Below are 62,840 nucleotides of genomic sequence, written 5' to 3'. Positions count from 1 at the left end.
CAAAAGAGGGCAAAGCAAGGCAGCAAACAAAAAAACAAAAACATTGCCGGAGACTCACTGGACAGATTTTCTCTCTCAATTCTAATGACACTCAAGCTGACTCCCAGATGATAAACTCTAGTGACCTTTAAACCCTTGAGAGCAGTTAATTTCTAATGTTAAAGTTAAAGGAGATGGTGGTGTCTTTGTAACTTTCTACTTTCATTTGAAAGGAATTACATAGAAGACCTTTTTCTGCTTAAGCTTTGGTAAGAGAGATGTGGAGATAAGCTAACGGCAAGTACCAGATTCAAAGAAAAAAAGAAGGATTTTTGGCAAATATAGAATCAAGGTAAAAAATTATATTGTAGAGAAATAAGACAGATTACACTAATTGAGCCTTCAAATTTGTCTTCATCCCCTCTTTAATCACAAATCTCCTGCAAGGAACTTAGAACACTGCCTTGGGCAGAAAGAAGGAGTTCATAATCGTTGAAAATGGGAAAGAACTTAATACTTCTCCAGCACAGACATTCTATATTCTTGAGGTCTTTTAATCCATAAAAACATGACTATATAAATATTATTATTAATTTTATTTGGAGTGATTTGTTCCATTAAAATGTCATGCAGAGTTCAAGCCCTGCTCAGCTACAAGCATGCATTCTTTCTTGCCTTCATGACTTTTTTTTAACCAGCTACTTTGCACCAGTTACAAAAAAGTAAGCCAAATGAAATTTATACGTGACCACCATGTCCCCTGATTTGACCAAATTGAAACAGAACTTTATAGTGATAAAATAGGTAATGTATTATTGTAGGAGTTTTTCCCTACAGAAATGTCCTCAACTTGCCAGTTATAAATTCTTTGAACAAAAAATTATTTTTGAGAAACATGTTTCAATGGTGGATACATATATATCTCCCACTTCATGAGAGTTGATCTGAGGTGAAAGCTACTACTAGACATACAATTATACACGATTACATTTAAGGGAACTTGAACGCTTGTGACTGCACACCCTGTGTTCTCCTTTTCTTTTCATTTTTGCTTACTGAGACTAATGCAGAGAAATCATTTTCACTCACTATGTTGTTGTCCCATGCAGCCAGAAGAAACACTTGCAGCATTGGTGGAAAAACAAACAGTAAGGAAGAAAATCATTTAGATACTCAGAAAAGATAAAATGAAGAAAATGAAAGGGGTAAGGAGGGAGAAGACACAAACAATACGCCTTTTACACAGGCTTTTTGATTAGCATTTCAATAAAAATGTCACAATACAAAACCCAGATATTAAAATCATCCATTCATTAAAAGCATTAGTATAAAAACGGTAATTAAAGTACAGGAGTTCCTAAATGGCCTAGAAGTTACGGGGTGGGGTAAACAAACACATTACTGATATTTTAGAAAAGATCTCTTCTCTTCTTAAATATTATGAAAATATTTATCAGTGATGCAACAGCCACTTACAAGAGCAAGGAATAACTATAGTTAAGCAAACAGAAATCAATACTAATAGGTAAACATTTGCAAACACAAGAGAGAAAGATGTTTTTAAATCAGGGAAGAAAACTATTCTATAGTACTGAATTTAATTCATCTTAAATTCTGTTTAAATTTCCATTCCAACACAACCAGCTTCCTCCTTCAACCCCTAATTTGTAGTGAAAGACGAAGACCTTAGTTACTTTCTGTGTTGGTGGAAGCAGAGAAGGGAAGAGGTAGAACGAGAAAGAAAACTGAAAGATTATATTTGGTCTAAGATAGTTTTATGAATTCTACTAAAACATCCCGTGATCTATGTACTTGTCACCCCTCTCCCACCTGAGGTCCTGATCAGGCCACCACAAGCCCTTCCTCCTGGACCGCTACAACAGCCTTTGCAATGTTCTCCTGCTTCCACTCTGACTGCTCTCGGCCCATTCACCAGACACTTACAGACAGAGAAATTCTCTCTTAAAACATAACATGGATAGTCATTCCCTTCTTTAGGATCCTCAACTGCTTCCCCAGTGCCCTTGGAATAAAATCCTAACTCCTCACCATGGCCTGCAAATCCTCAAGTTCTGGCCCCACTCCACCTTCGACAGCCTCTCTTCACCTCAGTCTCCTCACTCAACTGAGCTCCAGTCACACAAGCCTTAGAATAGTTCCTAGAACATACCAAAGTCTTTGCCACTCTCAGGAAATCTGGGAGACTCTTCTATCCCTACTCCCACTACAGCAGGGTTTTCCTCATCCCTCAGGGCTCAGTCTATATGAAACCTCCTCAAAGATGCCTCCCGGACAAACATATTTAAAGTAAATTTCCCTCCTCGTATACTCTTTGTGTAGACGCGACATCATGTTCACCAGCAAAAAGTCTAAGTTCCACCCGTCACCATACATATGTGCCCCTTAACCTCTTTCACCCTCCCCCCATCACCTTCTCTGGTAACCACCAATGCATTCTCTGTATCTATCTTTGTTTTTTTATCTTCCACACATGAGAGAAATCATAAGGTATTTGTCTTTTTCTGTCTGACTTATTTCACTTAGCATAATACCTCATAGTCTATACATGTTGTTCTAAGTTCTTAACTGGAGGCTCAATTCATTAATTTTCAACAATTTTTCTTCTCTTCTACCAGACACCCTAGTGGTATCACTGGACTAGGATTCGCTTTAATGTGAAATCCTCAGCTTTGGGGAGAGATAGCTCTCTAATCCACAGAGAGAATTATAAATTCAGACTCTAAATGCACCTGAGGGGGAGGCCTGAGATTTTGATTTCTCTGGACAGATGCTCTCCCCCAGCTCAGAAACTAGGCAGAAGCACATAAGCTTTGTCTGTCTCCCTATGCTGGTGGATGTATTCTTTTTCTGGTCCACCTTTCCAATGAGGAAAACTGGAAAAGGATCCAAAGTTCAAACTTCTTTCTGTGTCTACTCAAACATTAACTATTTGGAAAGAACTTCTGTGAATAATCTCTCTAAATAGTACCCCCTATGACTCTAACAGTGTATTTCATTTCCCCAAATAATATTGACCTCAACTGGGATACTACATCTTTTGTTTATTTGTGGTTGTTCGCATTCTTCCCCTCTCTCCCTGCTAGAATGTTGGCTCCAAGAGAGGAGAGAGCTGTATGGATTTGACTGGATGTTTGCCTGGTCATTAGAGCAGACTTCCATTTTATTAGTCAGACATATTTTAAGGCAAAAGCAAAGCCTTAGCACAAATTGAGCTATAACATAGATAATGCTTTCCTTTACTATGATAGGTACTTAGCCATCACAAATTATTCTCGGAGGATATCTTTGTGGGTATTAAATATATCAACAAAAGTGTACTCCAAACACACATGTGCAGTTTAAAGAATAATTTATACAGAGAACACCCATGTAAGCACAAGTGAGGTCTAGGAACAGAACACGGCCAGAGCCACAGAAGCCTCCGCCATGTGTCCCACTCTTATTAGCAACTCCTCATCTGCCCCAGAGGGAACCATTATTCTCACTTATAAAAATCCCTTTGTTCTTATTTATGGCTCTACCAAACAATGTATAACCTCCCAAACAATGTAGTTGACTTTTCTTATTTCAAAATATATATATTCATAACATGAAAATACTATACTATCAGAACATTATTATAAAATATATTCAATTTTAAAGTCTGTCACTGCTTAGAAATCAATGGATCTTGATAAATAAAAATTTCAATAAATTACCATCTACACTCTCAGAAATCTAATAAAAAGGATAGTTGCAAGGAAAATGCTAAATAATACATAATAAAAGAGATCTTGAACTTTTGTACAAATGTGCTTTTAGTTATGTTTTTATCTTCCAAATCATGGCATAACCCAAATCATTAGGGGCTGGGGCAACAAGACACGAACCAAAGATTAAATGTCCCCATAGGCCAGCCCGGTGGCGCAAGTGGTTGAGTGCGCGCATCGTCCGCTGTATGCCTGGGGTTCGCTGGTTCGATCCCGGCGCACCAACGCACCGCTTGTCAGGCCATGCTGTGGCGGCGTCCCATATAAAGTGGAGGAAGATGGGCATTGATGTTAGCCCAGAGCTAGTCTTCCTCAGCAAAAAGAGGAGGATTGGCGGATGTTAGCTCAGGGCCAATCTTCCTCACCAAAAAAAAAAAAAAAAAGGAAATAAAATGTCCCCATAGATCTTACATAAAATACTCCTTCAATCTTAGAGAATCAAGAATTAACTTGATGAGGAAAACATTATCATCAGAGATACATAAAATATGTTTCAGCCTTAAGAAACTATTTTTATGGGGCCGCCCGGTGGTGTAGTGGTTAAGTTTGTGCACTCTGCTTCAGTGGCCCAGAGTTTGTGGGGTTTGGATCCTGGGCATAGACCTACACACCTCTCATCCATCCAAGCCATGATATGATGGCGCCTGACATACAAAATAGAGGAAGATTGGCAGAGATGTTAGCTCGGGGCCAATCTTCCTCACCAAAAAAGAAAAAAGAAACTATTTTATGTCACTAGCCACCTAGCAAACCTGAGAAAATGCTTTGAATTAGCAGATATGAGAAGAGTACAGCTAGAATTATAACTTTTCCAGAATATTACCTATGCTGTAGAATATCCATGAAACTATTTAAGGGAACATATATATTGAGAATACCCTTGTAATCAACAATGTCAACCTGAAAGGCATATAAGATGACACAGAATTTAACATTTCTATCAACTTAAAAAAGAAACTCAAACCTTTCCAGTTCTTTCTTTCTGTCCTCCAAACGCAATCACAGTTCTGATTGCTGCCAAGACCTCTTCAGCGACTGCTCCAGCTTTTGCATACGCCAAGAGTTCTCGATTAGTAAATGACGAGAGTATCTGTTTAAAAATGCAATTTCAGACCATTTAAAATTCTTTAACAAGTTAGTTTTATCTTTTGTAAATTAAAAATAAATATATACACAAATGCTGCTTGTATGTTCATAGGCACATAGAACCAAATGTTTTACTCATCTTTGGTCATGATGTTCTATTTTTTAGTATACATATTCACTTTGTAAGCCACTTTAAATACCTTTTGGACTGAGATGATCCAAAAATTAAATTAATTAAAAAATTAAAATTTTTATTTTCTCACTAAATACCTCATGGATCCTCATCTAATAAATAAAACTGGGACTTTTGGGAGATCTTAAATTTCATAAAAGGGGGTATAGACTATAGTCATTAACAAAAATAGAAAAAAAGGCATTATATTAAGGAAATACGGTGTGTGCTCAACACACAATCGCTAATGGTACTCTGGTTCAGAAGTGTGAAGGTGGGAGGCCAGAAGAACGCAGGGGACCAAGCACTGTGCTCTGACAGGACTTCCAGAAGGTTTCACATGCCAAGGGAAGCAGAGAGTTCCCTTTGCTGGTGCTCCTAAGCAAAGCAATACATTCAGCCACAGGGAGGTCTTTGTTTTATGGATGCTCTTTGATCCTTCTGTTTGCTTCCTGAGCATTAATTCCATGGAAGGAAGAGTACTGGGTACTTTTTATACACAGGATCTCACTAATTTAATTCTTCTCAATTGGCCATTAAAGTAGGTTTTTTTTCCCCCATTTTATATATGAGGAACCGGAGGGATGAAGAGGTTAAGTAATTGGCTAATAAGTGAAATATCCAGGATTCAAGGCTGAGTACGTAACAGCTTCAAAGCCTGAATTAACAGCCACTGGAGTGACTGTCTCTGTCTCGAACCCAGCCACTGACATGTGAACTGGGGTCCCAGAGGGCCCTATTAGGAAAATTGGATCAACTGGCAGGGCAAGGACTAAGGTTACTATTTGTACCTGGGATGCCTAAGTAGTCAACCATCCAACTAAAGATTATACACAAAAACAATTCATAATAAAATTCTGATTAAATAGTGTTACACTTTTTCAATAAATAATTTACAGGCATTTGTGGACTCGTTTGTATAAGTAATATCAGTCTATTCCATACTATCAGAAAATCTCAAACTTGTTTTGATTTTACCAGTGCATTTCTTCCTTTGCTGAGTGTGACAGTAAAAGGAGCTATGATAGACGTGGGAATGGGTGGGTGAAGGCAAATGAACATTTAGTAACCACTAATGTAGTTACATTAACCACTAGGACACCCTCACCATTTTCTATTTTAGCCATTCTGTGATGTGTAGTGATATCTCATTGTAGTTTAATATGCTTTTCACTGATGGCTAATGATGCTGAACAAGTTTTCATGTGCTTACTTGCCATCTGTATATCCTCTTTGATAAAAAGTCTGTTCATATCTTTTGCCCATTCTCTAATGGGTTTGTTTTTTACTATTGTGTTTTGAGGGTTCTTTACGTATCACAGATACTAGTCCTTTGTCAGGTATGTGCTTTGTGTATCATTTTTTCCCAGTCTGTAGCTTATCTTTTCACCCTCCTCACATGACTTTCACAGAGCAAAACTTTTTAATTTTGATGAAATCTAATTTATACATTTTTCTTTTTAAGGATGGAGCTTTTAGTGTCAAGTCTAAGAACTCTTTGCCTAGGCCAAGATCCCAAATAATTTCTCCTATGTTTTTTTCTAAAAGTTCCACAGCTTACATTTTACATATAAATCCATGAACTGTTTTTAGGTAATTTTTATTTACAATGTAAGGTTTAGGTGGAGGTTCTTTTTTTTTTTTGTCTGTGGATATCCAATTGCTCCAGCGCTATTTGTGGAAAAGGCTATTCTTCATCTATTGAATTGCTTTTGTACCTTTGTCAAAAATCAGCTGGGCATATTTATGTAAGTCTATTTCTGGGTTCTCTATTGTTTCATTGATTTATGTGTCTATCCCTCCACCAATATACTATAGCTATATAGTAAGCTTCATATCAGGTAGACTTGTTCCTGTCACTTTATTCTTCTTTGTCAAGATTGTTTTAACTATTCTAGGGCCTGTGTCTTTTCATATAAATTTTAGAATAAGCTTGCTTGTCTATGTCTACAAAAAACCTTACTAAAAGTTTTTCACAGGAAATGCCTTAAACCTGCAGATGAGTTTGGAAAGCACTGACATCTTTACTATGTTGAGTCTTCCAATCCATAAACACACTATGTCTATCCATTTCATTAGCCTTGATTTCTTTCCTCAGCATTTAATAATTTTCACCATACAGATCCTTCTATGTTTTGCTAAGTGTATAGCTAAGTATTTCATTTTATTTGGAGTGATTATAAATGGTATTAATTTTAATTTAATATTTAAATTTTGGTTTATGCATGTTCATTGTTAGTATGTAGAAATGTAATTGATCTGGTATCCTGTGACGTTTCCAAACTCAGTTATTAGTTCTAGGAGATTGTTTATAGATTCCTTGGGATTTTCTACGTATAAAATTATGCAATCTATAAATACATATAGTTTTATTTCTTCCTTCCCATTTTGTATACCTTTTATTTCTTTTTCTTGCCTGACTGCAATCGCTAGATGTTCTAGTACTTTGCTGAAAAAGAGTGGTGAGAGCAGACTTCCTTGCCTTCCTTATTCCCAATTTTAGGGGAAAAGTATTCAACCTTTCACTTAAATATGATTATTAGCTGTAGGGTTTTGCAGATGATCTTTACCAAGTTGAGGTAATATCCCTCTGTTCTTGACTTGCTGAGAGTTTTTTTACCATCAATGGGTGTTGGATATTGTCAAATGTTTTTTCTGTGTCCATTGATATGATCATATGGTTTTTTCTCATTAGCTTATTGATATAGTAGATTACATTGATTGATTTTCAAATAATGAACTAGTCTTGTATAGCTGAAACAAACCCCATTTGGTCATGGTATATTATTCTTTTGAAATATGGCTGGATTTGGTTTGCTAATAAGTTATTGAGAAATTTTTGTTCTTAGCCCATGAAAGGTATTGGTCTGCAGTTTTCTTTTTTTGTATTTCCTTTGTCAGGTTTTAGTATCAGGGTAATACAGTCATCTATTGCTTAACAACAGGGACATGTTCTGAGAAACGCATTATCAGGCCATTTCGTCATTGTGTGAACATCACAGAGTGTACTTACACAAACCTGCTACACAGCTAGACTATACGGTACGAATCTTAAGGGACCACTGTCGTATATGTGATCTGTAGTTGACTGAAACTTCATTATGTGGGGCATGACTGTACTGACTTTATTAAATGAGTTGGAAAATGTTCTTTCTTCTGGGGGAAAGAAGAGAAAGTGTTCTCTCTTCTGGGAGAGATTGTATGAAATTGATATTAATTCTTCTTTAAATGTCTGGTAGAATTTTCTGGTAAAATCATCTAAGCCTGAAGAATTCTTTCTCAAGAGCTGTGAAATTACAAAATAATTTCTTTAATGATTACAGGGCTATTTAGATCATCTATTTCATTGTAGTTGGGTGTTGGTAGTTTGTAGTTATCAAGGATTTGATCTCTAAGTTTTCAAATTTATGAGGGCAAAGTTTTTTGTAGTATTCCCTTATTATCTTTTTAATGTCTGTGGGATTTTTAGTGACATCCTTTATTTCATTCTTGATACTGTGATTTGTGTCTTCTTATTGATTTTTTCGAAGAACCAGCTTTCTGTTTTATTGATTTTCTCTATTATTCTCTACTTTCACTTTCACTGATTTCTGCTCTTGCTTTTATTTTCTTCTTCTGCTCCTTGACTTAGTTTTATTTTGCTCTTCTTTTTCTAGTTTCTTGAGGTTTTAACTTATATTACTGATGTGGGACCTTTCCTCATTTCTAATGTAGGCATTTAATGCTATAAACTTCCTCAGCTCTTTCTTTAGCTGCATCCCAAATATTTTGATGTTTTGGTTTTGTTTTCATTTAGTTATATGTACTTTTTCCTTTGAAACGTCCCTTCTAATCCATGGATTATTTAAAAATGTATTACTTAATTCCCACATGTTTACAGATTTTTCTCATGGTCGCTCAGTTATTTGTTCTAGTGTGATGCCACTGTAGTCAGAGAAAACACACTTTATGGTTTCAACTCTTTTCAATTTATTGAGGTTTGTTTTATAATCCAGGATATGATCGATATTGTGGAATTTTTAATTGTGTATCCTGCTGTCGCTGGGTACAGTGTTTTATAAATGCCAATTAGATCCTAATGGTTGATTGTGTTGGTCAGATCAAGGCAGACAAGCTGCCTTTAGTCTAGTACTTCTATTAGTGCAGAGAGGGGGTGTTGAAGTCTCCAACTATAATTTCTATTTATCCTTTCAACTCTCTCAGTTTTTACTTCATGATTTTTGTGGTTTGTTTTTTTTTATGGGCTTTTTTGGTGAGGAAGGTTAGCCCTGAGCTAAAATCTGTGGCCAGTCCTCCTCTTCTTGCTGAGGAAGATTAGACCTGAGCTAACATCTGTGCCCATCCTCCTCTACTCTGTATATGGGATGCTGCCACAACATGGCTTGATGAGTGGTGTGTGTAGGTCCGCGCCCAGGATCTGAACCCATGAACCCCGGCCTCTGCAGCAAAGCATGCGAATCTTAACCACTATGCCACGGGCCTAACACTACTTCATGTATTTTGAGGCTATGTTATTTGGTGCATACACATTTAGGATTATTACGCCTTTCCAGTGGATTGATTCTTTTATCATTATGTTCCTCTTTTTAATAGTAATTTTCTTCATACTGAAGTGCACATTATCAGGTATTAATATAGCCACTCTTTTCTTAACTTAATGTTTGTATGGCATATCTTTACTATCCTGTTACTTTCACGTTACCTATGTTGTTGAATTTGAACTAAGTTTCTTGTAAGCAGCATATAGTTGGGTCATGTTTTTTTAATCCACTCTGCCAATTTCTCTTTTAATTGGTATATTTAAACTGTTTCAATTTAAAGTAATTGGTGGTATATTAGCAGTTATGTGTACCATTTTATTATTTGTTTTCTATTTGTTTCCTCTGGTTCTCATTCCTCTGCTTCTCTTTTCTTGCCTTCTTGCAGGTTACTTGATCAAGTTTTAGGATTCAATCTTGATTTATTTATAGTGTTTTCAAATATATCTTTTTGCTTGTGTTTCATAATGGTTGCTCTATAATATTCATATGTGACTTATAAAAATCTACTGGCATCAATATTTTACCACTTGGTTTTCTTGGTTCAATCATCAAATATAATTTAGAAATCTCTCAGGGAAAAGGAGAGTCTATTGTATATTCCCAAATTTCTGTTCTTTCTGTTGTTCCTTTTCCCTTCCTGATCTTCCAATATTCCTTTTATCATTTCCCTTCTGTTTGAAAAACTTCATTTAGCCAGTGTTTAACACTAGGTGTGCTAGTGGAAAAGTCTTATAGTTTTCCTTGATCTGAGAATGTTTTATTTCCCCTTCACTCCTGAAGAACAGTTTTATCAGATACAGTGTACACAGTTCTTTTCTTTGAGCACTTGAAAAATATCATGCCACTTCCTCCTGGCCTGCATGGTTTCAGATGAGAAATATGTTGTCATTCAAATTGGTGTTCCCCTATAGGTGCTGTGTTTCTCTCTAGCTGACTTCAAGATTTTCTTCTCTGTCTTTAGTTTTCAATAGTTTAATTATGATGTGCTTTGGGATGGAGTTCTTGGGGTTTACTCTGTTTGGGGTTAGCTCAGCTTCTTGGATCTGAAGCTTTGTTTTTCACCAAATACTGGAAGCTTTCAGCCATTATTTCTTCCAATACTCCTTCAGCCCCACTCTCTTTCTCCTCTTCTTTTGGGGCCTCAATGGTAACAAATGTTGGATCTTTTGCTATTTTTCCATAGGTCCCTGAGTCTCTTTTCATTTTCTCTCTGTTTCAGAGTGGGTGAATTCTGTTGTGCTGTCTCCAGGTACACTGATTCTATCCTGTCATCTCCACTCAACCAGATTGAGCCCATCCATCATGACTTTTATTTCTGCTGTTTTATCTTTCACTTCTAGTTTCATTTTTGTCCTTTTTAAAACTTCTATTTCGTGGCGGATATTTTCTATTTTTTTCTTTTGTTTCAAGAGAAGCTGTAAATGATTAGTGAAGCATTTTTATGACGGCTGTTTCAAAACATGTCAAATAATTCTTACATCTGATTTATCTGAGTGTTGGTTCAGTTAATTGTTTTCTTCTGATTCAAGTTGTGATTTTCTTGGTTCTTGGTAACAAGTGACTTTTTTTGTGTGTGTGTGAGGAAGATCAGCTCTGAGCTAACATCCATGCTAATCCTCCTTTTTTTGCTGAGGAAGACCGGCTCTGAGCTGACATCTATTGTCAATCCTCCTCCCTTTTTTTTTCCCCAAAGCCCCAGTAGATAGTTGTATGTCATAGTTGCACATCCTTCTAGTTGCTGTATGTGGGACGTGGCCTCAGCATGGTGGGAGAAGCGGCGTGTCGGTGCGCGCCCGGGATCCGAACCCGGGCCGCCGGTAGCGGAGCGCATGCACTTAACCGCTAAGCCACGGGGCCGGCCCTTCCTCCACTTTTTATATGGGACACCACCACAGCATGGCTTGACAAGTGGTGCGTTGGTGCCTGCCCAGGATCCGAACCAGCGAACCCCAGGCCGCCACAGTGGAACGCGCACACTTAACTGCTTGCGCCACAGGGCCGCCCCCATGTCAAATAATTCTAACATCTGATTTATGAGTGTTGGTATCAGTTAATTGTTTTCTTCTCATTCAAGTTGTGATATTCTTGGTTCTTGGTATAATGAGTGACTTTATATTGTATCCTGGACATTTTTTCTATTATGTTAGGAGATTCTGGGTCCTGTTTAAATCTTTTATTTTAGGATGCAGTTACCTTGTTTCGGTTTAGTGTGCAATTCTTGGCCTACTTTCGTGAGCTGTGGTTCCAGTGGCAGGTTGGGGTGTGTGTGTGTGTGTGTGTGTGTGTGTATGAGTATGTGTGACGGAGAATGTCTCTGAGCTAACATCCATTGCCAGTCTTCTTCTTTTTGCTGAGGAAGATCTGCCCTGAGCTAATATCTGTGTCCCTCTTCCTCTACTTTGTATGTGGGATGCCACCACACCATGGCTTGATAAGTGGTAATGTAGGTCCACGCCTGGGGTCTGAACCGTGAACCCTCGGCCACTGAAGTAGAGTGCGTGAACTTAACCACTATGCTACTGGGCTGGCCCCCCAGTGGCAGTTTTATATTCAGAGACTTTGTGGTATTATTTTTGTCAGCGTGGTTTATCTGGAGCTGCTGGGGCTCCTAATGGCCCCTGCTTCTGCTACCTGAGGGGGGGGAAGTGGTTTCTCAAGGGCAGGCCACCAGGTATCATTTGGTGCGGAAGGGTGTGATGGTTTCCCTATGTGTGCTCTCTAGTTGCCCCAGTGTCTCTGGGGGAGGGAAGAGAGTCGCGAGCAAACAAGTTTAAAGAGGCTTCCTGGACCAGGAGGCTTCTTGCGACTCGATGCATTCCTGTTTTGCCTTCTTGCCTCAGTGTCTCTGGGTTTGAGAAGAGACCTTCGGCTCACAGCAACAAAGCAGCTTCTCAGGCTAGGCCACATTTCTTTTTTAATATGGCTAACAACCAGAGAATTTAAGAAATTTGTTTGAAATCATACCAAAAGTTTATGGCAGAGTGAGGATTAAAACTTAGGTCTCCAGCAATAAGCCTAGGGCTCCATTTATTAAATAAACTGTATGTGAAACAATGCATAATTAATTATTGAAAGATTAACTTCCTGTCTGTTTTCTTAACTAGAATGAACATCAATACATTTTAAACAGTTTTTCAACAAATACTGAATGAAGATTTGCCACCTAACTTGCTTAATCTTCTAGCAAAAAGCAAAATCAATTAACACAAAATTAACAACAAAGCTTTTGCCAAATATTTCAACTGACGGATATAGAGATGCAATTTAACTGCCAAGAACATCATTTAAACTCTGTGGTACTCTGAGCAGCAAATCAAGAGAACCCTCAGAACTTCAGGTTCTTCCTCTGTAAAATGAGATAATACCTATACTTCAGAAAGATAACATATGTATTTCCCTGACATACTAGATGCTCAATAAATGGTAGTTACTGTTTGCAACAGTAAAACAATATCCATCCTACAGAGTCAAAAATCTAAAACTTACAGCTTGATTTATTTTGTGTTAGTCTTGGCTTTGGTTGGCCCTCCATTATTTTATATCCATTGGTCACACGAATTTGTAGTGCTTTCTCTAAGTTGTTTTGAACCCAACAGAAATTACATACTGAGACAATCTCTCCACCACAACCCACTCTTACATTAAATCAGTTTAAAATGAACACCATGCCCAGTCTTAAAAAGGAAAATAAGTTTTATAAGATCATTGTGAGGGGGTGGGGAGGGCCATCTGTACTGCTCTGCCTTTGTGATTTGGAGAGAGAACTGCACGCTTAGGATTTACATGCATATGGAACTAGAAAGTATTTTTTTAAATTATTTTCTACCAATGCATTCAAATCTGTATAAACATAAAACCATTTACAATGCTGACAAAACTGTAAAATCAGTTTACAAATTAAACAAAATCTTCAAAACCAAAAACATTCAAACCAATAATGTTTGTTAATTGAATGGGACACATGCTGTTCACTGAACTTGACTCCATATTTGCTGTGAAAATATGGAGTCTGTCTACTACAGAACACAGCTCTTTAAGAGGTGAGCATGCCTTTTACATGAAGGGGAACATGAGATACGAGAGCTGCTTCTTTCTTTCTTTCTCATCTCTCCCCCAGATAACCACATGGCCCAGGACAGCATGGAGTCCTGGCAGGAGCAGGACACAGAGGCTGCATCTGCTTATTCCCACTGATTTTGAACAGAAGATTTAAAACTAAGGATCAAGTATAGAGTCGGGGTCATCATTTGGTAGAAACAGCCTTCCACTGTGGGGGGTGGGGTGGAGACAGTTCCAAATCTGGATTCACCTACCTTTGCCCACATGGCAGCTGACAGTCCAAGAAAAGGACTGACGGCCAAAATCACAAGGGTTAGCTTCCAACCACGTGTAAATCCTACTATAAAACCGGTGAGAAACGTTGCTATTGACTGAAAGAACATTCCAATTTTGTCACCAATTCCTTCATTAATTTTGGAGACATCACTAAAAGAACAGATAGTGTTAGAAATAAACATCAGAATTGTGAACACAGAACTTTTCTCCTGAATCTAGTTGTTTTTGGTTTGTTTTAGCCTGGGGTAAATTAATTAACATCCAAGGCTCTTGCTGGGAAATATCCCCAGAAGGCATCATGTTGTTGCTCTACTGCACACTCTCCAAGGATTTCTTGAGTCTGGCAAGTGCAATCCCTCATTCGGGGCTAGTCACGCAGGTCCACTCATGCTCTGCTAGAGTACTGGGAACAAAAAGACGCCTAAGACATGGTCGCTGTCAGAAGGACTTTAGTCTCATAACTACTTCTGAGTGATGCACTAACCTCCTAACAGATCTGATGACATCGCTTTCATTTTAATAAGAATAAGAACCACGTCTGAGTTAAACATACAACTGGGTACTTACTCTGTGAGCCGGGTGTTAAGCTCCCCAACATCATGCACGTCAAACCAGCCTATCTCCTGTTGCATTATAGCATGAAAAAACTGTTTTCTAATCTTGTGTATTTGTCTTCCAGCTGCCAGGCACCAGAATGAAACCTGAATGTAGGCAGCAACAAGCACACTAGCACCGATTCCAGCGTAATAATAGGCATACCTGAAAAACAACAAGAATACTGCACATACTCTGTTTTCTAATCCATGCCTCTTTCCCAAAAAGACCACTGATTCTTACTTTTTTAGTTATCTAGCTATCTTGCCATCCTTAACAGATAATAAGGGGTTGTAACAAGCAGAGTTGATGGTCGGCATCCAGCTATGTCTGCACCAGTATAGTGTGGAATGGTTAAGAGTGTGGTTTCTGCTTTGGCTCAAATCCCAGCTCTTAACTGCTGTGTGTAATCTTGGGCAAGCTGCTTAACCTTTCTAAGCCTCAGTTTTCTAATTGGTGAGATGGAGATAAGAATAGTAACGCAATAATGCATGTAATACACTTTTGGGCCAATGCCCGACACATAGTAAGCACTCAGAGAATGCCAGTTATTGTGAAAGACTTGTGTGGCGCCTGGGAGCATCACAGCACCAGGTAAGATCTACCATTGTAGTCCTGCCTACCTGGATTACCTCAATATCAGCTGATGAGCACTTTGGGGTGGTTTCTGCACACTGGGGAATGGAAAGAAGTGACAGAACTTCCCAGAAAGTGGAACCAAGAGATGGAAATAGTCCCCTGGCCTTCTGGGCTATTAATCTGGCAGAATGTGGATGCCAAGAGCAACTGAAAATAAAAAGTATTTTTATATCATCTGCCTAACTGGCCATCATGAATCATCCTAAAATACTTAATGAATCAGAGTAGTCCTTCCAGTTTAAACTCTAACAATAAAAATATGAGCATCTTCTAAAACTAGACCCTTGATCATCTAGAAATGTTGAATTTGTTTCCTCACTTTGAGTCTTCATATTTAAGAAAGCAAATATCTCTTGGGTTTTACTAAGCAATTAATTTTTAAGTTCAAGACAAACATTCTAAAATGAAATATAAGATATCAATAGTCCCATTTTTAAAAGTTTACTACTTGCCATTTTCAAATAAAAATGTTTGTACGAACCACAGAGAAGCTATAAAAATGGCTACATAATAACCAGAAAGTTGCTGAAGTTACTGTTCACAACTCAGTGTTCAACCCAGCAGGCATCTTGGTAAACATATCTTCCCTGAGCTACACCTTGTAATTTTCTTTTTTTTTTTTTTTGTGAGCAAGATCAGCCCTGAGCTAACATCTGTCAATCCTTCTCTTTTGCTGAGGAAGACTGGCCCTAGGCTAACATCCGGCCGATCTCCCTCCACTGTATGTGGGACACCGCCACAGCACGGCCTGACACTCGGTGTGTCAGTGCGCACCTGGGATCCGAACTTGGGCTGCCAGCAGCGGAGCCCGCACACCTAAGCGCTACGCCATGGTGCGGCCCCCTACACCTTGTAATTTACAATGTATTTGTCAGATAAGATGCAATTAGAATACTAAATTTTAGTTAATATATAACTCTGTAATTATTCATTATCCACGTGTTAATGATATAACAACAGATAGCTAAAAACAAATAGCATTTAACAAGAACTCACACTTTGAGAATCAGTTAATGTATTTTAAACCATTAGTCAATGTTTACTCAAACAAAATATATTTATATTTAAGCATTTATAAGACAATTACAAGACATTCTGTTTTATTTTCCTAATATAAAAGAAAAAGCTTTGCACAGGAATCTGTGTAGGTACTTGCTTCTCATCTTTCAAAGTATGATCAAGTGTCTCCATTTCCTTCAGATCTACCAGATCATTTATAGGATAAGGTGGAATCATTATCTTCTGATTCACCAACTCATATATGTGGACATCTTTTATAAGCTGTTCTGGGGAGCAAACTTCAACATAGGTAAATTATTAATGAAAACTTCCCCAAGGTGAGTTAAGGTTAGAGTGACTATATTTATTCTGGGGTGTTTTGTTTCATTGTTTAGAACTATATGCTATGTTAAGAAAACAAGACCCTATTGACTGATTTCATTATCATATCATAACTGAAAACACCCAGGAAGCAAACTAATAATTACAAAGGCATAGCAAAATAACTGTGATTCCTAATTTAACTACATTTTAAAAGGCCACTTTGAACCCCTCTAATTTCCCTGCACTTTATATTCTATATTTACCAATGCATACCTAAATCTAATCTAAGCTTAACCTTAACTTTAGTACATCTTATGCAGTAAATTCTTTTCTTAAAAAGCAAAAAAAAAAAAATTCTACATTGTCTCCTCTTGGAAAACTAACAATGGTATTGTCCTCCTCAAAACTTTGAATCTTTATTATAATAATTCAAAATTTTAAACATTGCTACAATTGGATCAATACAGAAGAGCTTAACGATAGTAAGGAAAATGTCTAATTACGTGGTCATTTGCTCCTCCAGATTGCTGAGAGGTGTACCGCTGCCATTACCTAGATCACCACAAAACAAACACATGCCATTATGTCTCTTTGTTCTCCATTAAAAATAAGCATATAAAAATGAATCAAACTTGTGTCACTTAACAATTTACACAAAACTAGGTCACACTGATTCAGTTTTAATGGTCTGCAAGCATTGTGGCACCCACTCAAATGCTTCACTGCTGGCCAGGTGCAACCACACACACTCAATTCAAAGAAGCTTATTTGCAAGAAGAAACCCACATTTATTAAGAAGCAGTTTGTCTGTCAGCAGGAATATCGGCATCCTTGAATTAAAGTACTTTCTGAAATATCACTCCAAGAGGACAGAGAGAAAAATCTTTTCTAGGGTCTCTGTCCTGATAAATAAATGTCAGTGAATACTTGCCACGAAAGCACTTAGTACTTAAAATATAACACTGCATTTCTCCAGTTTTTATTTTTATTTAAAAATATAAAATATAAACAGTAGTGTAATAAATACTAGTGAGCTCATCATGCAGTATTAGCAAATGTTAACATTTTTGGATGGGTACATTAAAACTTTAACACCCCCCCCAACAGACACACATAACAACCACTGTTCAATATTTCGGTGTGTATTTTTTCAGATTTTCTTTTCTGCATGCATGTATACACACACAAAAACACATAACACTTATTTTAAAAAATAGAATCACAGCCCACATTCAGTGGCCAATTCTCCATGTCAGTGTGTGTGTATATATATGTATCTATTTTTTCAAAGTTGCATCTATTTCAGTTGTTTCCAATATTTTACTGTTACAAGCAATACTGCATTAAACATACCTTTACACATATATTAGATATGAATATACGGTAAATATTTTTATAGGATAAATTATCATAATCAAGATTGCCAGATCATCAGGGAAGGCACACTTTAAATCTTGCAGTCACTTCAAAAGTTATGTTATAATATGAGAGGGCCTAGTTCAGATGAGTCCGATTTTGATAGGTGTGGGAAAGACGAAAAGTTTTTCTGACAAAAGGAACAACAGGGATGGGCAGTCCACAGCATGTTTGAACAGTGAGTAAGCTACTTTGGCTGGGGTGTGTGGTGTATTGTGTGGATAGGAGGAGGCAGGTATGTGGCTGGAAAGTTAATCTGGGCCTGGGAGGTAGGATGTGTAAAAACTAGCAGTCATTCAGTGGTTTTGAGCAGAAAAGGACGTAATTAGATATATGGTCTAGGATGACCTAGCTGCCAGCTGGAATAGGCAGAGACTGAGAAACTTGAACTACTGCAATTATGCAAGGAAAGAGGGTCTAAACGACAATAGAAAAGAAGAAAGTACCCTAAGATTTAGAGAGAAAGAAGTTACAGGCCCTAGCAACTCATGGCACAGAAGTCGAGACAGTGAAAATAAAAACCGATCAAGACTTCAAGTCGAAGCATCTGGTGAATGATGGTGTCATGGTAGGAAATGAGAAGTCAGCAAAAAGAGCAGGTCTGGTCAGATGTGAGAAGATTATTAGTTCAGTTTTGAAGGTTTTTATTCTGTGGTGCTTGGGACATTCAGTTGAAGAGGTCCGATTATCCCAGATGTCCAAGATACCACTGTCTCCTCTTCCGGCTTCCAGAACCTCATTCTCCTGGTTCTTCCACCACTCTGATCTCTCTTTCAATCTCATTCACTGGTTCCTCGTGCTCTCCCTCCTCCCTACATGCCGGTGTTTCCCAGAATCCCATGCACACTCTCAGGGTGACCCCAGCTACTCCCACAGCCTCAGTGACTCCCATATGTGCACTGGTTCAGCTCCCCATCATCTCTTCCTTCTACTCTAACAAGAGCCTCCTAACTGATCTTTCTACTCCAATCAGGTCTTGATATTATCACCAGATTTTATCTTGGGAAACAAAAATATGATCATCTTGCTCCCATTAATAAACTTTGGTGACAGTCTACTGCATAAAGGATAAAGTCCAAGATCCATAACATGTCATATTAGTCCCTTTGCAATCCTGCCACAATACACAGATGCCAGGATAACACTTTTGAAATGTCAACCAGTGATTTTCCAGATGTTCTCTTAACCTACCACACCTTTCTCCTCATTCCAGTAGCTAGGGCACTGTGCAGTCACTGTCTGGAGGGAGGGCTGCTGCAGCATAAAAGAAAATGGTACCTAAGTTTCTCCTTGGCTTTTGTGTTCTTGAAGCCTTTGCCCTTGGGGGCTGGAGAGGAAACTAAGCATAAAGAACATTTTGCTTAAATTTCATGAGACTAAGCTCCACCCTTTTACACTAAAAATGTTTTCTACCTACTGAGAAGAGATGCAATAGAGAACTGATGATGGCTTTCTTCCTCCAAGCCTGTATTCACACTCCTCTCTCTATCTGGCATACCTTTTACCACAATTTCCTTCTTGGAAAAGACTCTTCTTCCATGAGTGAGCTCAAATGTGACTTCCTCTCAAATGGCTTACCCCGAGCAGAGTGACCCAGCTTCCTAGAGAATTCTACAGTAATTGACACACAATTCAACTCACTAACTCAAAGCTAGACTAGAAGTATGATGGTTTATATCTATCTCCGCCTCCCACTCCCATTGGTGTCAGCTCCTAGAGAACTGGACTATGTCTTACTTATCTTTCTATACTCAGTGCAGAGCCTGCTCCATCTGCTGTAACCTAGCTTGTCCCAAAGATTTACAAGTGGCTTCACAGAGCCACCACACATGCAGACCATTTATCAAAATATTCCATCCAATCATTCTCCTATTTTGTGTGCAAGTGTCTCACATATCATAAGATTACAAAGAGATACAGTAGACCACTACCTTACTACCCAAGCAAGACTGCAAAGAAACCTACAACTAGACAGTGCCCACCACCCTGACTAAAGACTCCATATCATTTAAGAATCACATTACATTACACTTCTATCTGACCCTAATACCTCAGAATGTTTAGTAATTTCACCTACTGAACACTTAAGAACAGTATGAATAAAAAGTATGTGGCATAAATACATTTGTGATTTTCTAACTGGTAAAATGAGATTATATCATAAAGTTGGTTTTCAAACCATTTTCCACAGAGCCTTCATGCTAGGCACTGTTCCAGACACTGGAGACACAACCTAGAACGAGAGAACCTTTTTTTCTAATCTCATTAAATTTCTGTGCAAGCAGGAATTCTCTTCACTTTCAGGGCCCAAACCTCATGTGACATGGTACCATTGCTGAAATATCTAAGATAGTTTTTCCCAGGAACTTCCTCTTTATTTCCCTTATGCCTTTCTTCCCATTTGAGAACGAGTAAACCAATAAATTAACAAGATAATTTTAGAGTAATAAATCTTAATAAGTAAGTAAAGCAGTGATGCTATAGTGACTTCGGGTGGGGTTGGGGACAAAAGGTCTTTCTGAGGGAGAACTGAATGATAGGAACCCATTACAGACACACAGATGGGGCAGGTTCTGCAGGGCTCCAAGCCAGGAAGAAGACGGGAGTGTTCACGGAACAGAAAGAAGGTCAGCGTGGTAGGCTGTACTGAAGAGGTAACGGCAATGAGATTGATGGGGCAGGAGAGGACCACGTAGGCCAATGTAAGGAATGTGTATTTATTCCATGCTATGGGAAACCAGTGGGAGACATGTGACCTGACTTATGTTTGGAAAAGCTCACTCTGACAGTGTGTGGAGAACTGGACACAGGTGGGCAAGAATGGAAACACAGAGAGGAATTAGCAAGTTAGAGTTCTGTAGGCAAGAGATGAGATGAGGATGGCTCTGGGCCCAGGTTGCAGCCAGGTATATATGTGGTGGGCTATATGTGGAGTGACTTCGACACTGCTGCCAGGTGGTAGGAAAGCAGACAATCAGCAGAGATCCTGGCCTGGGATCCTTTCCACCACTTTCAACCAAGGAAGCCTCCCCTTGAGCTGTTTTACCTGATGAGCTTCCATGACAGATGTTATTTACACTGGTGGGGGGGCAGGGGTTCTCTGATTAAAGAAGAGTTAGTAAAGCACTGACTTCACTGATCCACAAGGTCCGTTCTAGCTCAAGGACACTATGATTCCAAGTTTTCCAGTCTCCTTGTGCAGGAAGCTCCATCAACCACAAGCAGGAGAAATTTGGACCTTTGCCTCAATGATCAATCTCTCTGGCATTTGCCCAGGCAAGAGCCTGCCACTCAGTGTGGCTGGGCTTACTGCAGTGACAGAGATGACTCCAGGAGCCACGATCTCCTCATGTATGCTGCTTTCACACCTCCGGCCTGGGGAGCTGTGCCTTGTGGCCCACCTGCCTGACACACCAATAAGCAAATCTACAGGATGGCATCTCAGGGAGAGAAAACACCAAGTGAAAAATGCTGGCATTTGCTATAATTTTAGGCAGAGTTGGAAACCACTAGTAGAGTGGAAAAAATACCAGACTGAAAGGCAGGATTCCTGGCCCAGGAACTCATCTCTGTCAACTAGCAACTAATTCTATCGTGGCCACATTGCTTCAACTTTCTGGGCACTGGTTTCTACATCTATAAGATTATGGGCCAGGGCCAGATAATTTCTAGGCTCTTTTTCACCTACAAAATTCTGTGAATCAGTCTTTCATTTATTCATCCTATTTATTAAGCACCTAGAATGCATCAAGTACTATATATCTATTTTTTTCTTTGCTGTTTTTATAATATATTGTAGAGATTACACTGTAACTCATCTACTTTTTGCCAACTATAGCATGCATAGGAACCAAAGAATTCAGAGAGAGCACTGAGAACTTCCTTTGGTGAATGGTATAAAAGCAAGGTGCCAATTCAAAGGTGGTGCAACACCTTTTGGCAGGTCTCTTTGAATGCCATGAGGTGCATAATAAATGCATGAGAATTTTACATAGCTCAAACATACCATAACATTTTCTGGCCCAGCTGATTACCTGCATTCACAAAATTGAAGTAGTCCTGCCTCAGGGAAAATAATGTGCTCTTGAGGATCACAAAGAAGGGGTTCCCAGGACCCCGGGACATGTATCAAAGGATCCATAAATACCCCAAATTGGTACGAATATTTATGTGCATGTTTCTGGGGAAAGGATTCATGGCATTCATCAGAGACTTAAAGGTCCAAAAGTTGAAGGGTCATTGTAAAAGCTACATGGTATCACTGTATTCTCAAGTCTATTCTCAAACAGGCATTTTCAACATTTCTACCACTTGAGCACACACCAGGTTGTAAGCCTTTGGGTAGTTTGGTTTAAGTCAATCTATTCTTATCAAAGGTGACTTTGAAGCTCAGAGCTCTCAACCAGTCCCTCCTCAATCAAGTGTGACAGCATGAGAGAGTGTGTATGTCACACCCAAATTATTTCTACAGTCCATTCACTTTCCCACTCTCCTGGAGGATTGTTTTAGATCTCCTTTCTTTATCAGCCAAATGCTTTGCTTCCTACTTCTCTGAGAACATTGCAGTAATCAGAAGAAAGCTTCCACAAATTCTCTCCTTCTCATCTACCCACCTTTGGGCAGTGGCACTCAAACACTCTCTCTTCCCACTTGTTATCATGGATAAACTATCCGTGCTCCTACCTAAAGCAAATATCTCCTCTTGAGCATTAGATCCTGTCCTTTCCCAAGGACATCACTCAAGAAATCTCTTCCCTCTCTCTGAAAGCTTTCCTTTCTCCCCTCTTTTGGATCATTTCCATTAGCATATAAAAAGGCTATTATTTCTCCCATACTAAAATACACACACACACACACACACACACAGAAAACTTCACTAGGCTCCATTTCTCCATTTTACCATCAGTTTCCAAAGAGCCCAACTTGTGACAATGTCCAAAATTAAATTTCTGGTATTTACTGCTGAAACCTACTCTCCCTCCACCTCCCTCATTTCAGTTGATGGTAACTGCATCCAGTTTATCCAGTTTCTCAGGCTAAAACTTTAGAATCATCCTGGACTCCTGTCTCTTACACCCATATCCAGTATGTCGGAGAATCTCATAACTGATTCCTACCTATCATTCAAGGTCCAGATTAGGTTCCTAGACCTCTTCCTGGAGCTTCCAGGGACATTTCTGACTTCCTAGCGCTCTCTCTTTTTCACATATCTCTGCCAGCACTTCCATTGTGCATTCTAATGCTTGTGAATATTATCTTCTCAAATTCTTTACAAATATGAAGTGTAGCTTAGACCCCTCCACCTCCCACACCACTAAACACACCACTGCATACTTAGTAAGGGCTCCATGAACATCACTCTCAGTGACTGATTTTCCCTCAAGCTTCCAACAAAATCGGTACCACAAACAACACTTACTTTGATTAGTCATGTTTGGTAAAATTGTATTTCCTGAATTTCCTGCATTTGCAAAGATATCTGTCATTTCTCCAAAAACCAGCATCAGGAGGGGGAGTCCAGCTCCATGGACGACGGCGGCCACAGTCCCCAGCAACATATACAACCTATCAAGCCAATTTGAATAGCGAAACTAAAAAAAGAGAAAATGTAGAGAAAAGGAACAATTAGTGCACTGTCATAATTGGTTTGCTCTATTTTCCAAATATATCCAAAATTCAAACATTTCTCAGACTACTACTGCTACCACGCTGGTCCAAGCTAAACTACTGCAATAGCCTAAGTAGAAATGGGCATTTTATTTTTCTATTGAGTTCTGATCTCCTTTTTCATATTGGACTCAGTCTGTCTTCTCTTCTTATATATGAGGACTGATGAGAAGGATGGGACATTCTGAGAAATTGCAGAAGTCTTTACTGGTACAATAATAGAAATATAGTAATTGTTGCTCTGATTCCAAGAATAGAAGTCACCTTTCACCTCAAAATTTTTTAATCAAGAAAAACCTCGATTGCCAAAGGCCCCTCTGAGGACAGCATTGAGGAAACATGTTTTGTTGCTTTAAGAGAGTGGCTTGGGTCAAAGATGTGTTGCATATGTTAGCATAAACGTAAAATGATTTTAATGTAATTAGGCCTCAATAGTGAGAAGGAAGAGGAAAGCAATGAGTCAGATGTATGCTTCCCAAAGAATGGATTTCCTGAGAAGATAGAATGTGGCCATAATGACTGACCAGTGCAGATCTGCCTAATCTCTTCAATCAGAGACAAGTCACAAGAAGGAAAGAAAGACTTCTCTGGACCCAAAAAGTGATAAAAAGAAGATACAGTAAGGGGAATGGGCTCAGGGCTCTGTGACAGGCCCACTTGGGAAGCAATTAATATTCTGTATAATTCAAGGAACTAGTTGAGGACCAAAAGATAAAACAAATGAAACAAAAAAACAGAAACAGGATGAAGCCAGCTGCGGCAGTTCGTGGATAAACCCCAAGGGAGATGGTTGTCATCTGGATGCACTATGTAGATGTAGTCAGCAGGTCTGTAATCTAGGGAGGAAACTGGGTAAGAAGTCATACATCTCGGCAGGGAGGTGTTCTAGTGGTTAAGATCTGACGCCCTCACTGCCTCAGCCCAGGTTCATTTCCTGGTCAGGAAACCACAACACTCACATCATACTGTGGCGGCTGCAAGTTGCTGTGATGCTGAAAGTTACGCCACCGGTATTTCAAATACCAGCAGGGTCACCCAGGGTGGACAGGTTTCAGCAGAGTTTTCAGACTAGACAGACTAGAAAGAAGGACCTGGCCACACACTTCTGAAAAAATTGGCCATGAAAACCCTGTGAATAAAAGAGAAGCACTGTCTGATAGAGTGCCGGGAGGTAAGAGGATGGTGCAAAAAGACTGGACAGGGTTGCACTCTGCTGTACACAGGGTCGCTAGGAGTTGGAACTGACTCAATGGCACTAACAATAACTTGGCAGGGAATATAAAACAAAACAAAGATCAAGATCAGGCAACATAAAAGACAACAGCAGAAAGTAAGATTTTAGAACTTACATTTCACAAAAGAGACAGAAACCAATCCTAAAGTTAGCTAACAAGAGACTTACAGTAGTAATAAGTGGGAATAAGTATTGAATTGACAAGTGGAGAACTAAAGCAGAATAACTCTTGGCAGTAGTGAATGGCAGTCCACACGGTGGGAAAGAAAAAGTGAATGTGAGTTATTAAATTAACGAAAACAGAAGTCTGATGTAAGAAGAAAATCTAATATACTCTTAGGTACTTGCATTTAACATTTTTCTAGCTCTTAAAAATGTCATTGAGTGAGCTTGGGTTAATGACATATACTTTCCATAATCTAAAAACATCATCCTCTTTAAAAATTAAGACTTTTAAGGAAAAATACGTTTCTGGCATTTTTTTTCATATTTCATTGAAACACAGGCTAAATTTTGCCACTATTTACTTTGTCTTACTAAGCATTCATCCACCTCCTAAAAAAACACGAATAAGGAGAAAGAGATGGGCAGAAAACATTTCTCTTCTCTTAGAGACTCTATGGAAGTGGACAAAATGTCAACTTCCTCAATAGAGGAAGAGGAGATAGTTGACATGCAAGGATTTCTCTCATCACCACCCCCACAGCACATTTTACCTCCAAAACTGATCATTGGCTGTAATAAAAACAAGCAGGCCACGAATATAAACATTTACTAAACGCTACTTAATGACTGATAAAAGCCAGAGATAAATACCAAACACATAACTCCTGCCTGCAGAGTGTTTAAAGAGAAGGAAGAAGGTAAAGCAAAAAAAGTATATGCAATAAATATTTTGCATGCTTTGACAGCAGAGTGTACAGAGTAGAGCAAACACAAAATTGAGGAAATGAATCATTGCCTCCTTTGTGGAAAAGCTTCACAAAGGAGGTGATGCTTCCTCCCAGTTTTGAAAGTTCAGCAAGTTCTTAGAAGCAAGAAGAAAGGCATTCCAGCCAGAAAGAACAGTAAGCAGAGCAGGAATGATCATAAAGTGCTTAGACAAGATTGTGATCTCCCAAGCTTGCGGTGTGAAGTGTAGAAGCAGCAAGAAAAACCTGATTGACCAAGAAGCGCTCTTCACTGAGCTGGGGCAAACCAGAAGAGGCAAGGGTTTGGGGGAAAAGGGGGCACAGAAATCTCATTTAGTCCTGTTTGATTGTCCATCCTGGTGGTGCTATCCAGGAAGTATCTGGAGAGAATTTGGAGTTTGAGGCATGGTTTTCTAACACTACCAACATAGTTTTGTAGCAGAAGTCATGGGAGTAGATAAGCTCATCAAGGAAAAGAAAAAGAGTGAGTGGGATTAAGAATAATTTGGAGATGAAGTAGTGGAGACAGCATGTTGACTGTCCTTCTGATGACCTTGGGGCAAAAGGAAAAAGAGAGAGGGTGGTTACTAGAGGGAGATGCAATATCAAGGGAGGACTATTTAATGAAGTCTTACACATGTGTATAGGTAAATCAGTCAAAGAGACGATTAGTGAAAATACAAGAAGGAAACGGAGATGGAGCAATATAATAGAGAACATAGAAACAACTGTTTTAGAATCTGAGGTGAGGAATCACCAATGGGTACCATAGCCATGAGGTCAAACAAGATATCCCATGATACTACAAGATCCCTCAGAGTTGCAAGGGAGTAGAGATCCTGCCACAATGGAGGGATCCAATCTGTTACCAACTTAATCAAGTGATCAAACTCTGTATCATAAAAAAGCATAACACTCTAGACATGTGATGTTTCCAGATGTGATGAGACAGGAAGTACACAGCATCCCCTATGCAATTTTCTTACCAAAAATATTTAACATGAATGTATTAAAACCTTGAGACCCAACTTTCAGCATATAAGAAATGCAAGGCATGGAAGAACAAGTTAAATGATGCCATAAGGAGGCAATAAAAATAGTCCAGAAGATAAGGCACTCTACAAAACAACTGGTACAGTCTTTCCAACATGTCAATGTCATTTAAAAAGAGGAGAAAACTGTTCTCATCTCAGGAGACATAATATCCAAAGGTCGTTGTTGACTAGATCCTTTTTTTTTTTTTTTTGGAAGAGTGGCCCTGTGCTAACATCTGTTGCCAATCTACCTCTTTTTCTTTTCTTTCTTTTGAGGAAGATTGGCCTCGTGCTAACATCTGTTGCCAATCTTCCTCTTTTTCTTTTCTCTCCCCAAAGCCCCAGTACATAGTTGTATATCCGAGTTGTAGAGTTGTATCTCTTCTATGTGGGATGCTGCTTCAGCATGGCTTGACGAGCGGTGAGTAGGTCTGTGCTCAGGATCTGAACCGGAGAACCCTGGGCCACTGAAGCAGAATGTGCGAACTTAACCACTAAGCCACCAGGCCGGCCCTGTAAAAGTATCTTTCATCTCAGGCTACAAGGAATGAGCTAAGTGTGAGCCCAGATACAAACAAGTTTCCAAGAATAAGGACAACGTGCAAAGAGTTCAGAACCTCATATTTATTTCTGACATGAGGCAACACTGATTTCTGGAGAGAAAGTGGTTATAAGGTTTGAGGAATGTGGTAACATAATGCTGAGTAAGACAAAAGCCTCCATGAAATGTCCTAGCTCTGTCAATTATGGGCAAGGAGACTTTGGGGGAAAAATATCTACTAATAACCTTGAGCCTCACTTTCCACATTTATAAGATGAGGAAAGTATTCATATGCACAAAAAGCCTCACATAGTTGTTGTGAGGATAAAAATGAGACTTAATAAAAGACACTTTTATTAGGCATACAATATAATAATATAAAACATAAGCAGATACTGTTATTGGTTTTGGAAGAATTTGAAAAATTTCATAAGACTCTTCAGGAGCTTACAATGAAGGAGCAGGTACACCAAAAAAAACCCTGTAACACATCAGGTGAGATGTAAGACAGAGGTATAGACTAACTATAATGGGAGCCCTTTAAATAGAAGGAAACAGAAAATGTTTCATTAGGTGCTGATAGGGAAGCAAGAGGGGTGAACCAGAACCACATAGAGGGAAGGTTGATCAGCACTGAAAGACAAGGGTTGGGCTTTCCAGAGCAAAGAAGTAGAAAGCACTGGCAGGTGAGTAGTTTAGGTAATATTCAGAAGCTAGAAGGTGAACATGACCTTACCATGCTGCCATGGTTGGAGAGCGAAGTTGGTGGATCCAGTCATTCATTCGTTCAACATTCAAAAGATATTTATTAAGCACCTAATAAGTGTCAAGTTTGGTTCTAGGTATTGGCAACAACAGTGAATAAGACAAGGTATCCATCCTCATAAGGCTTACATTACATTTCACTATTATGCAAATAGTAAAAGAGAGAACAGATGCATTCAACAGTCATTCAACATCTTAAGTACCTATTAAAGTTCGAGGCACTGTTCCAGGCACTTGGAGCAGAGTAATGAAGAAAACATACAAAAACCCCTGCCCTCATGGAGCTTACAGTCAGAGAGAAGACAAACACATAAACAAGAAATTAGTGCTAAGTATTCAGAAGAAATATCACACAGGGTGACATGCCACAGTGACAGGCAGGGCCAGCTGACTCAGATTGGCTGGGCAGGGAAAGGCTCTCTGAGAAGCACCACCTGAGCTGTGACCTCAGTGACAGGAAGGATACAGTTAGCCATTTGATGATCTAGGGACACAGCATTACAGGCAAGAAGAGCAAATGCAAAGGGCCTGTGGTAGATATAAGCTTGGTGTGTCTCAAGGATCAAACAGAATTACCACTGTGGCAGAGTGAAGGAATCTTGTCTGCCATGAAATCAGAGACGAGACAGAGGTCAGATTATGTGGGTCCTTTTATAGCCACAGGAGAGAGTTTGGGTTTTACTCTAAACTTTCTATCTAAGTGTAAAGGAAGGGCATTAGAGGGGTATAAGTAAGGAATGAGGTGATTTGATGTGGCTTCTATGAGTGGAATAAATTTAGAAGAGCAGAAATGGAGGAGAGGGACTAGAAGTAAAGAGAGTGGTTGACAGAGCCAAGTCTTGACCAGGTGGGGTAGACAAAACAATGCCTCTCCCCAAGCATGTCCACATCCTACTCCCAGGAACCTGCGAATATGTTTCCTTACATGGCAAAAGGGACTCTGCAGATGTTAAGGACCTTGAGATGGCGAGATTATCCTGGATTATCCAAGTGGGACCAGTGTAATCACAAGGGTCCTTAGAAGAGGGAGCCAGGGGGATCAGAGTCAGTAGTAGGAGAAATGACTGAAGTAGAGGCTGGAGTGATGCAAGGAAGAGGTCATGAGTCTAGGAATGCAGGCAGGCTCTAGAAGCTCAAAAAGGGAAGGAAAGAGATTCTCTCTTACAGCTTCTAGAAGGATCCAGCTCTGCCGGCACCTTGATTTTAGCCCAGTAAGACCTATGGCGCAGAACTTTAAGGTAGTAAATTTATATTGTTTTAAGCCACTAAGTTAGCGGTATTTTGTTACAGCAGCGATTGGAAATGAATACACAATGTCAAAAAAAGTATAATGAAGAGGAATGGCCAAGATAGAAGGAATCAGAAATTGGGGTGGGGACTGATATATCTGAGTTTACAGTTTCATAGATGGGAGTCCCCCCAGATGATAAGCCCAAGTTCCTTGTCCACTGCATAACTTACTAAAGTAGAGCAGGGGTGAAGGTTGTTGGAACTGAAGAGGTCAAAGGATGTTGAGCCTAGGACTCATTTTATAATAAGGGTACCAGGGCTGGCCTGGTGGTGTAGTGGTTAAGTTCGCATGCTCTGCTTCAGCAGCCCGGGCTTCACAGGTTCAGATCCCAGGCATGGACCTACACACCGCTTGTCAAGCCATGCTGTGGCAGCCTCCCATATACAAAACATGGGGGAAGACTGGCACAGATGTTACCTCAGGGCCAGTCTTCCTCAAGCAAAAAGAGTAAGATTGGCAATGCATGTTAGCTCAGAGCCAATCTTCCTCACGAAAATAATAATAATAATAATAATAATAATAATAATAATAATAACAACAATAAGGGTACCAAAACAGAATACGGAGAGCATGGGCGAATGAAGTAGAAGCAATCAAATGGCAATGTCCTCCACGGAGGAGCAAAAGTAACCAGAAATCAGTAAAATACTGCTGAAAATGGACAGAAGATACTATCACTGTGCAGAATGAAACTCAAATGAGAAAGGAGTTTTGCATGAAAACAATTTGGACATGGCTGTGTGAAAGCAGAAAAATGCCAATACCATCACTGACTCCTGATATAAGAGGTTGAAGAAATCTAACTTCACAGGCCAAGGTGACACAAGAGAAAAACTAAAGGGCTGGGAGGAAAACCAGCAGACTGTGGCATCACAGAAGCAAAGAGAAGAAAGAATATGGTGGACAGCGTCAAGCGCTACATAAAGGTCAAGACAGAATCCAAACATATCCACTGAATTTGGTGAGTGGTGGAGACAGAAGCCAAATGACAAAACGTTAAGAAGTGATTGCAAGGCGAAACTGAGACAGAAAGCAAAGGCAGCTCCTGTGCGTGAAGCAAGCTAGAGAGGGATGGATTTAAGGACGTTAGTGAAATTAAAGACACCAATGTAAATGCCAATGGCCAAGACCCAACTGAGGGGGAGAGACTGAAAATACAGAAAAGAAAGGAAAAGAATAAGTTCCTTGAGAAGGCAGAGGATCTGGAAGCCAAAATACAAGTGAGTGATTAGTCTTTAAGAACGAGATACTTCCTCTGTTGTAGTAGGAGGGAAGGAGGAGGGAAATCATGGAGGTTAAGGGACCTCTGTAGATTGGGAGAGAAGAGCTGAGACACTTCTGTTAGGTGGCTTCCATTTTGTTTGTGAAATAAAAGGAGAGGTCATCCACCAAGAGTGAGAGGAGGGGTTGGGAGTTGGGGGAAGAAGTGGAAACTTTGAAAAGAATAGAGGTTTGACATAGTCAGTGAGAAGAGGAGGAGAAGGATTTCCATGGCGGGTACACCCTGTTGTGAGATTTTCTCCAGCACCAATCAGCTGTCGGGGTTCAGGCACCAAGAAAGCAGATGGCTGATTTTGCCTGGGCTGTGTATGACAAACGAGAGGTGAAAGGAAGTTTATAGCTCGGGTGAGAGAATAACTAAAGTGATGGTCATTACTCTAAGCTGGACAAGAAAGTGAATGAAGACAGGAAGAGGCTGATGGGAAATTGACAGGTCAATGGGCTTAGGAGCCAGAGAGAACAGTGAGCAGATTGAAAAGAGAGGAGATGGCTGGCTAATTTAAGGTGGCTGCCTGAATTGGTCACTTTGGAAGGAGAACAGTTTCAAACAAGAAAATCCAGGATGTGAATATATGAGTGGATGGCTGGGGTGAAGGGGAGGAAAAGACTATTGCAGCTGTGACGGTCAAGGAGAGGTTATTCATAACACCATAAAAGTCACCTAAGAGAGCAGGAGTGCCAGGAGTGGAAAGGGAGACACGGGAGTCAGCGGGTAACGTCTCAATGACTGAGGAATGCTAGGTGGTGAGAAGATAACATCTATGCAGAAATAGAAGTATAATGATGTACACCTGAAATTTATACAATGTTATAAACCAATGTTACTGCAATAAACAAAAAATTAAAAAAAAAAAAAGAAGATAGCATCAAAGAACTCTTCGATTCCAGGCAGATAAAAGCATAATCAATCATAAACTATCATAAATGATTCAAGTTACTAAAAGCTCTGGCTCTAGACTAAGCAGATCTGGGCAAAATTTGAAACTATTTCTTACCTCTTTTTCATCATTTTCTCAAGACTGCTAAAAAGACTCATAGTAGAAATAAGTTAACAGGGATGGTGTGCAGAAAACAGTTTACATTTTAAGCTTGGGACTGCTGTGTGTAGAAAGGCCTGCCTTCAAGGTTGGCCCGTGGCTGGCATCTAGAACTTGGATTTTGGGAGGGTTACTATCACTCTAACTGATAAACGTGGACAAACTGTTTGTACAATGTGCTTTATGCTGAACACCTGCCATCCGTCTGAGAGTCTGGAACTTTGGTACATGCTGTGCCTCCATGATCAGCCCCCAGTAAAAACCTCAGGCACTGAATCTCCAACAATCTTCTCTGATAGACAGCATTTCACACGTTGTCACAACTCACTGCTGAGAGAATTAAGTGTGACTCCACTGGGAGGGGACTCTGGGAGCTTGTGCCTGGTTTCTCCTGAATTTCTCCCTCTCTCTTTCCTTTTCCCACTGCTGATTTTGCTTTGTATCTTTTGGCTGTAACAATCTTAGCCACGAGTATGACAATGTCCTGAGTCCCATGAGTCCTCCTAGTGAATCATTGAACCTGGGGCTCTTGGGAACCCCTGACACACATGAGTTTCTGTCTTTGCTGGAAACTGTGGTTAACAAGCAACAAGCAATGCCAATAACATCAGCATTTTACTGTGAAATGTCCTGAATGTGTTCTTGTGTTTATAGGTTTCATATACAAATTAAGTTCACAGTTTACTATACCAACTCTTCAGGAGAAAGAGGAAAAGCCACATAAGTGGTACAGCTCTTCATCACAAAGGGCTTAGAACATATTCCTTCTGTGCCATCCTGAGCACTATGATTCAGAACATGAACTTCCCAGGTTTGAAGCCTGGCCCCGCTGTGTATCACGGGGCAAGTTAATATGTCTGGCCTTGGTTTCTTCATCTGTAAAATTAGAATAATAATAGTATCTATCTCAAAGGGAGTTGTAAGGATTAAACGAGTTCATATATAAAGTACTTAGAACAACATATGGCATATAGTGCTATATATTCTTATTACCTCATATTCCAACTCCAGATTTTTATTCTTTTGTGGCTTGAATTGTATTGATAGTATTACCTCTATATATTAGGTCTGTTAAACTTTCTAAAATATAAGACTTTTTAAAAATTTAAGCTACAAATAATAAAAACTGAACTACAAAAGACAGAAATGTTTTGGTCTCAAATGACAGAATTGAAATTAAATCTTGGGAGTGAACCCTTCTCCAACATAAAAGCTTCTTTCAATACAAGAACATAAGAATGAAATCTAAAACAAAAACTGTCACTTGGTCACTCAGGTAGTCTTTCTGAGAATGACTCAAGTGTATGTCTCACCTCCTGAAAATTCCAAAGAGAGTGGACATAGAACCAGGGGTGGAGCCAGAGCCAGAGCAGTTGTAGCCCAGGAAGATGAAGATCATATAAAAAATAACCACCCAGAGGCCCCAGGAAATGCCAGGCGACTGTTTTTGCCTGCCCATAAGTATTTCTATATTCAGTTTACTAATATCCGCTTTACAAGATAGCCTATCCCTCCCGCCCCACATTTAAAAAATGTCTGGTGTGTTATAACTGAATTATAAAATGTGCGCTGCAAGACTTAATTGGTTCAGTAGTCTTCTAGGTTCTAATCCCACAGTTCACCTAAGTCTGTACCCTTAGAAAAAAAGAGGGATCCAGGTAGAGAGACAGCACCAACCAGCCACATCTATAAAATCCCTGTCTTATTCCAAGTCTGATTAAAGAAAAGCTTCTAAGCGACCACTGTGCAACCAGAAAATGAGATAAAGAATTATATTAAGCTGGGGCTGGCCTGTGGGATAGTGGTTAAGTTCTCACGCTCCGCTTCAGTGGCCTGGGGTTCACAGGGATCCCAGGCACGGACCTATACACCACTCATCAAGCTATGCTGTGGCAGGGTCCCATATACAAAAAAGTAGAGGCAGACTGGCACAGATGTTAGCTCAGGGACAGTCTTCATCACCAAAAAAATAAAAAGAAAAAAAAATTTTTTTAAATAATAAGGTTTTCAAATTCTAGATTTTCAGTTCTTCAGCACAGAGGAATAATCACATGTACTAAGTCATAGTAATAAGTAATCCATTACTAACTTCTATTACCTGCGTGCCTGAGACTTTGACCTCAAACCCCCCAGGATGTCGGAGCCACTGAGGACAGGGAACCTGGTACCTCATTTGAACCACACTCCATGTGGCTGGTTTCCTATATGCAGATGGCTGAGACCACCACTGGGAAAAGTGCTTGCATGGATAACAGATCACTGGTGACATAACTAATTAGGAGAATACCGACGTCTAGGCCAAGAAGGGTACCTGTTGAGGCTCAATTCACGTGGTAAATTATGACTGGCATTCCCTTGAAAACAAGCTAAATTAAGCCAATTCATTTTACCTCTCCGTTAACATACTCTACAGGAAAATATTACACCAGATGAAATATCTCTTTTCTAGGTAAGGAGAAATCAAATCCAAAGCATTGTGGGATAGTGAATAAATTCAAACTCACCATTGCAAATATACTGACAGTTGGTTTCTTTTCTTTCTTCTCATCTTTTTTACTGAAAAACACAGCAATAGAATTACACAAAACTTTAAAATTTATATAATTTTTTAATCACCAAATTAACACAGACCTTATATTTAATAACAACTAGGACAAAGACATATATCTACAATATATTACTCAGTAAAAAAAAGAAAGGTTAATAGTATGGTCCCATTTATGAAGTTTCAAGATAAATATGTTTACATGTATCTTAGAAATCCATACATGTGGTTATCACTGGGTGTCGAGATTTCTATCAAAATATTTTCTTCCTTGTGCCTTTGGTATTTCCTAATTTTCTATGATGAATACACACACAGACACACAACTTTTGCAATTAGAAAAAATACTACAAAGAGCTTCCTGTTTTTATTCTAATTACAAAATCATTCATGCTCTCCAGAGTTAATCCCCTGAATTATCATCTCTCAGACACTGTATCTATCTACTACCTAGATGTTATCCTTAATCATTCCCTTTACTAACGGAGAGTAGTGGCAATCAGATGCTGGGCATAAACTAACCTGGAAGAAAGGTAATTAAATCATTTTCTATGAGCAAATCTAATTCTGAAAGGATGTCTGGGGCCCTAAATGGACCATTATGGCAATAAATGCAATCTAGAAAAGCTATAGTTAAAAAAAGATGGTCTGTAAACTGTCAAAAAGCTGCCTTCAGGCACAAAAAGGTTAATAATTATTTTGAGCCCAGATTCAAATGAATGTAACTCTGTAACCCAGTTTCCACTCTATGTAACTGCCACCGAGGACATGAGAGCAAACCAACCACAACCAGCCTCTGCATCTGTTTTTTCGTTTTGTTTTGTGTGTGTGTGTGTGTGTGTGTGTGAGGAAGAGTAGCTCTGAGCTAGCATCCACTGCCAATCCTCCACTTTTTGCTGAGGAAGATTAGCCCTGAGCTAACATCTGTACCCATCTTCCTCTATTTTGTATGTGGGATGCCACTATAGCACAGCTTGATGAGCTGGGTGTAGGAAGCAGAGCCTGAGAACTTGCCCACTACACCACCAGGCTGGCCCCCCTCTGCATCTGTATTTTTACATGTACAAAAGAAAGACCATTTCAGAGAAGAATCTCATTATTTTTACGCAGATTTTCAGGTTCAAAAAGTAAATTAGTATGTCTTTGTTTTTTACACTAAGCAAGGTCAAAGAGTTGAAGAGACTTCTACAGAAAAGAATCCAGTGTTTACCCCATATTTGGCTTTGGAGCGCTGTTAGATGGACATAAAAATACACAAAATACACAAACATAACTCTTCAGATCTGGTCCCACCCTAGTCCCAGTAAAAGCATCGTTTCAGTATCTCTGGAACCAGGATGACAGGAGCAAAATAGCCAAACATGACTGAGTTTTAGCTCTAAGCTTTTTATTTTTAATTTTTTTGTTTCTAAAACACTCGCTACTCTGGAGAATTTGTTCCAGCCTCTGGCTGAGTAAACACTTCCCACGCACCATCTCGTTTAATCTTATCTTAATCTCTGTGGGTCAGGTATATTTTTGTCCTTTTAGAGATGAGAAAACTGCAGGTGAGAAGAGTGAACTGACTTGTCCAAGGTCACATAGCTAGAACAAAGCCAAGGTTTAACCTGAAAAGTCTGTCCCCTAAACACCAACATATTCTGTGCAGCCTCGGACTTCTGAGATACTGCACTGCGTGGAAATGCACTTCCTCACCAGCTCTTCTCCCTACTAGATTACTCATTTATCTCCATCAGCTAGAAACAGTGCTCACAAAAGGCAAGTCGCTTATCAAACCTCATTTTAATGAGGAATCTTTACAAATACAGATATTCCAAATGGTACTGTTATCCAAGCATTATACCTATTAGCAAAGCCACATGCTTTTTTACAATTCCAAATTCAAATATATAGTTTAAAAAAAAAAACAAACTCTGGGGCTGGCCCGGTGGCGCAAGCAGTTAAGTGCTCGCGCTCGGCTTTGGTGGCCCGGAGTTTGGATCCCGGGTGCGCACGGATGCACTGCTTATCGAGCCATGCTGCAGTGGCGTCCCATATAAGGTAGAGGAAGATGAGCACAGATGTTAGCTCAGGGCCAAGCTTCCTCAGAAAAAAGAGGCGGATTGGCATCAGATGTTAGCTCAGGGCTGATCTTCCTCACCAAAAAAAAAAAAAAAAAACTCATAGGAAAAAAGATCAGATTTGTGATTACCAGAGCCACAGTTATAAGGTATAAATAAGTACTAAGGATGTAATGTACAACATGATGACTATAGCTAAAACTGCTGTATGATATACAGAAATGTGTTTAAGACAGTAGATCCTGAGACTTCTCATCACCAAGAGAAAAATTTTTTTCCTTTTTTCTTTTTGTTTTATCTATATGAGATGATGGATATTAACTAAACTTAATATGGTAATCATTTCACAGTATATGTAAGTCAAACCAGTATGCTGTACACCTTAAACGTATACAGTGCTGTATGTGAATTATATCTCAGTAAAACTGGAAAAAAGAATATATAGTTTTATTAGGAACAGATTTAAAAAGCAACGATGATAAGCACAGTTTAATAAGAACTATTTAACCAAAAAAAACAATTTCTAGTTTGAATAAAAAGTCTGTAGGTCATGATAAGAACCAATAAAAAAATGAAGCTATATGCAGGCTCAAATTTCTTTTTTTTTTTGCGAGGAAGACCAGCCCTGAGCTAACATCCGATGCCAATCCTCCTCTTTCTGCTGAGGAAGATTGACCCTGGGCTAACATCCGTGCCCATCTTCCTCCACTTTATATGGGACGCCGCCACAAGGCTTGATGAGCAGTTCGTCGGTGCGGCCCGGGATCCCAACCTGCAAACCCTGGGCCGCCGAAGCAGAGCACGTGCACTTAACCGCTGCGCCACCCGGCCTGCGCCTCAAACAAATTTCTTTACCATTTCCCTCCACATACCCTCAATACTTCTCACTCCAATATCCTTAAGTGTCTGTGTCATAAGTACATAGTTCTTTAGGGTGCCAAGTTAAAAATAAAAAAGTTAAAGAAAAATGGAAATATCTACCTTCCACTCTATGAAGTCTTTTTTTTTGTTTATATGAAAATTTTCAAATAAACAGAAAAATTGAAAGAATAGTAATAATGACTACCCAAATAAAATTCCCCTACGTTAAACAACTGTTAACATTTTGACCATATTTTTCTTATCTATGTAAGGAAGTATACATTATCATTCTTAATATTTTCCTGAACCATTTGAAAGTAAGTTGCAAACATCACGGCACTTCATATGTTTTCCTACCATTATCACATCTAAGAAAATTAATAGCAATTGTGATATCTAATATCCAATCTACATTCAAATTTACCAAGAATGCTTTCTATAGCTTTTTCCTTTTTTTAACTCTGATATAATCAAGGTTCACACCTTACATTTGGTGATTTTGTCTCTTTAGTCTTTTTTTTTTAAATCTAGAAGTCCTTCTGCCACACCCCTAACACTGACATTTTGTAGGAAGAGGGACAGATATCTTACAGAATGTCCCACATCTTGGATACGTCTGTTTCAAACCAAATCCAAATTGAGAATGTGCAATAAGTATAAAATACATAGCAGATTTGAGGACTCAGTATGAAAAAGGGAATGTAAACCATCATATTAATAACTCTGATTACATGTAGAAATGACAATATTTTCTAGATACTGGGTTTTTAAAAATATATTTTCAAAATTAACTTCACCTGATTCTTTTTACTTTTTAAATGTTGCTACTAGAAAATTAATAATGATAAATGTGGCTCACATTATATTTCTATTGGACAGCATCAGTCTAGAAGCTTGGTTGGGTTCAGACTAAATGTTTCTGCAAACATATTTCCTAGGTGCGTCACTAACTTCCTAGGTGTCCCGTCACTAACACAGTCTGTTCCACCATGAGTGCTGCCAGGTCTGATCACTTGGTTAAGGTTGCTAATTGCAGAATCTCTCCTCTAGAAAACCACGTTCCTTTCACCAATTAGTAAGAATTTTGGATAATTCTTAGTTACAACTTTTCTCTGAGTGGTTTAGGATCCATTAAAAATCCTTGCCTGAATCAATTACAACAATGCAGGTTCCAATATGATAGCTGGCATTTTTCTATAAAGAATGTTCCTTTATTCTCTCTACCTCTCCCAAGCTTTTAGTCTTCCTCCCCCTCTCAAAGTTTTAGTAAGGATTCATGGATTGTACTGTATTCAATATTTCACAATCAAGTACTGTCATTATTTGTTTTGATGCTCAAATTGTCCCAGACGTGGCCAGTGGAAGCCCCTTCAAGTCATCTCCTGTGTCCTTTTTGACAATTCCATTAAACTCTGCCTCCTTGTTTTCAGGTACCACAAGATACTCCAGGCTCATTTTGTATTTTCCTGGCCCCAGACATGGTTGGAATTAGCCATTTCTCTATGGGGTATGGATTCACTTTAGTGAGGAATGGTATTTACAAAAAAGATCTGGCACTAAGTGTGCTCATTGCTACTGTCCCTTTCAGTGGACAGAAACTGAACTATTAAAAACATCAGGAGTTCATTTTGAAGGTTACAATTCAAATTTAACGTTATTTTTAAAAAATTTATTTGATGCTCATTTGTATTTCTTTTCTCTCACACTGAAAAGCTTGGTTTCTAATAACATTAATATATTTACCAATTTGCTTTATTTTACAACTTATTACAATGTACTACTAACAATGAACGTATTGTGTGAAGTTTAAAATTTCCTATGTAGACAATGCACTGTTATCAAAATCTACTTAAAATAATTATCTTCCCTATGTGGTTACATTACCACTTCTATATACAATCAGGATAATTTCACACCATGCTAGCTTCTTTGGTACTGCAGTCTTCTCTTTTCAGAATGTCTTCTACAAGAGCTTCAGAGTATTCATTAATTTTACAAAATTAACACCTAAACGTAGTTTTGGCCTGCTGTCCCATCTGCCATGCCACAAACTTACAATGTTTATGTGGCTGTTTGACCAGAAGCAAGAGACTGGACCACAGAGCAGAGCACAAGCAGCACACGGTCCAGGCGATCAACTTCGCTGATAAAGCAGAAGGTTGTAAAACACAGAAAACACATTGGCTTGTCTGCGGCCTGAAGCTGAAGCAGCAGCTCACCAAGGCGATGTGCTCAGCTCAGCCAGAGAACTTCTACATGGCAACCGCTGGCGTCTCAGATAAGAGTAAAATCATCATCATCATCAACTCTTCATTCATTTCAGAGCTGGAGGCTAGAAACAAATCGGCCAAATCTCTCAAGCCACGCAAAGTATGAAAGTAAAACAAACTGGCTACCTTTTTCGTTAATTTTCAAGAAGTTCTTCTTCCCCTTCTTCCACTGCGGCCTCCTTCAAGATCCATCGTGACCTGAGGAGAAACCACAGCCCATTAGACACACGCATGGTCCGCAGGAGGCGGAAGCGAGACTGAGCTTTACGCCCCCGCGGAGCCCGGCGAGCGGGGTCCCGCCCTGATGCTCTAGCTGCTCGGGCCGCGAAGGTCTCCGCAGGGGCCGCCTGCGCGCCGGGGCTCCGGCCTCTCGACGCGCGCCGAGTTGGAGGACGGCGGCTGCTCTGACTTTGCCTGGCGCCGCTGTGGCTCTCCCTCCAGGCTCCCCTCGCCGCGGACGACGCTCCCTCCGTCCACCCTCCGCGGGATCAGAGGCCGGCTCCCCGCACCGCGCTGGCCCTCCGCGCTCTGGGCAGTGTCAGCCGGTGCGCGCGGCTAGCGCCGAAAACTGAGGGCTGGTGGAGCTCCAGGGGCTCCCCGAGTGAGACCAGGTCTCACCCCACTTGGTCCCCATGGACTTGCCGATTGAAATCTCCCATCGCTTCCCCCGAAGCCCTTCTCCCGCAGGGACCAAGCTCAGGAAATTGGAGAGCCCGACCCTTCCTGAGAAGTGTCCCTATCTAGTCCCTAGCTTCGCGCACCCCTACCTCAGGTTTTCTTTCGGGGCGTCCACCAAGACGTGGATTTTGGAAGAAGAGATTCAGACTTGAGCGGAGAGACCGAGCGGATGCAAACAGCGCCCTGGCTTTGAAGCTGGAGGAGCTCCTGCTCTAACGTGTGGGGTCTGTCTATAGCTGCCAGAGTGAGGAGGAGTGCGCAGCCCACACCCTGGCGCCCAGCCTATCAGCCTGACCGCTCAGGATGACTCCTGGACCCGCTTCGTTGAATGATTATTGCACGACAAGTTACAAAACAGGATGAAATTCCAGTAAGAAAGTCCTTGCTTCTGTTGCCCCTCAGCTAAAGGGCAAGTAGAGAAGCACGTGTCAGCGGAATCATCCGGGACACTTAAATTTATAATCACGTCTGTACATGTCCACGTAAGTCACTGTATCCACAGAAGTATATTTATGTAGATACACAGTTGGCTCCCTGGGTAAGGGAAACTTTCTTTGGCATTGCCCATTCTGTGGTTAAAATGAGTTAAACTTCCCTCCTAGAAGCACCTTTAAAAAGGCCAAATGAAATTTTGCAAGAGTCTTCACCGTTTGACAGTTTCAGAGGGGTATCTGTTCATCTCTTATTTGAAGATAACTAGAAGGAAATAAATAGGAAGATTTTTAAATGTGTAAATGAAAACAGACATTTCAGGGTAGAAATAGTATTTAAAAGGATGTATTATTTTCAAATTTTAGACATCAGATCAATGCCCATGTTTTTCCCAAGGCGTTTCAAAATCTTACTCCCCCTCCACATCTGTTGCCACTTTTCCTCTCTTTTTTTTTTTTTTGCTTGGCGAAGATCAGCCCTGAGCTAACATCTCTGCCAATCCTCCTCCACTTTGTATGTGGATCCCAGCATGGCTAGAAATGGTGTAGGTCCGCCTGGGATCCAAATAGCCAACCCCGGCCGTCCAACGGGAGTGGGCGGAACTGAATCACTACCCCTAGGGCGGGCCACCGAAACTCTTACACTTTAATTCGGATTATTAAAGTAAGTATGGTGTATTTGAGCATATTACTTTGGTTGTAATTTCATTCCATATTTACTACTATAATTCATTGGTTCTTCTTGTCTACACTTTTCTAACTTGATGAAAAGTAAGTGCAATCTTTACAATTCAAATTCATATGGCATTTAACTCAGACATTTTTGTACTTCTTATAAACCTAGGGAAAACAGATGGTTGTGTAACGTTTAGTCTGTATCCTCTGACTTAGACCTGTTGCCTCTCAGCATGCTGCAAAAGTTTAAAAGAAGAAAATGTTTTTATTTTCTACTGCATAATGTGAGCATTTTCCCTGCTTTCTTTAAGTAAATCATTCTTTAAAGCCATAATTTTCTTTCCACCCTCTACTCCAGATTTTCCTCGCCTGGATTTGTCCTTAGCCGTATAATCAAGTTTCTTTCTTCACAAACCGTTAATTAGGCTTTCTAATAGGCCACTACTTTTCTCTCTCTTCCTATTGGATATGCGTGTGTACAGCACTGGTTCACTGCTTAAAGGCTTAACGTCAATCCTGTGGCCCACCTGGGGCAAATGTATAAACTTTCATCTTCCTTAGATGCATTTTTATTCTGATTCATGCTTCTGCTCTCTTTGTTTTACTTTGTCCCACCTTTAGTTTGTGTTCTTGTTATAGTTTATATATATATAAATATATGTAATATTATATGTGTTTATATTTATCACGTAATATATTATTTATATATTATAAATAATTTATAATATTATATATAAATATATAAAATATATTTTTATATTATAAATATATATTTATCCTTGCAAACTGCCTTAAATTTTCCCTAAAACAATGCAAGATATTTTAAAAAGTATTATATTATGCCAATTATACTACTTCTACAGACTTGAGTTTCAAGTGAAAATCTCTGTCAAGGACATACATAGTTTAAGGATCAGAATAGCCCAGAGAATTGTTAATAAAGCTCTGTCTTTCCAATATATTTTTTTGAATTTCTTTGCTCTACTGACATGAAAATATGGATATAAAACATGATGGACCTAAAACAATGGACAATTCTAGCCACGTCCAAGCCACAGTCCTTGACTTCTTCTCAGACGTTGACTCCTGGCTCCTGTTACTGCCCACCACTCCTGGTGATGCCTAACGTCTGGACTAGGCAGCGTCTCTGGGAGCTTCATTAATTTCCGGTGAAACCCAAGCAGCCCCTTTCCAAGTCTTCCCTCGCACGCCTTCATTCAAGCAGCTATTTTTCCTTTCTGAAGTGGCTTCCCCGTGATTCTGCACCTTCCTGTCCTCCACCGGCGTGTAGTCCTTTCTCCACCTTGTCTGTACTCTCCCAACGCTCAAGACTTGTGTCCCTGCTGCTGTCTATCCTATACATACCTGTGGGGTAATAGTAATAAGTGACATTTAACAAAACACTGGCCTTGTACCAGATACTGTCCCACGCACTTGAAAGAGATGAACTCATTTAATCCTCACAAGAACCCTAAGAAGTAGGTACTATTGTTATTACTCCTACTTTACGGTGGAAGAAACTGAGGTTTATGTTATTTGCCCAGAGTCACAAAATTGGTAAGCGGCTGACTCAGGACTTGAAAGCAGTCCAGCTCTCACAACTGCACTCATCACCACTAGCCTACGCTGTAGTGCACTCTTATAGCACATCTACTGCACTGTCTTTTCCAGCCCCATGAAACGTTTTCGTCTTATGACTCCATCTTAGAACACCTGCAATGGCTCCCTACCACAAACTATGTCATATCTGAGTTTCCACGCAGTTTTTAGGACTGCAACTCGCTACCTCTCTCTGACCTTCCTCATCCACCTCACTTCTTAAACCCTCTCCCTCGCCCCCAACACATCCATACCTGTTCATTCCATTTCAGCTCAACTCACCTCTCAGGTGATTTGCTCTTTTTTTCCACTCTGTGCCTTTCCACATGTAAATCTTTAAACTAAACTGATTTACAACAATTGTCTTCTTCAGTACCTGACTCCGCTAAACATTTTGGGTTTAGAATCAGGAAAACAAATTCAAGTACAATTTCTGCTGTTTTTGCTCTGTAGGTTTGAACAGCTTACTTAACTTTTCTGCCCTTCAATTACCTCTTAGGTAAAGAGAAGTTAATAACAGTACTTTATTGGGTTATTGCAAGATTAAGTCATTTGTGTGCTTAAAAGGCTTGTGCAGTGCCTGAACCACCCCAAACACTCAACAAGTGCTATGTGTAAGTAATGATACCCCCTTCTCAATCTATTCTTGCCCTTTCTTGGCATTCTTCAGCACTCATGTATGTAGCTACATTTTTTTATTCTCTATTACTTTCAATAGAGTAATAGAGAAAAAAGGCAATACCTAAATAATAAAGAAAATGATAAAAGTACAATACCATTTCACACCTTTATTACCGTGTAAATATAATCATCTCCAAAGAGGTTATTTCTCTTGACGTCCTTTAACTAATGCTCAACTTGGGTGTAATGGTGATCAGATGATAACAAATTGACTTAATTTAAAACTAAGTCATGTAACCATGTGTCAATCATGGCAAATGGAAGCCTGAATTTTACTCCTCCCTGAACCTTTCTCTGTCTACACTAGCCAGAAGTGATTTCTACCCCTCCCCAACCCTACTGCTCATTATATATACCTCTCATTTAATATTTATTATTAATGTTTTATATGATTACAAATTTCTTTTTATATTTTAATAGTGCAGCAACTTACACAAAATAAAGACTCGATAAATGTTGTTGAAAATATGAGGTGTTGAAAGTCTCATATCAGAGACAGCTATATAGAAGTTAGACTAGTAGGCTAACTGCCTAACTAATCATTAGGTGCTTCAAAAGTTCTATAGCCTCTATCAGACTTAAAACTCCTTTAGAGAATTATCCCTCTGTCACTGTCCTCTACTAAAATAAAGCCACCATAATATTACAAGAATAATTTTTTAATAAATTACAGAATTAATGGGAGAGAGGACAAAGGAGTGAGATCAAGGGAAAGATCGGAATGAAGTGGGGCTCAGGAGGGTTTGAATTCCAGCTTCATCCCTTATCAGCTGAGTGGTTATGGGCAGGTTACCCAGCCTCTCAAAACTTTGATTTCTGCATCATTAAAATGTAGACAATAACAGAATCCACCTAGGGTTTTAGTAAGAAGTAAATGAGGTAAGACTTGAAACGTGTTTGGTATTGAGTAAATAGTATTATACCCAGCTAGCCTAATAGAGATGATCAATGGGATACCAACATAGGAGTAAAAATCAAGAACTTGAGTAAAAGTGTAATGACTGGAAAGGGCTAGTGATACGTTGAAAGTAAATAATGACATGGAAATAATTATAATAAAATAAAGCTAAAAACATAAAAATTATCTTGAATAAATTCAACTTTAAAGGCAGCAACTAACCAAAGAGCCATTCATTGCCGATATCACAATGGGTTAATATGCTTAATACACAAAGAGCTCCTATAAATGGATAAGGAAATTCAAAAGCCCAAATAGAACTGGGCAAAAGACACAAACACACAAAAAAATAAAACACAAAAAAGGCCATAGTGGGGTCAGCCCAGTGCCATAGTGGTTAAGTTCCAGCGCTCAGCTTCAGTGGCCCGGGACTCCCAGGTGCAGATCCCGGGTGTGGACTTATGCACCACTTATCAAGCCATGCTGTGGCAGGTGTCCCACATATAAAGCAGAGGAAGATGGGCACGGATGTTAGCCCAGGGCCTGTCTTCCTTAGCAAAAAGAGAAGGATTGGCACCAGATGTTAGCTCAAGGCTAATTGTCCTAACCAAAAAAAAAAAAAAAAGGCCATAGTACACAGGGGAACAAAGAAGTACACAGTGAAATGTTCACGATAACTACAAAGAAATGCAGATTCAAACAGCAAAGACATTTCGAATAATGACACTATCAAGGTTCGCAAGAGTTAAATAAAATAGGTGGGAGGTGAAAATTATTAAAATGAATAGGGAAACAATGTGGCAATATATACCTTAAATATGTTTGACTTATTAATTCAATTTTAGGAAATCTGTCCTAAGGAAATAAGCCAAAGTACAGAAAAAAAATTCAGGCACAAGGATGTTCGTTGCTGCTTTATTTGATAACAGTGAAAAACAAGAAGTGACCTAAATACGTCACCTCATATGAATGGCTGAGTAAATTATGATACATTTACTTAAAGTATAATAAAGTGTGCTTACAAAGAGTTTGTAATAATGTTGGAAAATACCTATGTTAACATGCAAGGAAAAAGGACAGGAAAACTGTGACAGCGTAATATTAACTATCTAAAGCAATTTAATCGCAGTAATTCTAGAAAGAAATATATCAAAATGTGAAGAGTGGATTTTTTTAGTGATGAAAGTTAGATAAGGTTTTTTTTTCTTTAAACTTTTCTGTTTATTAAATTTCCTAATTTAAAAGTCTATTATTCCTATAATTAATTTCATATATTAAAATTACCTATGTTAAAAGTATATTATTTTTACAATGGAATAAAATAAAACGAAATTTTGTATAAAGCATGGAAATGGGAATAAGGAAGAAGGTCCAGCATCTGGCTTGTTAGCCATCTCTCAGTGGGGTTTGCTGTTCATTAAGGAGCAAACAGTCACATTCAGTGAAGGCCAAAATTAACTGGCTAAAACAAGTAACATTGAGAACTCACGATAGTCTACATTTCTTCAAAATTTTGACATATTTCTGAAAACTTCCTGCAGCATGTTTCTGAGGAAAGAGAGAAAGGGGTAAGGGGTAAGGGAGAAAGAGACAAAAATAGAAAGAGACGATCTTTAAGTGATAAGAAAATCTATGGTACTCTGAAATAACTGGAGTCTAGCTTTGGTTTTGCCATCAACTCTTGACGTAACTTGGATATATTTTTATCTAATTGCTGCTTCCATGTCAACCTCAAGGAGCAATCGGAGAAGATCAAAGGCCTGCAGGTAGTTTTCCTAACTAGGATGCAGTCATCCCCGGTATCCGTGAGGGATTGGTTCCAGGAACCCCTACAGATACCAAACTCCGCAGATGCTCAAGTTCTTTAGTGGGCCCTTGGCATCTGGCGGGTTCCGCATCCTTGGATTCAACCAACCGCGGATCATAAACATCGTACCTACACGATCTGCGGGTGTTGAATCCGCAGATGCGGAACCCATGGACACCGCAAGCTGGCTGTACTTCTACCCAAGGAAGATCATAAGCAGGGGAGAGGACCAAATAAGGACTTAATTGTCATTCCCCTGAAGAGGTGAAGTTCTATGAGAGTGGATATCTTTCTTTTTTTATGCTGTACAGCTAGTGCCTAACACAAAGCGCAGCACGCACAGTAGGTACTCAATTTCTGTCTGTTGAACGGACCTAGAGAAATTCCCATTAACAGCACTATTTGAATTTTAAAGCATATCCAAACAAATAAAGAGGGATTTGGCTGCAGCAATTATTTCTTTTTTGATTTTCTTTTCTTAACATTTTTCTTGAGAACTAGATATATGGCAGGCACTCTGCTGGATGATGGTGATATGAAGATGAACCTGCACGAAGTCCCTCAAGTTGTGTATGTGTGTTTTCAAGGGTGAAAAGAATTAGTATAATTTTAGTATACAGGGTGATTATTTTGTTTTTGTTTTTTACAAACAAAACTGAACTTTTACGTCTAAAATGACACTATCCTTTTCAAAGTCAATGCCCAGGGAACCTCTGAAGCAATTTCGATGATGCTGCCAAGAAATAAAGTAGTTTGGACTTTTTTTTGGCTTGTCTTTAGAGTCTACAAAAATATGTTTTGAATGTCCTCAATAGTAGTAAATTTTGCCTTTAATGATAAATTTAAGTTTTGGAAACAAGAGAATGTGGCATTGCCGTGAAGAGAATGGGCTTTAGCATTAAACAGATTGAGTTTAATTTCTGGTCATTTGACATTGGACAATTTATTTATTCTCACTGCAACTGAAATTCCTCATTTGTAAAATGAGACGGTGAATGTAGAGCAGGTAGTTTAGCACCTGGATGTATACGTTCTGAACGTTTACTTTTGTTCTTGTTGTTAATGTTATTGTTAATAGACTAGTGAGTGACTTCCTTGAGAGAAGTGTCAGCTAAAAATGAAATATGGCTATAAAAGAGCCCAATTTTCTTGTGTGCTTAGTAAATTTGTTCTGAAGATTATTCCTAAAGGGAAATTTCTTTGAAGTTCACTACATATTTGCTTGGATCAATCCTAGTATACATCCATTAATCACTTCTTACTTTATAGCCAAACATTTTGCCCTCAGACCTCAGCACTGAGGAATTCCTAACATAATAATATTATTACCCTAAATGGTTTTTAATCTTCAGAGTTCATAAAAAAATGTCATTTCCTTTTAGCTTTTTAATTGCTTTATGATTCATTGACTTTGACCTTCCCTAATCTTAAATGAACTCTCTCTTGGGAACAAGGTCAAGTCAGTTGGAAGAACTGATGTTCACTCACTTATTTTTTAAAAAAGGTTTGAATTATTTCAAAAGACAAATCTACTTAAAATATACTTCCATATGTAAGGAACGTTGTGCTAATAGACCAATACATAATTGATTAGATCTGATTTTACAATTGTAGCTTAAGTTAGGGAATGTTTCATTTTAAATTTGTATTAGGAATTCTCTCATTCATCCATTCAACAATGTTAGTTGAGCTCCTACTATATGTCATGTGCTATTCTAGGTCCTTGCCATACATCCATGAACAAAACAAACAAAAACCCCTGCCCTGGTAGAACTTACATTTTGTGGTGGGGGCAGGCAGATTGACAACAGCATAAAAAAGAAATGATTTTATATGTTAAAGGGTGGAAAGTGCTACGGAGCAAAACAGAGCAGAAGAAGGAGACTGGATGTGTCAGTCAGGGAAAGATTACAATTTTAAGCAGGATGACCTCGTTTGAGCCAAGACAGGATAGAGCTGAGGAAGGTTTTGAGTGGTGCAGTTAAGATCTTGGAAATCCCTGATTATTAATGCTTTTAAAATGATTTCTGTAAAATGGTTTGTACTGTAGGGTAATTCTCATGCTTTGGGGTTTCTCTCTAGATGCGTGGATACTTAGGCCTGTAAGAGAATTTAGAGGTCATCTAGTGCAGTTCCCTCATTACACTGAGTCTCTGAAATGCTTGAACTTGACCAAAGCCACACAGTCTGTTAGAAAGAGAGTCAAGTAAACAGCACAGGTTTTCTGACACTGAGTTTGCTGTTCTTTCTATTATACTGAGAGGGGATTCTAATGGGGAGGATTTCAGATTGGCTAGTGTGGGATACGTGTTAGAGAGACAGGGGCAATCATATTCTCTAGCTGTTTTACTTCACTTTTGTGTAAACTTTCTCTCATCTTGGTTGTGTTTTTGCCCTTGATCAGTCAACTAGTCTGTTTTAATTACCATTCTTCAGGACCTAGGAGAAGGGCTATAGGTCCTAGAGTGCATTCTGTCTATTTGCTTTAGTAGTGTCTGCAGTCCAATATTCTAGGATTCAAAAGCTGACCAACTAAGGCCTGAGGTTTACTTTATTGGGCAATATTTGAAAGAAATATTGCTGTTACAAGGTGCATTTTTGTTGTAACTAATAATGAAATTATCGATTAAAATACCTTAAATGATATTAACACATAAAAAATGAGGGAATGATACTAAACAGTAACGTAAAAGAAAGTTGCAAAACTTCTAATTTATCGCATGACCTTTTCTTGAGACACTGATGAATTCTGATTCTTATCTTTTAGTTGGGTTCTCTTGCATTAGTCCTTCCCAGTGAAGTATTCTGTAATTCTGCCAAATATATGACTGTATTGTCTCTGTTGCTTGACAGCATGCCATGACCTCGTCATAGCACAGCTTGACCTAATTGTCGAGTCACTGTGATGTTCTTTTCTAGAAACTGGTGATTTAGTTCGCAATGATATTCTACTATCATTTCTAGCTTTGTTCCTTTTATTTTATTGATTACTATGCATTACAATCAAATAGTGCTTACCCAAGCCAAGTATATTATCCTTATTACCATTTCATCATATGGCAAAGGCGAACCTTCTTACTGTTCTATAGTCAAATTTTTCTCATTCTCCATCGTCTTTGTTACTGTTAAAGACAGTAAATTCTAAAGATCATGCTGTGGATATTGCCACCTGAGTGGCTCAATGCGTCTCATATTGAATGCTGAACTTTTGAACCTGTCCTCAAATTGGCTTCTCCTTCAGCGTGCACATCTAGTGGTACATAGCACCAACATTTACTTTGTGTCAGGAACCTGGGGGGAAGGGAGGAGTCATCCTTGGGACCCCCTTCTCCCTTCCTCTCTATATCCAATCCAAATCCATTTTCTTCTCAACAGTGACAATAACCTTGTCCAAACCACTGTAACCACTTTCCCCTCTTACTTGGGCAACTATCAGAGCTTCCTAGCTAGTTTCTCCACATCCATTCTAGACCCCCTCTAATTCTCTCTCAACACAGCAGCCAAAGTAACTTGTAAACATGCACAGATGACCATGTCACACTGCCAGGTAAGACCTGCGATGCCTTCCCATTGCTCTCAGGTTCAATTCCAAAAGCCCTTTATGATCCGGCTTCTGCTCACCTCCCTAACCTCAGGCTACTTCTCTCCTTGCTCCTTCATGATCCAGCCACACTGGCCTTCTGTCAGCCCCTTGGAGCTATGCTGTGCACTGTGTTCCTGTTGTCTGCCCTCCTGACGCGGTCTTTCTCTACCTTCTCCCCTCCCTCCCAGTTGCCCAACATGCACTTGCAGGGACACACACACACCACCACCTGGCTAATATGCATTCATTCTTCTGGCTTACTTTAAAAGTCACTTCCTCAGGGAAATGTTCCCTATGCTTCCTGATTAGATTTGGTCTCCTTGATAGTAGTTCACGGAGTACCTTGTACTTCTCCCTCCCATTGTACGTCACAGTTGTATTTTTTTCTCTTCATAAAATGTGTCTTTCCCATTGAGATATGAGCTCTATAAGGGTAGCACATCTCTGTTTTGTTGTGTTTCCCAGCCAATGAAAGCTAGTAGACATTCAGTAAATATTTACTGAATGAGGAATGGCTAAATTAATATCATTGCTCATCCTCTTGCTTTTTCCCTTATTATATCCTACTCTTTCCTCATTCTGTATTTTTAGAACAATATTGCAAGGTCCTGGCTGCCAAAGATCACTACCTTCATTTGACATTCTCACAAAGATTCCCATCTTTTGAGACTGAAGAAAATAATGCATTCATATTTTTTAAAAAAATGTTTACAGCATGTCTGAAATTCTTTGATCTATGCAGATCAGATTTTTAGTTTTGTGTATATGTTGCAAATAAAAGAATCAGGACACAGGGTTTCACGAAGGAATAATTTTTGTTTTATGACTTTCTGTATATAAAAAATGTTACAAAGGTATAAATCAATCATATTTGGTGTTGCATATAGCAAATCACCTTCACTGAAGAAAAAGATACTACATTGGAAATTTTTTGGAGACTGGTCTGATCAAGGTTTGTGACCAGTATTGGCAGAAGTTCCCTGCTCTTTGCCACCACATTCTATGCCCTGGTAATCTGATGCCATAGAAAATACATTATTAAAAATTTTTTATAGTATTCTGCAGGTGGCTCCCTCAGATCTAAGAATTCCATAATAACAAAATTTAACAAATATTTATTGAGCAATTGCACTGCACACTCTAAATATTAAGAGAAATGAGTTAGTCCTTGCCCTCAAAGGACTAATGCCCTAATGCATTTGAGGAAAGAAAATAAAAACAATGCCTAGTATTTATTGAGCTCTAAATCAGGTGTTGTCTCACTTAATCTTGGCACTAGTAGGGCTATGATTACAATATTTTAACGAAGAGGAAACTAAGATTCAGTTAAGTTAAAAGGCTGTCAGTCAGTGAGTGGCAGAACAGAAATTTGAATCCAGGATCCTACACAGGAATTTGAACTCTGGAACCCACATCTTTAACCACTTCTCTAAGCTTCCTTAGGTTCAGAACAACATTATGTGTTTAAGGAGCAGAACTGAGGTTTTTCAGACAGCTAGTGTACTACTTAAGGGCAGAACCATCTCTTTTTGAGAGCCTATATTTCCACATTTGATTTTTTTCCCCCTCAAATAAATCACGTTAAGTTAGTGCTAAATGCAGCTATATTAGAGTTTGAGAGGATGAATATTTGAGGTGCATTGTTTTGTTGTTGGGAGGAAACTTAAAATGGTCTCCATCAATGTTCCAAGGAAAGTAATTCAAGTTCATGAAGACTTCAAACCAATCTGAACCAGCAATGGTATATACTTTCAATAGTTTCTTAAGAGTAAAACTAGGCCTGTTAAACTTAAAAAGCTGGAGGACGTTTCAATGATTTGATAGGCAGGTTTCAGAGCTAGTTTGCAGATGACATGGCACTCGAGGTAGCCTTGGGACATGGGAAGACTGACATTTAAATCCAGACAAGTGTTGCCATAGTCTTTATGGGTGGAGCGTGTGTGGGAAGAGTTTTCAGTAATTGCTATCAGCCTGGGAGTGATGGCATGGAACCTTAGTCTACATGTCTGGATTGTACGATTCCATGTATTCCTTGACATTTTCTTCAATGTACAGACCACGAGATTATCTTGTATAGTGATTCTAGATCGTGAAAGAGCACTGGTATCCTACTTTAGTGGCTTCCTGATGAAGTTCTACAATTTAGGAAGGATGGATAAGAATCAAAATCCTGGAGGGTTAATCCCTAGTGGATCTATGTGTCAGTTTGCTCAGGGTATTCTTCCCCGAGTCCTTCCTCCATAATGCTGGGTTCATGGCAGGCTTCATAAGAAGGGTATAAAGGAGCTCTCAACCTACGTGGCAGGGAGAAAATTCTACTCCAAGAATCTCATTCTTACAATTAAACCTCATGAAAATTGGCCTGATCTGATGAGGCAGTTCAAACCAGGATATAAATTAAGGTAGACTTTAAAAAAAGAAAAAAAAAAACCATATTTTTTCTAAATAAGTCTTCTTATTTAGAAAACTCTATATCGAGAGAGTTTCAGATTTATGTGGTCATTTCCTTTAAAGGAAGCAAAGGAAGTGTCTGGGGAAATGGGGATAATTGGGGAAATGAGGAAAGACAGAATAGGAAGGCATGAATGCACATATATTAAGGTCTTTTTTTTTTCCTTAACATTCAGACATTCCTTAAGCCCATCATTTTCACTAATGAGTTAATGGAAGACAATGTTTTTACATAATACAGTACTCAGTGAAGATTATCACTGTCCTAAACATAGTATGTAGTAAGAAGGAAAACTTCAGCCAAAAAAGTAGACCTCTTCTCAAAGTAGATGAGTTACTGTGATTTTTTTAAAAGAAAAGTTAATGGTAATGAAATGATAACAACATTGTCTTTCTAGCTGAGTTTCTGAAGTCAGATTGTCAATGAATACCTTATCTTCCAGATATCTTAGACTTTATGGAAGTGCTAAAGCAATCTGCTTTAAACATTGATCTAAGAAGTAATACTCAGGCACCACACAATGGATCTTTAAAATGTGCTTACTTATAAAACACAGTTTAGTTATAAAAGGTGCATACATGTCACTTAGTTTCTATCCACAAAACTTACATGGTGCATCAAAACCTAAAGATGGAAGATGTCTAAATCTAATGAAAAAATATTAAGGAACTTAGTAGCATTTGCTAGTGTAATTAAAGCAATGTTGTACTAATACAAAACTGGATAATCAGATCAAGGCAACAAAACAGGTAACTCAGAAAGACACTCTATTCTATATTAGAAAAATAACATGGAGTAAAAGAAGCATCACAAGTAATGATGAAGAAAGAGACTTTTCAGTAAACTCTGTTTGAGCAATTGGCTACTTATGTGAAAGTAGATCCATTTAAATTTTTACCTCACACCACCTACCAAGGTAATTCTGGATATATGCTTAAAAGTAAACAGAAAAGAAAACATAGGCAAATTAAAAGAGAGAATTAGATATGTATCAAACCTCCAAAGAGAGAAGGACTTTCTAAATTTAGAAGTAATAGGAAAAAAATCACAAAAGAAAGGATTGACAGATTTGACAACATACAGATGTAACACTGTTGGGGAAAACAAAGAAACACTGTTGGTAGAAATAATTACGAGGCAAACAAGACTAGGGAAAATGTTTAAAGCAGACATGAAAGACAAAAAGTTAATGGCTTTACTAACGGATGAGCATAGTAACGTAGAGAATTCATATTTTACTCTACTAGGTCTCATTTTCCACATCTGTAAAATGGAGATAAAGCAGTCACTTATAGGGCATTTATAAGAATTAAATGAAATAATATATGTAAAGGGCAGAGCACATAGTAAGCAACTGATAAAAGTTTATTCTTATTATACAAATAAAAAAATGTGAAGAACGTAATTATTTTAAAATGCTAAGATAGCAGTATCTAGATACATGGCACAATTAGACAATTTACAAAATAGAAATATTCAACCCACATTCAAAACAATAATTGGCTCTTAGAAACCGTAATTTGGCCTGTTCTTGTTTGTTTTGCCTATCCTCTAAGAATAGATTTTTTTTAAGTAATATCTAAATGGCAAGGTGTGGTAAAACATGCATTTTTATGCATGCCATTGGACTTGTAAATTGACTTAAACCTCTTGGAATACAATTTGGCAATATGATTTTAAAATCCTTAAAAGTATTAATATCTGTCCCAGTAATTAGACTCCTAGAAATTGGTCTTAGAAAAATAATCCTAAATACTGAAAAGCTTTGTGACAAAGGTCATTATCATAGTATTATTTGAAGTGCAAATAATACACTGGAAATTAACGAATTATCATACAATAAGGAAACAAAAGTAAAGTAAATTATGATTTGAGACCACTATGATATACACGAGGACTCTGGAATAGCATAGCAAGTGTTTACCATATAAATAAATTAAAAACACAGGATATAGAATTGTTTTTATCATATGATTACAGTTGTGTGATAATGCTTGCACATAATAAAAAGCCCTGAATATTTGAGTAAAGAAAATGCGAGTTAGTCTTTTCAAAATTTAAAAATATGCATGTTCTATTAATCTGTAAGAAGGATGATGCATTTCTGTAATAAGTATGAACTTCTTTTTACGAAACTTTACTAAAAGTAACACTTATGCTTTTATTTATTTTATAAAGTTTTATCAGAACATAAGGGATTATCATTAGAATGAAGAATTTATATACGATTTTTCCTTGTTAAATTTTATTTTTTTAATTTTTTGTTTATTGCAGTAACATGGTTTATAACATTGTATACATTTCAGGTGTACATCATTATACTTCTATTTCTGCATAGATTACATCATGTTCACCACCCAAATACTAATTACAACCCATCACCACACACATGTGCCGAATTATCCCTTTCGCCCTCCTCCCTCCTCCCTTCCCCTCTGGTAACCACCAATCCAATCTCTGTCTCTATGTGTTTGTTTATTGTTGCTATTATCTACTAGTTAATGAAGGAAATCATACGGTATTTGACCTTCTCCCTCTGACTTATTTCACTTTGCATAATACCCTCAATGTCCATCCATGTTGTCACAAATGGCTGGATTTCATCGTTTCTTATGGCTGAGTAGTATTCCACTGTGTATATATATCACATCTTCTTTATCCGTTCATCCGTTGATGGGCACTTAGGTTGCTTCCAAGTCTTGGCTATTGTGAATAACGCTGCAATGAACACAGGGGTGCATGTACCTTTACAAATTGGTGTTTTCAAGTTCTTTGGATAAATACCCAGCAGTGGAGTAGCTGGATCATATGGTAGTTCTATCCTTGATTTTTTGAGGAATCTCCATACTGTTTTCCATAGTGGCTGTACCAGTTTGCACTCCCACCAGCAGTGTATGAGAGTTCCCTTCTCTCCACATCCTCTCCAACACTTGTTGTTTCCTGTCTTGTTAATTATAGCCATTCTGACGGGCGTGAGGAGATATCTCATTGTAGTTTTGATTTGCATTTCCCTGATAGTTAATGTTGTTGAACATCTTTTCATGTGTCTGTTGGCCATCTGTATATCTTCTTTGGAGAAATGTCTGTTCAGGTCTTTTGCCCATTTTTTAATTGGGTTGGTAGTTTTTTTGTTGTTGAGATGCATGAGTTCTTTATATATTTTGGAGATTAAGCCCTTATCAGAAGTATGGTTTGCAAATATCTTCTCCCAATTGTTAGGTTGTCTTTTCGTTTTGTTGATGGTTTCCTTTGCTGTGCAGAAGCTTTTTAGTTTGATGTAGTCCCATTTGTTTATTTTTTCTATTGTTTCCCTTGCCCGGTCAGACATGGTGCTTGAAAATATGTTGCTAAGACTGATGTTGAAGAGCGTACTGCCCATGTTTTCTTCTAGAAGTTTCATAGTTTCAGGTGTTACATTCAAGTCTTTAATCCATTTGGAGTTAATTTTTGTGTATGGTGTAAGGTAAGGGTCTACTTTCAGTTTTTTGCATGTGGCTATCCAGTTTTCCCAACACCATTTGTTGATGAGACTTTCTTTTCCCCATTGTATGTTCTTGGCTCCTTTGTCAAAGAATAGCTGTCCATAGATGTGTGGGTTTCTTTCTGGGCGTTCGATTCTATTCCATTGATCTGTGTGTCTGTTTTTGTGCCGGTACCATGCTGTTTTGGTTACTATAGCTTTGTAGTATATTTTGAAATCAGGGAGTGTGATACCTCCAGCTTTGTTCTTTTTTCTCAGGATTCCTTTACCTATTCGGGGTCTTTTGTTGTTCCATATAAATTTTAGGATTCTTTGGTCTATTTCTGTGAAAAATGTTGTTGGAACTTTGATAGGGATTGCATTGAATCTATAGATTGCTTTAGGAAGTATGGACATCTTAACTATGTTAGTTCTTCTAATCCAAGAGCATGGAATATCTTTCCATTTCTTTGTGTGTTCTTCAATTTCTTTCAGCAATGTTTTATAGTTTTCCGTGTACTGCTCTTTCACCTCTTTGGTTAAGTTTATTCCTAGGTATTTTATTCTTTTTGTTGCAATTGTAAATGAGATGGTATTCTTAATTTTTCTTTCTGCTACTTTGTTGTTAGTGTATAGAAAGGCAACTGATTTTTGTATGTTGATTTTGTATCCTGCAACTTTACCATATTCCTTTATTACTTCTAAAAGTTTTCTGGTGGATTCTTTAGGGTTTTCTATATATAAAATCATGTCATCCGCAAATAGTGACAGTTTCACTTCTTCGTTTCCAATTTGGATCCCTTTTATTTCTTTCTCTTGCCTGATTGCTCTGGCTAGGACTTCCAGTACTGTGTTAAATAGGAGTAGTGAGAGTGGGCATCCTTGTCTGGTTCCTGTTCTTAGAGGGATAGCTTTCAGTTTTTCACCATTGAGGATGATATTAGCTGTGGGTTTCTCATGTATGGTCTTTATTATGTTGAGGTATTTTCCTTCTATACCCATTTTATTCAGGGTTTTTATAATAAATGGATGCTGTATCTTGTCAAATGCTTTCTCTGCATATATTGAGATGATCATGTGATTTTTTTGTGTGTGTGTGAGGAAGATCAGCCCTGAGCTAACATCCGTGCTAATCCTCCTCTTTTTGCTGGGGAAGACCGGCTCTGAGCTAACGTCTATTGCCAATCCTCTTCCTTTTATTGTTTTCCCCCCAAAGCCCCAGTAGATAGTTGTATGTCATAGTGGCACATCCTTCTAGTTGCTGTATGTGGGACGCGGCCTCAGCATGGCCAGAGAAGCGGTGCATCGGTGCATGCCTGGGATCCAAACCCGGGCCACCAGCAGCGCAGCATGCACACTTAACCGCTAAGCCACGGGGCCGGCCCAATCATGTGATTTTTATTCTTCATTTTATTAATGTGGTGTATTATGTTGATTGATTTGCGAATGTTGAACCATCCCTGCATACCTGGAATAAGTCCCACTTGATCATGGTGTATAATCTTTTTAACGTATTGTTGTATGCGATTTGCTACTATTTTATTGAGGATTTTTGCATCGATGTTCATCAGTGATATTGGCCTGTAGTTTTCTTTTTTTGTGTTGTCCTTGTCTGGTTTTGGTATCAGGGTAATGTCGGCTTTGTAGAATGAGTTAGGGAGCTTCCCCCCCTCCTCAATTTTTTGGAAGAGTTTGAGAAGGATAGGTATTAAGTCTTCTTTGAATGTTTGGTAGAATTCACCAGGGAAGCCATCTGGTCCTGGACTTTTATTTTTGGGGAGGTTTGTGATTACTGTTTCGATCTCCTTACTGGTGATTGGTCTATTCAAATTCCCTCCTTCTTCTTGATCCAGTTTTGGAAGGTTGTATGATTCTCAGAATTTATCCATTTCTTCCAGATTGTCGAATTGGTTGGCATATAGCTTTTCATAGTATTCTCTTATAATCTTTTGTATTTCTGAGGTGTCTGTTGTAATTTCTCCTCTTTCAGTTCCGATTTTACTTACTTGTGCCTTCTCTCTTTTTTTCTTGGTGAGTCTAGCTAAAGGTTTGTCAGTTTTGTTCATCTTTTCAAAGAACCAGCTCTTGGTTTTATTAATTTTTTCTATTGTTTTTTTTGGTGTCTATTTCATTTATTTCTGCTCTGGTTTTTATGATTTCCCTTCTTCTGCTGATTTGGGGCTTGGTTTGTTCTTCTTTTTCCAGTTCCTTTAGGTGCATTGTGAGATTGTTTATTTGAGATTTTTCTTCTTTGTTCAGATAGGCCTGTATTGCTATAAACTTCCCTCTTAGAACCGCTTTTGCTGTATCCCATAAATTCTGGCATGTCGTATTTTCATTTTCATTTGTCTCCAGGTATTTTTGGATTTCTCCTTTGATTTCTTCGTTGACCCAGTCGTTGTTCAGTAGCATTTTGTTTAATCTCCACGTATTTGTGGCTTTTCTGATTTTCTTCCTATAGTTGATTTCTAGTTTCATACCGTTGTTGTCAGAAAAGATGCTTGGTATTATTTCAATCTTCTTAAATTTATGGAGACTCATTTTGTGGCCTAATATGTGATCAATCCTGGAGAATGTTCCATGTGCATTTGAAAAGAACGTGTATTCTTTGGTTTTTGGATGGAATGCTCTGTATATATCTACTAGGTCCATCTGTTCTAGTGTGTCATTTAAGGCCAATGTTTCCTTATTGATCTTCTGTTTGGATGATCTATCCATTGGTGTAAGTGGAGTGTTAAAATCCCCTACTATTATTGTGTTACTGTCTATTTCTGTTTTGATGTCTGTTAATAATTGCTTTATATATTTAGGTGCACCTACATTGGTTGCATAGATATTTACAAGTGTTATATCCTCTTGTTGGATTGTTCCCTTGATCATTATGTAATGCCCTTCTTTGTCTCTTTTTACAGTTTTTGTTTTAAAATCTATTTTGTCTGTTATGAGTACTGCTACCCCAGCTTTCTTTTCATTGCCATTTGCGTGGAGTATCTTTTTCCATCCCTTCACTTTCAGTTTGTGAGTATCTTTAGGTCTGAAGTGTGTCTCTTGTATGCAGCATATATATGGGTCTTGTTTTTTTATCCAATCAGCCACTCTATGCTTTGTAATTGGAGCATTTAATCCATTGACATTTAAAGTAGCTATTGATAAGTATATACTTACTGCCATTTTTTAACTTTTTTTTTCCTGAGTGTTTTAGTAGTCCTTCTCTGTTCCTTTCTTCTTCTATACAAAATTGATGGTCTCTTTAGTTTGACCTCTGTCTGAAAGCTCTACTCTTTAACTCCCCTCCTCCCTCCTTTTATGTTTTTGATATCATATCTAACCTCTTTTTTGTGCATTTGTATCCATCGTCCTCTTATCATGGAAATAGATAATTTTTCCTATTTGTGGTCTTCTCTTTTCCCCTTAAATCAGGCCCTTTAACATTTCTTGTAGCACTTGTTTCTTGGTGACAAACTCCTTTAATTTTTGCTTGTCTGGGAAATTTTTGATCTCTCCTTCCATTTTGAATGATAACCTTGCTGGGTAGAGTATTCTTGGCTGTAAGTTTTTTCCTTTTAGCACTTTAAATATATCGTGCCACTCTCTTCTAGCCTGTAAGGTTTCTGCTGAGAAGTCAGCTGATAGCCTTATGGAGTTTCTTTTGTATGTAACTTGACATTCTCGTGCGGCTTTTAGGATTCTCTCTTTATCTTTAACTCTGGACATTTTGATTATGATGTGTCTTGGTGTGGGCCTCTTTGGGTTTATCTTGTTTGGGGCTCTCTGTGCTTCCTGTACCTGGATGTCTCTTTCCTTCCTTAGCTTAGGAAAGTTTTCATCTATTATTTCTTGAAATAGATTCTCTGCCACTTTATCTCGCTCTTCTCCTTCCGGAACACCTACAACATGGATGTTAGTGCCCTTGATGTTGTCCCAGAGGTCCCTTAGACTGTCCTCACTCTTTTTAATTCTTTTCTCTTTTACCTGTTCAGCTTGGGTAATTTCTTCTAGTCTTTCATCCAGCTCGCAGATCCGTTCCTCTGTATCCTCCACTCTGCTTTTGAGTCCCTCTAGTGAATTTTTCATTTCTAGTATTGTATTCTTCATTTCTGATTGGTTCTTTTTTATATCTTCCATTTCTTTGTTGACATTCTCACTGAGTTCATCTATTCTTCTCCCCAGATCAGTGAGCATCCTTAACACTCTTTGTTTGAACTCTCTGTTGGGTAGGTTGCTCATTTCTGTTTCACTTAGTTCCTTTTCTGGGGTTTTGTCCTGTTCCCTTACTTGCAATGTATTCCTTTGCCTCCTCATTTTGCCTCTTTCCCTGTGCTTGTGTCTACGTATTAGGTAGGTCAGCTATGTCTCTTGCTCTTGGATAGGTGACCTTATGTAAGTGATGCCTTAGGATGCTTCCAGTGTGCTTCCCTCAGTTCTCAATGTTCCAGGGGTGACCCCTATGTGGACTACGTGTGTCCTTCTGTTGTGGCCTGTTTGCTCTCCCTGTAGGTGCCCAGGGAGGCCGAATTATGCTCCTGGCCAGCTGTTGTAACACTCAGCTGCTTGTAGTTGTTGTGGGCCCTTCAGTCTCTTTATCGGGTGTGGGGAGCCCCAGCTCAGTTGGCTGCAAGTTCTAATACCACATTTGTGTTGCAGTATTTCTTTTAAGTGAGTAGGCCCCCAGCATGGCAGGTTGTTAGGCTCAGGGCCTTACAATTGCTATAAACCTCCAACCTTTAGGTCTCTTGTCACCTCTCTGAGGATTGCAGCTGGGTGGAGCTGGCCTTAGGCACAGGAGCACCCAATTGTTTCAGACTTTGGAAGGTGGGGCAAACCCCCCATGTGGATCTTTGAGAAGCACAAATCTTCTGCAGCTGAGAAGCCCTGCCGCCCACAGGTCCACCGACACAGTCAACACGGTCCTGCCCCGTGTGCGCGCCCCGAGCTCCCGAAGTGGACCCAGTCTCTCTACGGCGGGAGCCCCACACACTCCACCACTGCCCCACACTCTCCAGCCGCTCCTTGTGCACGCCCTGCCCCACTGAAGTCGGCTCAGCTGCCAGGCTGCAGAGAATCCAGTCACCAATCTATGCAGGCCCACCAGTTGCCTGAGGGCTTGTTGTTGGGTGGGGCCAGTCTCTAGGGTGGGCTGCCTGCCCTGGCTGAGCTGGATTAAATCGGTGCTCTAGCGGGTGGGGTAGACCCTGGGCTAGCAGGCCTCAGGGAGAACTGCAATGGCGTCTGTGTCAGCACCCCCACACCAGGCCACAACAATGGCCGCCGCCAATGTCCCAGTCCCTGGAGAGGTCTCACCTCTCACCGAGATGCACTCAAGGCCTATTAGGTGAGTCTCTTTTCACCAAAGTACTGTGCACCTTTCTTTCTGGTGATTTTAGGTTGCTTTCTGAAATGGGTGAGTTTGCACGTGGGCCCTTTAAGAGCCGGTTTTAATTTCTTTGTGAACCAGCTTTTTTGGGGGTGCTCCCCAATGTTTTAGTAGCAGGCAAAGTCAGATATTATGCCACTCGTCTCGATTGTGCTGGGGCCACAAAATGCCCACAGCGGGGGCGCTCCCCGGCTCAGGGCCCCTCTCCTCCAGAGAGGCTGCATACCTTTGGGCTGCTCCCGGCGGCCATGAGGCACTCTGGCTTATGAAGGCGGCGTTTTTCCTCTCCAGAAGGGAGTTTCTGCCTCTTCTACCTCAATTAGGATTGTCCTTTGTTGCAGGAGTTCCTCTTATCCAGTTTTCAGTTCTGTCTCAGGGGTAATTTTTCCACGAGCAGTTGTAAATTGGCTGTGTCCGCAGGAGGAGGTGAGTTCAGAGTCTGCCTACGCCGCCATCTTGACTTCCCTCTAAATACTTTTAAAAGTCCTTTTAATGTCATTTTTCCATTTAACTATTCGATTGTATGTTATGTGCAAGGCTTTGCACCCTGTGGAACAAGTTCTGTGACAGACAGGGAATAAAAATTTAGTTTTGGCTTTAAGAAACTCACTCTTAGTGGAATGAGTAAAGTGTTGCCATACCATAACATTTATTTTTTATAGTTAAATTTAGCACAAGGTATACTATGGAAAATGCAGGTAACAAATGTTTTTAGGAGAAATGTACCCTTTCAAATATTTTTTTCTGAGTTATTCAAGCATAGATTAAATTTTGCAGCAGTGTAATGGGTGAGTTGTCTACCTGTAAACATATGTCAAGACTTTAGAGGTGGTGAGTGAGGATATGTGGAAGTTACTACGTTTATGTTTGGTGGAAACTCACATATCTTATGTCTATGTGCACGGTGGAGAATTGCCTGCCACCAGGGGCAGAGAGGGAGCTTGAGTGAGGGCACTCCTCACATGAATGGGTCTCCACTGGGCGCTGACAACACTTAGAAACACAGCAGGCTTTCATGGTTGATCAATCCAGTCTCTTCTAATTGATTCCATTTTTTCCCTTAGATTTATTAACACTTTCATATATGTTGACTCTGTGTCTTGCTTTCCTAGCCAAGTGTTTTAAAGTATTTTGATATATTTCTATTCTGATGCATTATATGTAGGTTTTTAAATTTAACTACCAGAGAGCAGCCTGATTTCCAGGTTCCGTGGAAAACTTTGTTAGAGCTCTTAAGAACAGACAGCAAACACTTCAAACACAACTAATCCCAGTTAATTTTCTTCTCCTTATTTTTGTCTTTTTGCAGTTTATTTCCCAGAGATAGCTGAATTATATTACAGTAACTTTACTTAAAAATTTCTCCCCTCAGATATAAAACCTAAATTTCTTTAATCAAAAATTGGATCTGAAAAAGGAAATTATTATCTTCGGAAGCTTTATTTTTGTTAATTAACCTATAAAAACTTGACTTCTGATATATTATCCTTTGGGTTCGTAATAATACTTAACATCCTCTACTTGCTTGCTCCTCCTTTTAACTAAACTATTCTAAATGTTTTAATAATTTTTTTACTTTATGAAATTGGTTCTCTACCACAAAGGCAAAAAAAATTATAACATGGTGAAAGGAAAAAAACCTGACCGATGCCTCTGTACTGAAGCTTACAACATTTTCTAGTTTATAGCATTTCAAAGTTCATGCATGACCTTGCATTGCAAAGCAACAGATAAAACATTCTTCAAGGTGAATGTGCGTTGAGTAAGAAGAGTGCTGCAATCTAAAATAAAGCAAACTGAAATGTGTAAAAATCAGCCAGTTTAAGTATTTATAATAATTACTATAGGTT

The 62,840-nt window shown here is 39.0% G+C and overlaps 1 protein-coding gene and 1 long non-coding RNA gene across 2 annotated transcripts; both read right to left on the bottom strand.

Moving 5' to 3' along the window:
- Positions 1 to 4,707: 4,707 nt before the first annotated feature.
- On the bottom strand, positions 4,708 to 15,948 carry LOC147918172 (ATP-dependent translocase ABCB1-like). Its single transcript, XM_087434051.1, has 4 exons — positions 15,944 to 15,948; positions 14,451 to 14,642; positions 13,862 to 14,033; positions 4,708 to 4,839 (listed from the first exon to the last, which is right to left on the bottom strand). The coding sequence occupies exons 1-4, from the start codon at positions 15,946 to 15,948 to the stop codon at positions 4,708 to 4,710; spliced, it is 501 nt and encodes a 166-aa protein (XP_087290177.1).
- Positions 15,949 to 16,838: 890 nt separating this feature from the next.
- On the bottom strand, positions 16,839 to 34,167 carry LOC147918171 (uncharacterized). The gene is made up of 3 exons (XR_015555884.1): positions 34,121 to 34,167; positions 23,275 to 23,446; positions 16,839 to 16,991 (listed from the first exon to the last, which is right to left on the bottom strand). It is a non-coding gene; the product is annotated as an uncharacterized LOC147918171 (long non-coding RNA).
- Positions 34,168 to 62,840: the final 28,673 nt, after the last annotated feature.

Source organism: Ceratotherium simum, chromosome 1 (genome assembly GCF_057802395.1).
Source record: "Ceratotherium simum simum isolate JZ-2026a chromosome 1, ASM5780239v1, whole genome shotgun sequence".
Taxonomy (NCBI): domain Eukaryota; kingdom Metazoa; phylum Chordata; class Mammalia; order Perissodactyla; family Rhinocerotidae; genus Ceratotherium; species Ceratotherium simum.
This window is presented reverse-complemented; position numbering and strand designations above follow the sequence as displayed.

Bases quoted from the DNA above. Each gene is read 5' to 3' on its own strand.
- LOC147918172 (XM_087434051.1), bottom strand. The intron at 14,034-14,450 runs GTAAGTACCCAG...CTGTTCTTTTAG, and splicing joins CTTAACACCCGGCTCACAGA to TGATGTCTCCAAAATTAATG. The intron at 4,840-13,861 runs GTAGGTGAATCC...ATTTTTAAACAG, and splicing joins CAGCTGCCATGTGGGCAAAG to ATACTCTCGTCATTTACTAA.